Below are 72089 nucleotides of genomic sequence, written 5' to 3'. Positions count from 1 at the left end.
CCATTGGTTCGGCCAGAGTTTGGACGGATGCATGCAAAAATTTTCCCCAGGCCAGGGGTTGGCCGACCCTTAACTGGATCTTTTTTTTTTTAAATTGTTTTAATTGTTTTTTAATTATAATGATTGTTTTTTATTATATTTAATGATTAAAATATATTAAAAAATTAAAAAAATTGTAATAATTAAAAAAATAAATATATGCTAATAATTTTTTTTATTCAAGACATAAACGGTTTACAAGGAAAAAAAGCCTATTTTTTTTTGTTTTGGCTTTTGTTGGACTTTGTGACCCCCCGTGTGACATATGGTGGGTTTCTTTGCTCGCATACCCTTGCCTAACGGTTGGTCATCGTTTGGTGGAGGTTGCCTTTGTGGAGAATCGTCGCTTGAAAGATCATCGTTTTGATGCGACGAATCGCCATCCGCATAGAAAGTCAGTTGTTCTGCAGTTATAGGCGGTAAATTATCAAGTACTTCATCATCAGTGATTTCAACAAGTGGTTGATTTGAAGCCACAAAGGTTTGTGGCATTTGTGATTGAAAGTGTGGAAAGTAGGCATTCGCAGTGTCAAATGTATATTGTGGTTGGGAGAGTGAAGGGGCAGAGGAATGCGGTTGAGATTGGGAGAATGACTGGTCGAAGTCGGGTTGAGGGATTGGGGTGTGATGTAGTGGTGGTCGAAGTGTTGATTGTTATTGATATTGTTGTTGGTGGTTGTGAGATATTGGATCGAACTCTAGTATGGCCGAAGGGTAGCTTCTTGGTTCGACAAGATTAAGCATGAAGTCGAAGGTTGTTCACATGCTTGTGTCGAAGATGCTAGGGTTGTTAGCATGTTAAATTAGGTTTAGTGTTTAAACCCTAATTTGTTAAGTTAGCTTGTTTATTAAGTTGGCTTGTGTAATGGGCCTTGTGGAAAAAGCCCATTAGTTAGTATGTTAGGTTTTATTATAAATAGCATACTAGTCTCTCATCATTGCTAAGCAGCAAATCCTAATTTAGGGTGAGAGAGGTTATTTGTTATTCTTGTAAACTTGTAATCTTATTTTCTAAGAGAAAGTGAAAGAATAGCAGTTATAACCAATTCTTGTGTTCCTCTTCTTCCTTGTCCTTTATTCTTCCCTTGCATTATACTTTGTTCTTGGTATTGAATTCATAACAAATTGGTGCGGTGAGCGTGGAGAAGATGCCTTCAACAAAGTATGAGATTGAAAAGTTCACCGGAGTGAATGATTTCGGTATGTGGCGCTTGAAGATGAAAGCCCTACTGGTTCAGCAGGGTTGTTTGGAAGCGTTGAAGGGAGAGGCAGCCATGAATGCTGCATTAACGGCAACAGAGAAGACAACTATGATCGAGAAGGCACACAACGCAATTTTGTTGAGCCTTGGTGATAAGGTTCTCTGACAGGTATCAAAGGAGACGACGGCATCAGGGTTATGGGCGAAACTTGAAAGTTTGTATATGACCAAATCGCTGGTAAATCGACTCTACCTGAAGCAGGCTTTGTATTCATTCAAGATGGTTGAAGACAAATTGTTGGCTGAGCAGTTGGATATGTTCAACAAGCTGATTCTTGATCTTGAAAATATTGATGTGAAGATCGATGATGAAGATCAAGCGCTGTTACTATTGTGTTCTTTACCTCGATCACATGCTCACTTCAAAGAAACTCTCCTGTATGGAAGGGAGTCCCTGACGTTTGAAGAAGTTCAATCAGCCTTGTATTCTAAAGACTTGAACGAACGAAATGAGCATAAACCTTCGACTATTGGCGAAGGTTTGACCGTTAAAGGAAAACTCTTACAAAAGGATGGTAAGTTTGACAAGAAGAAGGGCAAAAGCCAGTCGAAGTCTTACAGTGGCGAAGCATCTGGCATTCGATGCTATCATTGTAAGAAGGAGGGTCACACAAGAAAGGTGTGCCCTGAACGCCTGAAATATTGTGGAGGTTAGGATAATGGTAATGCAGCCATTGTTCAAGATGATTTCGAATCATCTGATGTCCTTGTGGTTTCGAGCAGTGACTATAGGAAGGAGTGGATTATGGATTCAGGTTGCACTTGGCACATGACTCCAAACAAAGACTTGTTCGAGGAATTATGTGATCAAGATGGTGGATCAGTACTGCTGGGAAACAATACAGCTTACAAAATTGCAGGTGTTGGATCTGTGAGATTCAAACTCCATGATGAGTCAATAAGGTTGTTGACTGAAGTCAGGTATGTTCCTGATTTGAAGAGAAATCTACTTTCTCTTGGTGAATTCGACAAGAAAGGATATGTTTTCCAAGGAGAGAAAAATATGCTAAGAGTCATGAAGGGGTCGAAGGAAGTCTTGAGAGGCATGATGAAACAAGGAATGTATACCCTTGAGGCTGAAGTTGTAAGTGGTTCGACAAATGTTGCATCCACGAAACCTTTGTCGAAGACAGAAATCTGGCACATGAGATTGGGCCATGTCAGTGAAAGGGATCTGGTCGAATTAGGGAAACAAAATCTGCTTGGTGGAGACAAAGTCGAAAAGCTGAAGTTTTGTGAACCCTGTGTACTTGGAAAATCTTGCAGAGTGAAGTTCAACAAAGGAAAACAAAGAACACATGGATCCCTTGATTACATCCATGCTGATCTTTTGGGGCCTGCAAGGTGTCCATCATATTCAGGAGCAAGGTATTTTCTATCCATAGTAGATGATTATTCAAGAAAATTATGGGTATTCATCCAGAAGACTAAGGATGAAACTTTTGAGAATTTCAAAAGTTGGAAGACTCTGGTAGAAAATCAGACTGGCAGGAAGGTTAAGAGGTGGAGAACCGACAATGGCCTTGAATTTTGCAATGAGGCATTCGACATTTTTTTTGCGGCCTTTGGTATTGCAAGACATAGAACTGCTGCAGGTACTCCACAACAAAGTGGTTTGGCTGAAAGGTTTAATCGAACTATTTTGGAGAGAGTCAGATGCATGTTGACTAGTGCGGGGTTAAAGAAGGTGTTCTGGGGTGAGGTTGTTTCGACAGCAACATATCTGATAAACAGATGTCCTTCGACAGCGTTAGATATGAAGACACCTGAAGAAGTTTGGTCGGGACATCCACCAGATCTCGACAAACTAAGAGTATTTGGCTGCGTAGCCTATGCTCATATTAGGCAAGACAAGGTCGAACCTAGAGCTCTGAAATGCATGTTCATGGGATACCCTGAAGGAGTCAAAGCTTATAGGCTATGGTGCCTAGAGCCAGGTCACAGGAGGTGTATCACCAGTCGAGATGTAGTTTTCAATGAAGCTGAAATGGCTTTCAAGAAAACTGATGATGGTCGAAGTGCAGAAGAGCTGGAACAGGTAGAGATTCCTGTTGAGGTGGAGCATGTTGATGTTGAATTGCATATCCCTGATGAAGTCGAAGAAGAATCAGAAGATGCTGAGGAAGTTGAGGAAAATGACGATGACTACCTATTGTCGATAGATAGGTCGAGAAGAGTCATCAAACCACCTCAGAGACTTGGGTATGCAGATCTTATAGCTTATGCATTAATCTCTGCCAGTGAGGTTCTTGATGATGAACCTAGAGATTATAAGGAAGTTATGAGGAGTCGAAATAAGACTGAATGGCTGAAGGCCATGGATGATGAGATGAAATCTCTTCATGATAATCACACTTGGGAACTGATCAAGAAACCTGCTGGGGCAAGGTTAGTCAGCTGTAAATGGATTTTCAAAGTTAAGGAATTAAAGGAGTGACGTCGAAAAGATACAAGGCAAGGTTGGTCGCAAGGGGTTTCACTCAGAAAGAAGGTGTCGACTTCAATGATGTGTTCTCTCCTGTTGTGAAGCATAGGTCCATTCGAATGTTGCTTGCCATGGTGGCACAGTTCGACCTTGAACTGGAACAGATGGATGTGAAGATTGCGTTCTTGTATGGTGATTTAGATGAAACGATCCTGATGAGGCAACCTGAAGGGTATGTCGAAAAGGGAAAGGAAGATTATGTGTGCAAGCTAAAAAAATCTTTATATGGGCTGAAACAATATCCTCGACAGTGGAATAGGAGATTCGACAAGTTCATGGCACACATAAGTTTCATTAGAAGTCAGTTCGATCACTGTGTTTACTTCAGATTTCGACCTGGTAATTCATTTGTTATTTTGTTGCTTTATGTGGATGATATTCTCATAGCAAGCAAAAGTGTCGAAGATGTGATGAGGGTGAAGGCTGAACTCAATAAGGAGTTCGATATGAAGGATCTGGGAGCTGCTTCTAGGATTCTTGGAATTGACATTCGAAGAGATAGAAAGAAGTCGAAGTTATGCCTATCTCAAGAGGCATATCTACGGAAGATTCTTGAAAAGTTTGGTATGTCGAATTCGAAGCCAGTTGTGACTCCAACAAACCCTCAATTCAAGCTGAGTATTGATCATTGTCCCAGTACTGATGTCGAAAGAGCCTATATGAATAGCATCCCATATGCTAATATAGTCGGTTCTTTGATGTGTGCTATGGTCTGTACTAGACCCGACATAGCATACGCAGTAAGTCTTGTAAGCAGGTACATGGCGAATCCTGGAAAGGCTCACTGGCAAGCATTGAAGTGGATTTTAAGGTACATAAATGGGTCTCTGAATAGAGTCCTAATTTATGGTGGAGCCTTAGGTGAAGATAGTAAAGCAGTAATCGAAGGATATGTCGACTCTGATTATGCAGGTTGTATGGATTCCAGAAAATTTATTTCTGGATATGTTTTCACTATGTATGGCACAGCAATTAGTGGTAACACTTTAGAAGGTTGTTGCTCTATCAACCACTGAAGCGGAGTATATTGCCTTAACTGAAGCTGTGAAAGAAGCATTGTGGCTTGAAGGTTTTGCAAAGGAGCTGAAACTTCAAGGTCAGAGTATCACTGTTAAATGTGATAGTCAGAGTGCAATACACTTGTCGAAGAATTCAGCCTATCATGAGCGAACTAAGCACATTGATGTGAGGCTGCATTTCATCAGAGGAGTAATCGAGCGTGGAGAAGTCCAAGTGCTAAAGGTTTCGACTGAAGACAATGCTGCTTATATGATCACCAAGACATTGCCGAGTTGCAAGTTTTTCCACTGTATGCAGTTGATAAAGCTGCATGAAGAAAGCTAGTTTGTTCCCTTGATGTTGTAGAGTTAGATCCAAGGTGGAGATTTGTGAGATATTGGATCGAACTCTAGTATGGCCGAAGGGTAGCTTCTTGGTTCGACAGGATTAAGCATGAAGTCGAAGGTTGTTCACATGCTTGTGTCGAAGATGCTAGGGTTGTTAGCATGTTAAATTAGGTTTAGTGTTTAAACCCTAATTTGTTAAGTTAGCTTGTTTATTAAGTTGGCTTGTGTAATGGGCCTTGTGGAAAAAGCCCATTGGTTAGTATGTTAGGTTTTATTATAAATAGCATACTAATCTCTCATCTTTGCTAAGCAGCAAATCCTAATTTAGGGTGAGAGAGGTTATTTGTTATTCTTGTAAACTTGTAATCTTATTTTCTAAGAGAAAGTGAAAGAATAGCAGTTATAACCAATTATTGTGTTCCTCTTCTTCCTTGTCCTTTATTCTTCCCTTGCATTATACTTTGTTCTTGGTATTGAATTCACAACAGTGGTAGTAGTAGTTTGTTTGGGGGGTTGAGGTGTAAGGACTTGGAATTTGAGATGGTGTGGCAAAAAGTGTGTGTTGTTGTGTGGTTTGAGTGTGTTGGAATGTTTGTTGTGTCAATGAAGATGTTTGGGGTTGGAATTGTGTATGTTGGAATTGTGTTTGTTGGAATTGTGTTGTTGGTTGGAATTATGTTGTTGGTTGGAATTGTGTTGTTGGTTGAAATTGTGTTTGAATTGATTGTGGTATTTCTTGATGAAAGGTGGTATGTGGGGTTGTTTCTTGTGTTGAGGAAGAGGAGGCATAATGACGCGGATCTGCCAAATACGATTCTTGCAACACATATATTAATGGAATATTTCTAAACCATTGCATATATTCATCGGTGTGTTGTAAGGTAGTACTCACATCACCAATCATTGTTAATTTTTTTCTTTCTTTCCACTCGTTGTTCTCAGCAATGTTCAAATCAATATAAGCAGCATCCTTTATATCGTTCTTTGTTATTTCGTGGTGTTCTTGGAGACATCTCGGGGGTTGAGGGATGTTTTGAGTAAACCCAAATTGAAGTCTAACTCTGTCAGCGTGATGCATTTCCACCAGATGAAAACAAATAATATAGGTAGTTGCACTCCATGCCCGAGCTTCTCGTCGAACACAACGTGGATAATATGTGTAAGGCCTCCACAAAAACTGCAAGACATAAATAAATATAAGAGTCGTAATCACGTAGACGAAAGATCTAATATATGGCTTGGTAAAAAACTTACATCTCCAACAACCATGTGATCTAATACGAAACGATATCCAGCTAGATAAGCATTCGAAGATGCGAAATACTCCATACCTCGTTGTGCAAATCTTGCATATTTAAAAAGTGTAATTAGAAATATGCGTTAATTTAGTGGTAAAATAAATATATGGAATAAAGAATTTTCCTAACGGCGTATGCATAAGATGGAGCAATTTCACTCTTTGGAGCAAGTCGTGGAATGTGATAGTAGGTCCACGCAGCGAGAAGGAGTGAGCAGCCTGCAACACTCTTGACTCCTTTTTGACATGCTTTGCACATCTCCCTGTAAAGGTAACACAAACACGCAGACCCCCAACTATATTGGCCGCATATATCAAGATCTTTGACAAATTGGAACCAAGAAGAATGCAACAAATTATGAGATTTGTCAGGAAATAAAACTGCAATCATGCTTAAAATATATAATTTTGCATGCAAAATATTTTGCTCCTCGGTTGGTTGAGTAATTTTTTCCATGTCATCCAACATGTCGTGGATCCATGTCAATTTTATCGTACCCTTCACCCTATCAGGTCCAATATAAGATTCTATGCCTAAAGCATCGACACACGCATAATCAGGTCCTTTGGTTTCACCTCGTACAGCCCTCCCATCTATACGGAGGCCAAACAACATATGTACATCCTCTAGTGTTATTGTACATTCGCCGGTTGGCAAATGAAATGTATGTGTCTCGGGCCTCCATCTTTCAAGCATCACAACTACGAGCTTGGAATCAACACTTCTAAAGTTGATTTTGGCGACACGTCCAAAACCGGCTCGTTCTAAGTGAGGCTTAATAAACTCACTTGGCTCCCTGTCGAATAGATGCGTATGTAGTCTAAATCTTTTTGAATCATCCTATCCAAAAAAATAACAAAAATATATCAATTTTTTTATTGTACAAAAATACTAAAATAAACCAAAGTTGTATAAAAAATACTAATAACGAAACTTACATATGCAGTCACATTCGCCCTTGTTCTGTCTTTCTCCCATAGTAAGCAAAGTAGACATGGTGTGTGATTGTAAAACTAGTAAACAAATTGTGTGTTTCAGATGATTGTGCAACTCTTAAAAAATAATAAAATATACGTCGAGGGTGTCTATTGGCCGAACCTACACATGCTCGTCCAACCTATGCCTTACTCGTATTTTTAATTATTAAAATTATTTTTTTTAAATTTTTTAATATATTTTAATCATTAAAAATAATAAAAAAACAATTATTATAATTAAAAAATCATTTAAAACAATTAAAACAAAAAAAAACGAAAAAAAAAAAGACCCAGTTAAGGGTCGACCAACCCCTGGCCGAACCCCAACTGGGGAAAAAATTTGCTTTTTCTCGTCCATTGCCTGGCCGAACTGGTAATGAAAAAGTGGCATTGTGGTATTTTAATTTCAATTAATGGCGTTGTGGTATTATATTTTCATAATAGTGGCACTGTGGTAAAAAAAATCGCATTCATACATAGATGTAGACAAATCTATATCAACAAGAATCCATGCATAATGACCAAAGTACCATTTGTCTTGTAGCCTTATCAATTAAGATTGGCGTACCCAATCCACTTACAATCTTACAAAGTTTCTTGTATCTTTAGCATTCCTAATATAGGTGTTGGGTTTGGGCTCCTTTCCTATGTGAAGAAAATTTTAAATTTGTTAGTCTATTTGTTTTTCACTTATTTAAGTGAAGAGAGTCAATGAAAAAAAAAAGAGACACAAAATCAGCTACAAAAAAGAAAAAAAGAGAAGAGAACTCTATTTCTGTTTTCTGCAATCAGTCTCACTAAATCAACGATTCTGAATTCGTTAACCGTTAGATCCAGCCCAAATTCGAAGGGCGATTTACAACACCTATATCTACCTTTTAATTGTTTGGATCTTTAAAACAGAGTCTGAGCTGAGATATACCTGCTTTGCGCTGAAGCTGCAGATTTAGGTAATTGTTCATCTTTTTTATTCTTATTTTTTAGCTAGTTTGTTTTTTGATTTTGCGGTTGTTAGCATTAGTTTGTGAATCACTTTAAGACTCTCTTGTACCCTTATTTGATTACAGTGGATCAATTTCTTTGGTCTGGACGACTCGTGATTTTTTTCTCCCATATTGAGGGGTTTACCACGTCAAAATATTGATGTTCTCTTGTTTCTTTATTTGTTCAATTTGTTGCCATAAATTTGTTGTTGATCATCATAGTTTGGGGAACTTTATATTTGATGTGTATTGGTTTGTTATTGTGTGTTAATTTTCCATCAGAGTGGCATTTGAGCTCTTTGTTAGGGCTATTTTACTTGTTTGAATAATGGACTCAAATTCAAATATGAAGATGATATTGTTGAATGGTTCTAATTATCATTTGTGGAAGGGCAAGATGAAAGACTTATTATTTATGAAGAAATTGAATTAATCGGTTTTTAGTTCCGCAAAGCCAAATTATATGTCTGATGAAGAATGGGAATTTGAACATCTACAGGTATGTGGTTTTATTCAACAATATGTAAAAGCTAATGTTTATGATCATATTTTCTACTAAGATACATGCAAAAACTTTGTGGCAGAATAAAGAATCCTTGTATGCCTCTAAATCAGGAAGTAATAAATTGTTCTTGTTAAATAGCTTTGTAAGTTTAAAGTATAAGGAGGGGACTTCTATTTTAGATCACTTGAATGAATTTCAAGGGCTCCTTGATCAGATGTCGGAAATGAGTATTAAATTTGATGATGAATTTATGGGACTATTTTTATTGCTATCTTTATCAGAGTCTTGGGAGACATTTCAGATTTTAATCACAAGTTTTGCTCCTAGAGGTGTTGTTTCTTTGGAAACGGCTAAGGGTTGTATTCTTAATGAGGATGTGAGAAGGAAGGCACAGAGTTCTTCATCTCAATCTGAGGTACTTGTCATTGCGAGAGATATGAAAACTGCCGCTTATACTATTCCCACAAATAATTTGCAGGGGTTTGAGTGACCGTTGGCATCTTGATGAGGAATTTGGGGCGTTTGTGTTACGGAGGTTTAAAACCCCTGCAAAATGTTTAAATATTTAATATATATATATATATATATACACACACTTTAACAATGGTGAAAAAACACTTCTTCTGTCAAACTTTTTAAAGACAGTCTAAAACTAGTGAATTTTAGTTTCCATACAATAATATAATAGCAAAGTATGTAAAAAGCATGAAATAGAAAAGAGAAATTGCCAACAAATTAACATTTTTTTATAGATAAAAAACATAAGATCTAGAAAAAATAAAAGTTAATATAAACATGGCTTTGACACCCTAAGTGATATCTAGAATAATATTAACATTTTTAATTTCTCTCCACATTTTAAGGACAATTTGTACAATGCAATGTCAAATTAACATTGTCATATGTGAATAGTTTGTTTTGGTTTACCTTTTAGTTTACTTTCTACATTGAAATATCATTAATTTCACCATGAATAGCTCTCTATATAAAAAAACTAACACTACTAGCATTATCAGAGCATAAAAAAACACCACTGAAAATATGTTGGAGATGGCTTAGAAGGTAAATTGATGTTTATCAATGATAAAACTAGCACATGTGCTTCTTCAGGCTTGTGCTCATAGATGGACTCGCCTAGCTGTTGCATTTAATTATGATAAAAACTTGTTAAAAACTCACCCAATTAACATAGAGAAGCAAATGATGATAAACCAATGCACTCTGTACCTAATCAGCAATCAAATATAATTATTTGCATACCTTCCTTAGACATACGTTTAGCAACTTCTTTTAAAAGCAATTGTCTATACAATTCTGCAGCTCTATATGTATACTTTGCCTCTATTTTACCACCGTTGTTTTAACCATGTTTTCTAAAGAAAGGCTATGCTATAGTGTTTCCTCCAAAGCTCATCATTTTGAGTTTTTAGGATCCATGAGTTTAAGTTTGTAGATCTACATGTAAAAATATGTAATTAGTATAAATCAGTTTTTTTTTCTTCTCACTTCTATTCTACTACTGTACAACACTACTTCCTCCCTTTTAACTGTAATGTAATTCCTAAAATAAGTAAAAATAAGACATATGTGTAGTACAATACTACTTCATCCCTATTGATTGTAAATTATTCATATAATAACGTAGATCAACCAAATGCAATGAGCTTGCAAGTTTGCATCCTTTTGCTGGATGTTGTTGGAAATTACTATTAAACTTAATAAAATCTGTTTTCAAATTTTCAATCCACCTTAGCTGAGAAAAAATTCTGGAAAATTAAGATAAGAATTAAGAGCAATAAAATTGACTTCTTTCATTAACATTTATTGGATTCCTTATGATTCTTGGAGTTAACATCAAGTAATTGAAATAGTGACTGCAAAAATGTGATGTTTCCCGATGCAAGTAATGTGCACATATTGATCCTTCAACTTTAGCTTTATTTTTCACCGATCGTTTTGAATCACCCATGAATCTTTCATACAGATACATCCACCTATATTGAACAAGGCAACCAAGATAAGCTTCATATGCAAGATGCACATGTATATGTTCCATAGAGTAAAAAAAAAAACCAGGCAGAAATACTTGTTCCAAGTTACAGACAATGATTAGAATATTTTGATCCAACTTAATGATGTTATCCACTCTTAAGGCTGATACACAAATATCTCTAAAAGATTGACTAGTTTCAGTTAGTGGATTAAGCACGTGTTTGGGTAGTGAGTTGAACGTGATTGGAAGTAATCGTTTCATGAAAACATGGCAATCACGACTTTTCTTTCCATGCAATTTCCCAGTGTTGGCATCGGCACACCTTGCTAAGTTTGAAGCCTAACCATCAGGCATTATCAATTCATTTAACCATCAACAAATCGCTTTAGCTTCTTGGGAAGTTAGACTGTAATTAGCCTTAGGTTTTAATAATTTTTCATTCGGTTGAGGCTTCAACTCCAAAAAAATTTTATTACCCTAAATTTCCATTTCTTTTCTTGCCTTCTTATCATCTTTTGTCTTCTCACGAACATCAATCACTGTATTAAATACATTACCAAACAAATCTTCACAATATGAATAACATCAAGATTATAGCGCAGCAAATTATCTTTCCAATATGGGAGGTCCCAAAATATAATTCTTTTTGTCCAATTGTGTGTGACTCCATATCCTGGAATTCATGTTGCTTTACCATTATTTGTGAATTTTGGTAGTTCACAAACTTGGTTCCATACTTTGCCTGGTAAAAATTGAGGGGGGGGGGGGCAAATATGTAACTCGAACGTATTTTTTGAAATCAGTCTTGTTTCTTCTATAGGGATGATTTATTGGTAGGAATCTGCGGTGACAGTCAAACCACGAGCTTTTCCCCCTTTTTCCCAACATAAACGCCTTGGTGTATCCCATGCAATTTTGACAACCCATTTTTGCATGCGTACCCTAACCAGACAACATGCCATATGCGGGAAAGTCGTTAATAGTCCACATCAAGGCAGCTCCTAAAGTAAATTTCTGTTTTACAGGATATGTCATAATTCCATTCACCAATCCACAACCTCTTCAAATCATCAATTAAAGATTGTAAATACACATCGATTTCGGCTTTTGGAACCGACAATCCTGGAATGTGGCAAGTCAAAAACATGTATGGATTTGTCATGCACATCTTAGGAGGGAGGTTCTAAGGGGTTGCAATAACTGGCCAACAAGAATATTCGATTCCTGGAGATTGGACATTTGGAGTAAAACCATCAGAGCATAATCCAAGCCTGACATTTCTAGGTTCTACAGCAAAATCAGGATGTATCTGATCAAAGTGCTTCCATGCTTCGCCGTCAGATGGATGTCACATAGTGCCTGAACTTGTTTTATTTGTATGTCAATTGACTTGCACTGGGCATTGAAGTAAACATCCTTTTTAACCTTGGTATTATCGAAAGATAAAACATGAACTCACTGCTACACATTTTTGCTTACGGTTAATGGTTTTACTGCGAACTCGATATCTTGGACTCTTAGATAACTTACATTCCTCCAAAGCTTCATCATTAGTACCAAACTCATTGTCATAAAACAACATGCAACCACCAATATAATAATAAATCTTTCTTACTTCTAAACCCAACTTCGACGCCATCCTCTTTGCATCATAAAAACTTGTAGGTAAGTTATCTTTCGTGGGAGTCGCGTCCAGCAACATTTTTGTGAAGAATTCTAAAAATTGATCAGGAACAGTCCAATTTGACCTAGCGACCAATAATCTCACACACATTATTAATTTTGAGTCTGGCGACCCTTTAAACAACGACATATTCATCTCTTTCAACAACTGATAAAATCTCTACGCTTCCTCATTCGGCAACTCTTCCACGTCAAAATCTTCAGGTTCACATAGGTCATGTTCACACCAAAAGCATCACCAACCATCTCATCAATCAATTAAAGTGTTCCTCATATTCCATATATGATCGACTACTTGAAGCATGTGAATTACTAGTCTCTAGTACGTTACTCGGTAGTTCTTCTCCATTATATGTCCAAACCTAATAATTTTCAATGAAACTCCTTCTCTTTAAATAACGTTCTACTTCCTCTAGATCACTAATTATAGGTCTACATTCACATTTAAGATAAGGACATATTACTCCTCCTTCGCTTCTACAACATTCTTGAGCAAATGCCTATGTGATAAACCCTTTAACTCCTTCCTCAAAATCTGGTTTAAGTCTGCGCCTTCCTGCATACAATCTATCGTACATCCAACTATGCTAGTACCGATAATACTCCATACTACACATGTATACAATCGTTTGATTTCATACAAATAAATTTTATACAATTTAATATATAATATATTAACTACAAATATATTTTATAACTACAAATAAATTCATACTATTTTTTTTTAATAAACTTATATAATATATATTTTTAGATAAACATATTATTATGTGTTTTTTTAAATAAACATATAATATTTTATGTTTTTATTAAATAACTATTATGTTCTATTTAAAAAAACATATAATAAACATCTAACATATAATATATATATATATATATATATATATATATATTCTATTTTTAAAAAAAAATCATAATGTTTTAAAAAATAACTATTCCATATTATTTTGTTTTTAATAAACCTATTATTCTTTTAATAAACATATAATTAACTATTACATATTATTTTGTTTTAAAAAAACTTATATATTATACTCCATTTTTAAGAAATATTTTGTTTAATTTATATTGTGTTTTTAAAAATGGTATATAATATATTTTGTTTTTAATTTTATTTATTTATACATATATAATATATTCTGTTTTTTAATAAAAATTATATATATAAATATATATATATATATATATATATATATATATATATATATATATATATATATATATATATATATATATATAATTTTTACAAAATAAAAATATAATACATATTCTGTTTTTAAATAAAAATAATATAATATATTATTACTTTATTCTGTTTTTAATAAAGTAATATAATATATATTATGTTTTTAAATAAACATATAATAAATTATAATATATATTCTATTTTTCATTAAATATAATATATATTAGTATTAAAATATATTATATTTCTAATAATTAATATATTCTACTTTAAAGAAAAATAAAACATATTGTGTTTTTAATAAATTTACATACTTTGTTTGAGTAATAAGTCGGTATATTAAAATAATCAGATTTTATTTTAATGGAATATAAGTGGAAGTATTATTTTTACATTAAGTGTAGAAATTAAATTGGGCTTATTTTATGGTATCTTTAAGTATTAAGGGTGTATTTTTATTGGGAATTTTCGGAGTAATTAAGATTAGACAGGAAATATGAGGCATTAAGTAATAAGGGATACATTTTATTAGGCCCATTTATGTGTTAATTATTTATTTAATTGTTATGTAATATAATAATTAATTTAATTATTTAACTTGTGTGTATTTGTATTTAATTAGTAGTAGAATAAATAAGATAATAGTTATTGGGCCTAACTAGTTAGAATGTGGGATTAGTTGGGTTAAGCCCAATAAGAATAAAGATAGTGAAGGTTTAGAGAATAGAAACATTATTTTCATTTGTTCTTTGGCAAGAGTAGAGAAAGAGGGGAAGAGGAGCAAAAGAGGAAGCTAGGGTTTGAAGAAATTATCAAGAGGTAAGGGGAGAATTCTTATTATTATGGGTTAGTATAATTGGGTCAATGGGTAATGTGTGTGAGAAGGGGGTGCCGGCCGGCACACCCCACGTAAGCCATTACTTTTGCGTTTTTTTTATGCTAGTCATTGTGTGCGTACATTTTGTTTTTCTTTGTTGTTTCATATTGGTGTTCTTTCATTCTATTTTCATGTTGCATACAAACACTTTATGAATATATATATATATATATATATATATATATATATATATATATATATATATATATATATATATATATATATATATATATATATATATATATATATATATATATATATATATATATATATATACTAGTAGTTGTACCCGTGCAATGCACGGAAATTATTTCACATAAAAAATTAATATTAAATGAAAATATATAAAATAATAATAAATTATATATTTAAAAACTTTAAATAAAATATAGTAGTATAAAAAGAATATAATAGTATAATAAAAAATGGTTGTTGTGTGCATTTTTTAAGTGGAATTCTGCATCACGTTTATGCAATCCAATATAAAGTCCAAGGCAAATTTTAAAATAATTTTTTTAAAATAGTAAATTTTATGTTTAAATTTAAATTTATTTATTTATTATTTAGGTATAAATTATTTGCAAATAAAATACAATGTATAATATGAAAAATTAAAAAAAAAAAAAAAAGAAGCATTGTTCACAACCATATTAAAATGATTATTTAATAAAAAGTAAATTAAAATATAAAACAAATTATTAAAAAGAAGAAAAATTATTGCATATTAAACGAACAACACAAAAGCCAAAATGAAACATATATGTATAAAAAAGAAAATAAATTCATAAAATAAAATCACAATAAAATATTTATTTATCGAAGTAAAATGGGTTGGTAATTGTTAAGCATATTTATTTATTTTTATTATCCTACATATTAAAAATGAAAGAGATTGTGATTGAAAATCATTCCAAAATTAATTAAAAGGATTACTGGGTTAGTTTTCTTAAGATTAATCCTACCTCTTTCCTCTAACGTCGGCTTGCCCTTTAAAAGTTAAAATAAAATGAAAATTTTATATAGCGCAAAAAAGATAATCACATATAAAACTATTCCAATAAAAATATACAGAGTAATATGAAGTCATCCCGCCAAAAACTACCAATTTTACATTGATTAACCTCTAAGAAGAGTTCTGTCAAAATAAAAACCTCTAAGAAGAGTCAAAATAAATATTTTGGCATGGTATTCAACATTGGTTTCTCCGTCTCACCACTATCTTCAAGGGGTCATGATGTTTGTGTAAACTATCTTGCCATAACTTTGACTGTAACTATTGATTGTTAAACGCAATAGAAAGTATATTATATATTAATCTGATCATAATTTTATTTTTTGAGATATTCATAGAAAATAATACATATCAATTATAACCATGGTTAAAAGAAATAATGCATATCAATTATATACATTGAGATATTTATAAAAATAAATTATATATTAATCTTGTCATAAATTTCACACCAACGCCTGTGATACTTAATGGTAAATCGTATTAATATATTATTTAAAATTAATTTGATTCAAAATGTAGAAATTTGCAATATATTTGTGATGAAAACACAATTAAAATGATCAATTTTCAATAAAATAAAGATAATGGAAAGACAATTAAAGCGGCTTATTTCTACACCTCGGAAAATGACTTATTTTTAACATTGAAAACATATTTGGAATGAAATGATTAGAATTTAGAATTTTTGAATAGTGCAAAAATGAATTGACTAAATTTGTGTAATTAATGATAAAACAATAAATATAAAAGGTTACAAAATATTATGACTTTGTAATCATTAATAAAGAATTTGTAATAATTAATTTGTATGGAAAATTTTAATAATTATTATTGAAAATTTGCTTCTCAAAAACCTTTATGGTTTTCTATGCAAAATTTAAATAATTATTATTGATAACGTGAGTAATAATTATGACTTTGTAATAATTAATAAAGAATTTGTAAATCAATTTTAATATAAAATTTGAATTTTTATAATTTTTTGTTTTACAAATAGAGACATCTATAACAATCGTATAAAGTTTGGAAAACTAAAATAAGATTATAAAATTAAAATAATAAAAAATAAATTAAATAATAGAAAAATCAAATAATTAACCTTTGTTTAGGTTATGATAAATTTGTATAGGCCAATCAATTGAAATGATAATAAAGGTAATTAATTATTATTATTATTGATTACAACTTTAACTCAGAAAAAATATATTCTTAATTAAAAATAAAAAAATCAATAGAAATCGAGGTAATGTAGTTATTATATATCATTATTAACTATTTTTATGGGTTCTCACATTCTATTATGTCTATCCGTCCATTTTTGCACGCACATTAACATAGTGAGCATGATTCAAAATACAAATTTAAATCATCAAAATCAAAAGTTTCAAACAAATCATAATTAACAATGAAACAAAAAAATAATTAAATAGCAATTCAACACATTTAAAATTGGGGATTCTCAATGCTATTGAATTTTAGAAATTATGGTAAAGGCTATTGATTTATTCGTATAATATTGTTAAATTCTCTTTTTATTTTCATTTATCAAATCATCAATTTCATTGAATACATAGACACTAAATGTCAGTATCTCAAAATCATAAGCATCAACCTATATCAAACAATTCTATCACATTTGATAAATAATAATAATAATAATAATAATAATAATAATAATAATAATAATTCTATCACCAATATTTGAAGATTTTTCCTATATCAGAAGATAAATTGCAAAGTTAATCAGTTCTAAGTGTTGCCTGTCATGACAATTTGAATATCTAGTGTTAAAAAAATTGACATGTATAAAAATGAATTAAAGATTTCTTGTTATAGAATAATTATAAACTTTAATACAACTTATTATACACTCTCACTTTTATCACGTCACAAAAAGCATTGGACTACCTAATATATGATTTACAATACACGTAATGACACCATGGTTCATAGTTTATGAAAGGATTAGCCGTCAACTTCTTTACGGTTTCTTCACGGGTCTGCAACAAACTTTTTTTAATTCTCAGTATCATGAGTAAAAATATTATTGTATAATAGAAATTCGTATTAGCCTATCAGCTCCATCATTAGGTATTATACGACAGGACCTATTGCTTCCACCCAATCAAAAGCACCTTTGAAATGATTCAAATCCATGCTAACATCAAGAAGACCTTTACCTACAATCACAATATTCAATGCATAGTTTGAAAGTTGTTTCATAACATATTTATCTATTGAGATAATTGTATCATGTGTTAAAAGATGACTAAGTTGCCTAGATTATACATCATTTAAAATGCAACAAATGCCAAGCAAGCTTGTGCAATTGGCTTATCTAGTGTACAAATTGCAAATTTTGGTGGCATAATTAAGTAGCAACATACTTTTGAGTTCTGCAACAACGTACTATTGTTATACAATACGAATTTGATAAGCCTGACATAAAAAGTTTCTGCTGCTACACGTGTAAGATTTAGCCATTCATGATTTCCTCTTTCTAAAGTTAAATGTAGTAAGGAAATAACTGAGTTGATGAATAGAAGGATATAATAATTTCAGAAAGATTAACATGTGAAAATCAAATACGGTTACCGACTTAAAACATTTTCAAAATCGGTAGCGATGAGGGATAGTTATCATTAGAAGAATCAAAAGACGATTTCAGAATGGTTAATGAATCTATTGACATAAGAAAATGTGAAAAATCTAACCTTCTGAACTGAGTATCCCAAACGACTGTTTGATGAGTAAGGAGAGTCTGCTTCGATGCCGATATTGCAATATATTTCTTCCAGATGAAAATGCTACAGAAATGACGAAGAAGAAGAAGAACAACATTATTAATAAATTTAAAATTGATGAAAGCAAAAAATTCATCTTGCTTTTTTTGAATTGCTATTTGTCCCAAGATTAAACTCTACTTTTACCTTCTTAAAGTGGCCAAGTACTCCTCTTTTTTCACAGTTTGCTTTATTTCTGCTTGTTCCTACCTTTGATAACATGAAATTAAGTTATCACTCCAACAAAAACAAATCCCAATAAATGGCTACATTTAGCCCCAACAACTAAATGCATTTAGCTCCACCAAACAATCTATCCACAAAATTAAAGAGTTTAATAACTTAAACTTATATTGAAAATTTAGTTTAACACAACACTTCATTGTTACAAAGAAAAGTGAAATAAGTACTCTATCACCAAAAACACCAACAAAGAGTGATGCAAAATCAAATCATAGCAAACACGAAACATGAACTAAAACAAAATCAAATCATAGCAAACAAAAAGAAAACAAACCGACAAAGAGTGATGCAACAGCAGCAAGAATTCCACCTCGAGCATAATCCTTCAGCAAATCTGAAACAAAGAGAAAGAGAGACGACCCAACTCACGATTTTTAGGAAAAAACTCAGGATGCTCAGATCCTATCCTCTTCTCTTTGATTCCATTTCTCTATCAACATCAGTGACAAATAATAAAATCATATTGTAAACATGATGTACAATACAGTAAATATGAAAAAACGCATAAAGAATCAAGAATCAAGCTTTATCTATGTTGTTCAAAAACCTTAAAAGTTTATGAACTTGAGTTGGTCTATTTTCCTTCTTCTGTCTTACAACAGCAAAATCAGAAATTAGAAATTAGAATATGAAACATAAATGCAATCCATAGCGAGAATTAGTATCTGGAAGAAAGAGAAGAAATCACGACGAACCAATTTGTATTTGGATGCGATGCGAGAAGCGACTGCCATGGCTGGTGAGTTTTCTCTCTTTGAAATGCGATTAGGACTTTCTCAAAAAGTTGTTCTCTCTTAGCGTTTATTGAAATCAGCTATGGTTCCATTGTAATTTGCATAGAAAATTAAGAAAGCGAAAAAGCTATATTGAAAAAAAGGAAACTGTTCAAATCAATGCATTTTTATTTATTTCTTTGGAATGTAGAAAGTTTTATTGGAAACCTATTAAATTTAATGGTAGAGTTGCAGCGGTCTATTCTTTTAAGGAAAATGAATCAAATATCTTGAAAATCAAATATACATTGATTAGCCGTGCCTAAATTTAATTGTTTGTGTAAACAAATTAATAAAATAATTAATTAAATATAAAAATAAATATACAGATAAATATAGTAATATTTCTATTAATAGTATTTTTAAAAATAGAAAACACTCTAATAATGTGACAAATGGCAAACTTGCCAAAATACTCCTTTTGCTTTATTATATTGTATGATTCTCAGTATCATGAGTAAAAATATTATTGTATAATAGAAATTCGTATTAGCCTATCAGCTCCATCATTAGGTATTATACGACAGGACCTATTGCTTCCACCCAATCAAAAGCACCTTTGAAATGATTCAAATCCATGCTAACATCAAGAAGACCTTTACCTACAATCACAATATTCAATGCATAGTTTGAAAGTTGTTTCATAACATATTTATCTATTGAGATAATTGTATCATGTGTTAAAAGATGACTAAGTTGCCTAGATTATACATCATTTAAAATGCAACAAATGCCAAGCAAGCTTGTGCAATTGGCTTATCTAGTGTACAAATTGCAAATTTTGGTGGCATAATTAAGTAGCAACATACTTTTGAGTTCTGCAACAACGTACTATTGTTATACAATACGAATTTGATAAGCCTGACATAAAAAGTTTCTGCTGCTACACGTGTAAGATTTAGCCATTCATGATTTCCTCTTTCTAAAGTTAAATGTAGTAAGGAAATAACTGAGTTGATGAATAGAAGGATATAATAATTTCAGAAAGATTAACATGTGAAAATCAAATACGGTTACCGACTTAAAACATTTTCAAAATCGGTAGCGATGAGGGATAGTTATCATTAGAAGAATCAAAAGACGATTTCAGAATGGTTAATGAATCTATTGACATAAGAAAATGTGAAAAATCTAACCTTCTGAACTGAGTATCCCAAACGACTGTTTGATGAGTAAGGAGAGTCTGCTTCGATGCCGATATTGCAATATATTTCTTCCAGATGAAAATGCTACAGAAATGACGAAGAAGAAGAAGAACAACATTATTAATAAATTTAAAATTGATGAAAGCAAAAAATTCATCTTGCTTTTTTTGAATTGCTATTTGTCCCAAGATTAAACTCTACTTTTACCTTCTTAAAGTGGCCAAGTACTCCTCTTTTTTCACAGTTTGCTTTATTTCTGCTTGTTCCTACCTTTGATAACATGAAATTAAGTTATCACTCCAACAAAAACAAATCCCAATAAATGGCTACATTTAGCCCCAACAACTAAATGCATTTAGCTCCACCAAACAATCTATCCACAAAATTAAAGAGTTTAATAACTTAAACTTATATTGAAAATTTAGTTTAACACAACACTTCATTGTTACAAAGAAAAGTGAAATAAGTACTCTATCACCAAAAACACCAACAAAGAGTGATGCAAAATCAAATCATAGCAAACACGAAACATGAACTAAAACAAAATCAAATCATAGCAAACAAAAAGAAAACAAACCGACAAAGAGTGATGCAACAGCAGCAAGAATTCCACCTCGAGCATAATCCTTCAGCAAATCTGAAACAAAGAGAAAGAGAGACGACCCAACTCACGATTTTTAGGAAAAAACTCAGGATGCTCAGATCCTATCCTCTTCTCTTTGATTCCATTTCTCTATCAACATCAGTGACAAATAATAAAATCATATTGTAAACATGATGTACAATACAGTAAATATGAAAAAACGCATAAAGAATCAAGAATCAAGCTTTATCTATGTTGTTCAAAAACCTTAAAAGTTTATGAACTTGAGTTGGTCTATTTTCCTTCTTCTGTCTTACAACAGCAAAATCAGAAATTAGAAATTAGAATATGAAACATAAATGCAATCCATAGCGAGAATTAGTATCTGGAAGAAAGAGAAGAAATCACGACGAACCAATTTGTATTTGGATGCGATGCGAGAAGCGACTGCCATGGCTGGTGAGTTTTCTCTCTTTGAAATGCGATTAGGACTTTCTCAAAAAGTTGTTCTCTCTTAGCGTTTATTGAAATCAGCTATGGTTCCATTGTAATTTGCATAGAAAATTAAGAAAGCGAAAAAGCTATATTGAAAAAAAGGAAACGGTTCAAATCAATGCATTTTTATTTATTTCTTTGGAATGTAGAAAGTTTTATTGGAAACCTATTAAATTTAATGGTAGAGTTGCAGCGGTCTATTCTTTTAAGGAAAATGAATCAAATATCTTGAAAATCAAATATACATTGATTAGCCGTGCCTAAATTTAATTGTTTGTGTAAACAAATTAATAAAATAATTAATTAAATATAAAAATAAATATACAGATAAATATAGTAATATTTCTATTAATAGTATTTTTAAAAATAGAAAACACTCTAATAATGTGACAAATGGCAAACTTGCCAAAATACTCCTTTTGCTTTATTATATTGTATGATATATATATATATATATATATATATATATATATATATATATATATATATATATATATATATATATATATAGAATAATAGAATAGAACCACTTAAGACTTACTATTTTTGGTTCCAACTATGCCATGATGTTCTGTTCCCATGTCTTATAATATTAATTAAGGAACACATATATAATAAATACTATAATGGAAATGAAACAATTGTGAAATGAAAATTTAAAACAGTCCCGTTTGATCAAAATAGCCGAATAATCGGTATAGTTAGTTGTCCGAAATTTGATGAAAATTTATGTGGTAGCTAAGTTTAATTAGTAGATTAACATAGAGGTGTTATTTTGTTGAAATTGTGATATTTTACAAATCGATCGAAATTGTGTTTGATTTGAATATCCTTTATAATTAAATGTTGATTTTGGGATAGAAATGATAAATTGTGAATTGTTTTATGTGGGTAGCCGTTTGCCATGAATCCTAGTGATTAGTTGATTTATTGTGAAAGTGTGTATTCATATATATATATATATATATATATATATATATATATATATATATATATATATATATATATATATATATATATATATATATATATATATATATATTTTGGCAAATGTGAATTAACATGAGATAGTATGATACTAGTGTTAATTGAAATTGTGTTCGTATTTGATAATTGGCCTATATATGTGAATAGTATATTTGTTATGAATGTGTATATGTACAATTGATGGATAATTCATAGAGTTAAATTATTGTGATATGCGGAATATTAAGATGGTAGAGATGATCTTAATTGCATATGTGTTGATGATAGTTGTAAATACATTCATAGGATGGGTTACCTTGAAATAGAGGTGGGTTGCCTTGAAATAGAGGTGGTTGCTTTGAAATAGAAGCGGCAAGTTATATGTTTACGTTTTGTGGGCTTTGTTCTTGTTTGGATCGGAAGCGTGGCTTGGATTCTAGGTATTGAATCGGAAAGCGGTGAAACGTTGGGTTCACATTCGGCACCACATGCATAGAGTCACATGTCTTGCATTGAGTCACATTGGTGTTATGTGATGTTTGAATATATGCAATAGTGTGATTGTTTATGTGTGTTTGAAACATGATAATTGAATTGATGATGTTTGGATACATGATCCGGTGTTAAATGTGAATATGTGATAATAATGGTTTATGTACATATTTGGAATAATAGTATGGAACCCTTTTGAAATATATACCATTGTGCTATGTTGTATACTTGAACATGTGAAAAATATTGGATAATACTATTTACATGATTATGCAAGGTGTGTTGAGTTCATATGATTGTTAATTAAATCATTGTGCTTATATATACTTTCTTCATAATGATTTGAATTCTTACCCTTATGTTTGAATGTTACCACTTGTTGGTAACGTGCAGGTTTCGACGCTTAGTAGATTGTGCGAGGTTATTCAGAGAGCGTCCAAGTTTGTTTTGGTGTTTAGGTAGTGAGTCAATGCTCAGGTCATGTAACATTGGGTTGGGATTTAGAAGTATTGAACTCATGTTTTATTTGGTTATGTATTATGATGCTATTTTATGAACATGTATGTTGTTACTTGTTGATGAGTGGCCTTAGTGCCAAATATTCTGGATTTTTTTATGTTGATTATCCTGATGAATATATTTGAGATATGATCATGGTATGGGACATGATCATTTATGAAATACATAAGTATTTATTATTTTCGCTGTGAATGCATATTCTTGATGAATTATGACAAGTGAAAGGTGTTACCATGATGACCAGGTGTAATTGTATATTTAATGATAAATGATGTTGGTTTTTGAAAGCGTTTAGTTTTTGAAAACATCGATGTGACGCACTTTGTTTATATGCATGACTATTTACTCTGATTATATGTTAAGATTTGGGGTATTAGAAAAGGGTGTTACACACGCCACGTGGAAGACAACTTGACAAACATTTTAGATTGTGGGGGTTTTAAACCTCCTCTATATAAACCCAAAATTGAATTAATAAGGCATTAAATGTAAGACAACAATGGATTGAGTAAATAAATGATTAATATAAATCAAAGTTGATTAAATGTATAAAACAGGAAGCAAGACATCTAAGAAAAATAGAAATTCCAGTCCTTTTTATAAAACCAAAACTTATATTATTTCATATGCTTAAATAAGGCATAATGTAATGTGAATTTCATTGTACTTAAGCATATCGAAAATTGAATCTACAAGAAGCTTTTTCTATCACAAATCTACACCATGGATATAAATCACATCAACACATAACACATGCACAACAAAGTTATTGTTCTAGCAAGAAACTTGTCATCTCTTGCATCGTTAGTAAACTATTTTGCAACACTAAAAATATTAATTATAATGAGTTATGTAATATATAGAGAATAAAATAACTATATTCTGAAACTAATTGGATTACCTTGCCAACAATATTCAATAAAGTTCCAACTTGAAGTACCCCTTCAATCCTATTGAATCCAAGAGTCTGTGAAATAATGATTTCATGACAAAATAAGTAGACCTTATACAATTCTTTAATTTTTTTTAATGTTTGTAAGGAGAGGTGAGTAAAAGAGAATGAACCTAACAATCCCACCTTTTTAGGATGGCCATTCTCCAAGGTTTCACATACAAGTCTCTTCCCTAATTTTTCAAATGTTGAGTTTTCAACATGTAATACAAAACCAGTGGCATCACGAGCTCTAACCACACGCACATGATCAGTTCCATCATCCTAACACGTGAAATGTTTTTATCTTAAACATTTATTTAAAGTGAATTTGGTATTAACTAACAATATATATTATCAAAATATTTTTAACATCATTTCAAATGGAACTTCAATTGAGGATGCATCTTCGGTTATTGTTAATGCTTCAGGTATTTCTGAATCAACAAGTTCATCAAGTAAAAGTTCAAGACACAAAGCATGGATGTTTAGTTAATGGAAACAAACAGAACCATGATAATGATAAGGCAAATGCCATGTTAGCAAACGGTATCACAAGCTCTAGTTAATGTAAGGAAGCTGGTAGAGAAATGAACTTAGAAGCAACGACAAATGAAGCTGCTAGGACAAAACATGGATGTTGTGAATAATGGACTAAAAGCCATACGTGAGATTCAACGGCATTCTTATCACATAATTTTGATAATTTCTTGAATCTTGGAGTTTATCTTAATGCAATAAATCAGTGACTAAGTAGTCATATCCCAATTTGTGTTATGTTTTTTACTGAAATGTTTATTAATTTGCATCAAGTAGTATCCTTTACTTTGTTTATGGGTTTATTTAGAGGATGTTTAAAGCCCCCTCAATCTATTGCGTTTTAAAATGTTTGCCAAGTTATCTTCCACGAGGCGTGCCACGTCAGCTTCCGTTAATGAAAGTTGACGGCAGAGACCAAAATTGGAGATAGAAAACTTTATGAGGACCATTCTTTAAACAAAAATTTTATAGGGACTAAAACTAGATTTAGGGTTATTTATAGGGATCACAAACATATTTAACCCTAAAATTTAACATATAAAAACGAAAAAACTAAAGTAAAATGTTAAAGATATTTGAAGAATTGGATGAATTTAACATACCTTTAAGAGAAATCGGAAGAATTATTTGAAGATGAATAAGGTTGAAATTGGAAGAAGAATAGAGAAGAGAAACTTGCTGGAAACAAGAAGAGAGAGAAGAAAATTGTAAGATAAAATGAACTGAAGCGTGAAAGAGGAAGCTTTGGGCTTTAAATAAGGACATCAGCGTTATGTTAATCACGTCGCAAATAAAAATAGATCGGTTGCGTTGCGACGTGAATTCCACGTCGAAATATCTGCACATTCAGAACAGTCATCTTTGTTGCGACGTGAAATACACGTCTCTAAATAAAGTTGCCAGTCAACCATGCACGCCTATCAATTCTTGCAGTCAAACTTTCCCTCTCAGTTTTTGAATTTTGAAATGTGTTTTGTTATGTGATATACATGCCGCAAATGAATTTTTTGTTTAAAAAAATCCAAAGTTCCCCCCATATGAAACCGAGTTCTATATTTTTTTTAAATATAATATGCTGCGATGTGTTTTCCATGCCACAACATTTTTTTGAAAAAATTTCCACCCTTCCCCCACATGAATACCTGACTTCTATTTTTTTTATTATAAATAGATAGCGACGTGATAATCATGTTACAACAGCCTTTTTTTTGCCACGTGTTTATCACGTCACAAAATCATTTCACTGGGGGATGCTTTTCTTGTAGTGTCCTCAGAAATTAAAAAATGAGAAAAGCTTTGAGAAATTTCTTGAGATGTTCAAGAAACTTCAAATTAACTTCTTGTTCTCCAAATACCAACCTACACAAATTTCACGAGCATAATTTCTAAGAAGTGGACCATGTGAGATGAAAATATGATATTATCAAAGAAATGCAGAGCCTTATTGCAAAGGAAGATTCCCACGAAAGGCAAATTTATTAGAATTTCAAATGCAAATGATTAATTTTTTATTTATTTATATTTTCTCCTAAACAAAAAGGATATTTTTGACAATTCATAAAATTTATAGAGGTATGGGGTCTAAGTGGAGGAGAGTTTTTTCTGCCGCCCTCCAAATTTAACCTGGCGCCCCCTCAATTTTTAATAATACCCATACTACCCATGACAAAATTTTAGGGAAAAATGCGTATAAAAAATCTGGTAGAATAAATGAAATATCCTACAAATTAAAAAATCGAGTAGTGTATACTGAAAGTGCGATATGCATCTATATCTATTTTTTTTTTAAACACCATATTTTACTAGTTTTTTTGCAAAACCTTGAAAAATACAGTAGTGTAAAATCACCACATTTTTCAAAAACTTCCTGCATTTTTAGAAAAACTGCAAAAAATCCAGTGGTGTAATTTCAATGGTTGAGACTTTACCAATAGTTTGTACGAGTGTGGTTGCACCGACACTTGTATGTGGTCCATAATAAATCCAAACATGTATAAATAGGGATCATGTGTTGTTAAAAAGAACATCTTAAATGGGAGTATGTGTGTGCTTTAATGGGGTGAAACCTTTAGTTGATTTTGGACTCCTAGAGGACACCACATGTCTCACTCTTATGAGTTCCAAATTAAATAATCTGTTGCTCGACATCGAGAACAAAAAGGCGAGTAAAATCGAGTTTCTTGCACCATGGATTGATAATGATGGAAGAGTGAAATAAGATCATATTGAGCTGAAGAGTGATGAAGATTGGAAGGTTATGTGGAGAACATATCATTGTAGGTTAACAAAGAAACTGATCGAGTTTGATGCGACAATTTCTAAATCTGTCAATGATATAATCAAGATGTTGAAACATCCATAATCATTTGGTAGTGTTTCGATTTTTCTTTTTTATTATTGTTAAGTGATGTAATTTTTCGTGTTAAGTTAAGTTAATTATAATGTGTTAAGTTATGTTCATTTTGAAATTCTTGATTAACCTAAGCAAAATTTTTTACTTCCAGATTTTTCAAAATCACAAGTATAATTGCATGCATTTTACTAGTTTTTTTCAAAATGTCTAGCATCATTGTATGCATTTTTACTGATTCTTTCAAAATATTGGATACACAATATGCATTTTTTTCGGATTTTCAAAAATATTTAATATAAAATATGCATTTTTATCGAATTTTTCAAAATATCCGATTGAACATATGCATTTTTGTCAGAGTTTTTAAAATATCTGATAAAAATGCATGAGAAACATGAGTTTCACAAAATTTAAAATGTTACGTTAAAATAGAGAAGTGGATTTTTATATTAACAAGATTAATATGGTAAGGTAGGACAAAAAATTATGACAATTTCTTGATGCACCCTTATGAGACGAGCCTCACCTTTGATAACCCCAAATTGCCCTTCGGAGATGCATCTCCGAATAAACCACAAATCATTTTAAAAAAATTGTTTCGGATATGCATCTCCAAAATTACCCAAAGACGTTTTAGATATGCATCCGAAAACATGGCTGGACAGAATGGTTGGAAGAAACATAATTGTTTTTGACTTTTTTTTTTGAAAATAATCAATATCGGTTTGATTCGAAATTTGGTTAAATCGTTAATAAACACGCAAACGGAAAATAGTAAAACAAACACAATGTATGTAGATAATATTGTTCTAATATAACAAAAAATAATACAAAATGTTGTTCAGAAAGTACGGAATATAAAATTAATACATCGGCAAATAAAAAAGAAGGGCATAGCCTACCGCGTATGCCTAATTCTCACCCCTTATTTGCCTCATATATCCCACAACACTCCATGCCTCCCTACCCATCCTTTCTACGATAGCCACCACTTCAGGACCACCTCTCTCAATCACTCCCAAGTCCAAAGCATCTTGCCCAAGCAATTGTATACACTGACAAATCAGCAAGACATCAGTGTCATGATCATCCTGGATCTGCTGGTTCTCCAAGATCTCCTAATGAGTTAACCTAGATGGACAACCAGGAGCGTCTGGTGTCATGATCGAGTGTGACACTTAGTAGAACCATCCCTCCACATAATGCCAACTGCTTGATGCTAGCATCGTCCGATAATCCTCTAGCACCATATGATGCTCCTAATCCTAAGAGATGCCATCAAGATCCTGGCGCACAATGGAGTCACGAGTAGCCTGAAAGGGAGATTTAGGGATGGTTTGGACATAGCCAAACTGTCACATGCATTGCTCAGGAAGATACCTAACCATAATATTACTCCCTCATGCTAGCCACCCTGAGTATAATGAGATGGGGTCGAAAGGGACCATCTCCCAGTGATCCCTGTAAGGCATCCATTTGATGTCATCGTGAATGGTGCGATCAAGATATAACCAGAATGACGAAATAACATTATTCCCTCTTCACGATAGTCCTCATCAAAGTAGAAACTATGAATGCAGTGGAAATGGGAAATGATCCATCCATTAAAAATGAATAAGATCTATATAAGAACAAAATATTAAAACCAAATTAAAATTAATAGTTGGAATGAAAAGTACCGTCAGTAGTGTTCATGAGCCCGCTAAGTGCCTTGTCCTCTAGCTAGAAGCTCCATTCAGCTTTTGGCAGTGGCGGAGCCAGAAAAATGCTAAAGCCCGGGCAAAAATTTAAAAATGTATTCAACTAAAAATATAATTATTTTATGATTAATAAAATATTATTTATAATTATTAAAAAAATTATTTTCAAATGTCAAGTTTTCTATTTTTTTTACGAGTTACTATCAGCAAAATATCTATTTTATTTTAGTTAAATAAATTTAATTATATCGTACTAAATAAATTTAGCCAAATAAATTTAGCTGTGCGGATGCACGGATATCGGGCTAGTTGCTCAAGGAAAGAGTACACACATTAAAATTATGTTTCATTTCCTTAGGGACCATTTAAGTACAGGAGTTTGAGTTGGAGTAGTGTAGATTAGAGGAACAATTAACATTCATATTGACTAAACCATTGAAGATTGACACATTTGTAGAGTTCAGAAAGAGATTCTGAATGAAGACACTAACTATCTTGAGCAAAAAAGTGTATTAGTATGTAGTTTCAAGTTAGTTGTGTACTAACTATCTTGAGAAGAGGCCTATGCACATACCAACTCAAACCTTCTTTCTTTTGGGTTTCTTCAAACAATATATCTTCCTGAGTGTAATAGAAATTCTGTATATCCAAACGCAGTAGATCCTCGGTGAACGGCGGCTCGTGGCTATCACAAATCAAGGTTCAATTATAAAAAATACAGCAAAGCAAAACCAAGATGAAGCAAGAAGAATCTCGGTTCAGAACTTTTACCGAACACTTGGTGGGCATAGCGCAAAACGGCAAATACGACACCAATTATCCATCAATTCGTCAACCACAACCTGCAACAACAACAAATAACAACACAACAACAATATTGTAGCTAGAATTGAACTGAAACAAAAGAAAAAGTAGAGTCGCCGTGTGCGTCTATTTACGGTATAATTTGACGGAGGATGGCTATATATTGAATTGTGAAATTGAAGAACAACTAAGTATTTTTTCAAAGTGCGTAGTTTCATCTCCCTCCTGGTACCAAAATGGAGCATGTGGTCAATTTATTAACGGCGAATTCGACATCACTCCTCTTTCTTTTTGAAACCGCCGACAACCTTCTCGTTCAAGGGGCATCGAGCGAGAATGATATATCTCCAGCATATGATGGTTAAGCATGTTCGGGCGGAGCCTGGGCAGCTGCCCCACCTGGCCGGGCGCTGGCTCCGCCACTGGCTTTTGGTAAAGGTATGTCACACAGCCCACCCCTTAGTTCCCCTCGCTAATTGAATCCAAATCAAAGAAGTACTAGAGTTATGAAACATCCACGTAGGTTACACTTTTTGTCCATAAAAATGGACGTGTCAACCAAGAACATGAAGTAACATCGCAAAACACATGCTCGGTGATATTAAACAAAAAAATCATTGCCCTCGCTCGCGGATGCTTTCGCCATATTCAGGTACTCTTCATATAGTGCCGCCATAAATGATAACTTGGCATGAGCTCCATTATTTGAGGCACACTGGTCAAAAGCTTATTCTGGTAGAGCTTCTAGATATTCGACCATCCATTCAATCACATCGCTATGACTGATCAGAAAGTGGTTAAGTAACCTCCCTCTAATAGGAAAGTGTAACAGGCATGTGACGTCATCAAGTGTGATCTTCATCTCCCCAACAGGAAAATGGAAAAATGAGGTTTCCTTGTGCCATCTCTCATAAAATTCCCCTGCATGTCGTGGTTGATAGTCCCATAATCGAAACAACATCGTTCAGAAATTTCGGAGCCAAGGATGGCCTCCTTAAACCAATCCTCCTGGGGCTAAACAAGATCAAATATTTTTCGTACATGGTCACGGACTTTAGGGTTGACATTTCCTGTAAAAATAAAAATTAATATCAAGGTTAGTCATTAAAAAAAATTCATATAAATCTTAGCCGTTAGTATTAACGTGTAAACAAAAATACCTATCCTACCCAAACATGTGGAGCAACATGGGTGTCATAGTATATCAAAAGGGAGGTGTCATATGACCCTTTTGGGTACTCCTAGACAGACCTCTCGCCAGCATGTCTCATTGCTGCATTTAACAGTGCAGTCTACATATTATGAGCAGCCTGCGTATCAGGAGCAGCCTGTGCATGAACACGTTCCCCCTCGGGTTCCTGCTCATTATCCCCGTACTCCCGAGACGATGACACATCAGTAATGTTACTCCTTGAGACCCTTCAAGTGTAACACCCGTATAATTTTAATTTTTAATTTAATTTGAATATTAGATTAATAATTATTATTATTATGGATTTTATGAAAATAAGAGGAAAATGATGGTTAATGGCATTTGGGCCATGTGTGAAATTAGTAAGAAGAGGGGGGTGTGGTGTAGTAAAGCCTTACTAATTTAATATTATTTTTCATAAAATAATCAGAATTGGGAATTGGGAAAGAAAGAACGTGAAAGAACAAAATTGGGAACAAGGAACGTGAAGGAGAACTGTAGAGGGAGAGACCAAGAACCAAGACTTTTATCTGAGGTAAGGGGAGACTCTCCGTTTAATCTCTTTTATCGTATTATGGGTGATAGTATGGATTAGGAGTATGATTTGATCCATTGATTCTATATTCTGAATATTCATCTGTGTTCATCATTAAAATTGAACTGTTAATCCCTAATAACTGATAGATTTAGGGTATGATGAATAGAATTGATAGGGAATCATATACTATGGTTATGGATGAATTCGTATGCTGTTTAGATGTGCTTTTCTCTGGTTTTTAGACTCAAAATCGTGGACTGGTATGAGTAAAAACGAATGGGTTTTGGACTGTTACGAATTCTGCAGGTTCTAGGCATTTTCTGGTGTTTCGCGTATGAAACAGTGCCATACGCGTATGGGATGAGGTCATACGCGTATGGGGGACACTCCCAATGGGCTATACGCGTATGATACGCAGTTGCCCTGTCCCAAATACCACGTACTGGTGTTTTGCGTATGAGAGCGTATGAGGATGCTCATACGCGTATGGGAATTTGGAAAGAGGAAAATTACTCTGGTGATACGCGTATGGCAAGGCTGATACGCGTATGGGTTGGTTTCTAGGCCATTTTGAGTTCTGGTGAAATGCGTATGATACGCGTATGAGACATGGTGATACGCGTATGGATGCGTATGGGCAACATGATACGCGTATGGACGCTATGTGTGCAAATTTCTGTTTTGTGATTTTACTGGAAAGTTCGATGATGTGTAACTTTCAATTTGTAGGCCTGTTTGTATACTGTTTGAGATTGTGTAAACCTTGTGATGTGATGCTATGGTTTACTGATGATTGATTGTATTGAATGATGTCAATGTATATATGAACATGCTTAGTGTTGATGATGATGATGATGAAATGAGTATAGATGATGCTACTCATAGAATGGTAATGATGAAAGTATGTTATATATATGTTGCATGCATTCATAAACATGGGCTGAATCCTATATGATGAGAGGATTCAGCGAGGGGCAGAATTCCCATTGTGTGGAATTTGTGCTGGTAAGGCCGTATCTGGATGATGATAGATCGGTCGGTGGATGATTTCCACTGGTGATGATTGGTACCACATGCATAGTGTCAGTTTCATACATGTGCATGATTTGTTTATAACATAATGATATATGTTACATGTTGACTGTCTGTTTATCTATGGATGTGTGACTGATGATTTGTCTGAATATGAAACAATTGGGTGAATGATATAACTATGATATGTTATTATTTATGATGCAATAACATTGGTTAACTGTGATGAGACTCACCCTTACTTGTTGTCATTTTCAGATTGAGGATAGCGGCGCGACTTGGTGAGGATTAGCTCATAAGTCGGTTTCTAGTTATAGTGTCGGTGTCATGCTCTGGTAGATGTAACACTGGGAACACGTTTGTTTTGAGTTGATTATAACTCTAATTGGTTTTGTTGGTTGAGTCGGATACATTAATGATGAATGTTGACTCTATGTTTTTGATTCCGCTGTGTAAAACATGATTTTATTTAATGAGTTATAATTTCAGTTGTTTCAGTGAATGCATGATATGTACCGACGCGTGTTTTATCATTTATATAATTGTGATGCCTCTCTACATGTTACTCTGATTTAATATACTGTTATTTGCCGCGGGTTATTATAGGGGTGTTACAATAGTGGTATCAGAGCATAGTCGGTCGTTGTGACCAGAGTCTTAGTGTCAGTCTTTCTGTGTATGCGACTAATACGAGTTATTGTCGATACTTTTGTTCTGATTAGGTTGTTTGTGTTAGCAGAACAATGGCTGGAAGGGGAGGAAGAAACGATGATGCTATCGCTGAGGCTCTGGGCATGATTGCTAGTGTGCTGGGAGGGAATGCCAATGGAGCTGCGATTGGTGCTGACAGACAACTGAGCAGTTTCCAGAGGAACAATCCTCCATTGTTCAAGGGCACGCATGATCTCGAAGGTGCTCAGAAATGGCTTAAGGAGATCGAGAGGATTTTCAGAGTCATTGACTGTGCTGAGGATCTCAAAGTGAGATATGGCACTCACATGTTATCAGAGGAAGCTGATGATTGGTGGATGTCAACCAGAACTGAGCTGGATGCTAGTGGTACAACAATTACCTGGACTGTATTCAGGAGGGAATTTCTGAGGAGGTATTTTCCTGAAGATGTCAGGGGGAGAAAAGAAGTTGAATTTCTGGCGCTGGTTCAAGGTAATATGTCAGTACCAGAGTATGCTGCCAAGTTTGTGGAACTGGCAAGGTACTATGTGCATTACAATGATGACGAAGCCAGTGAGTTCTCGAAATGTGTCAAATTTGAGAATGGCCTTCGTGATGAGATCAAGCAGGGTATCAGGTACCAGAGAATCCGGAGGTTTGTTGATCTGGTAGATTGTAGGAGGATTTTTGAGGAAAATAACATCAAGCTGAGGTCATCTCACTCTCGCGAGTTGGTTGACAGAAAAGGAAAGAAACATATGGATCGAGGTAAGCCATATAGTAGAGGTAAACCTGTTGATTGGAAGAAACCCAGTGGGGGAGACTCCAGTGCTCGTATCAGATGTTACAATTGTGGTGAGATGGGACATCGTAGGAATGAATGCAAGGTTGATCAGAAGAAGTGTTACAAGTGTGACCAAGTGGGTCATATTGCTGCTGACTGCAAGAAGAGAGTTGTGACTTGCTACAACTGTGGTGAAGAGGGTCACATCAGTCCTAATTGTCCTAAGCCAAAGAAGAACCAATCGGGAGGGAAGGTTTTTGCTTTGACTGGATCTGAGACTACTCCAGAAGACAGGTTGATTAAAGGTACGTGTTTCATTCATGGCACACCTTTAGTTGCAATTATTGATACTGGAGCAACTCACTCTTTTATTTCCTTGGATTGTGCTGAGAGGTTAAATCTTGAGATATCTGATATAAATGGAAGTATGGTTATTGACACTCCTGCGTCGGGTTCAGTAACTACTTCGTCTGCATGCTTGAATTGTCCGGTTGACATTTTTGGTAGAGAATTCGGGATGGACTTAGTGTGCCTTCCGTTGAAACAACTTGATGTAATCCTGGGAATGAACTGGTTGGAATTCAACCGTGTTCATATCAACTGTTTTGCGAAGACGGTGATTTTTCCTGAAGAGGTTAGTTCTGATAGTCTGGAAATGACAGCTAGACAGGTGAATGAAGCTATCGGAGATGGTGCAACAGTGTTTATGTTGTTCGCATTGATGAATATGAAAGAGAAAGTGGCGAGTGGCGAATTGCCTGTGGTGTGTGAATTTCCAGAAGTTTTTCCAGAAGATGTGAATGAATTGCCACCGGAAAGAGAAGTGGAGTTTTCTATTGATTTGGTTCCAGGAACTAGTCCAATGTCAATGGCGTCGTATCGTATGTCGCCGTCTGAATTGGCTGAACTGAAGAAGAAGTTAGAGGAATTGCTTGAGAAGAAGTTTATTCGTCCTAGTGTTTCGCCGTGGGGTGCGCCTGTGTTGCTGGTAAAGAAGAAAGAGGGTTCAATGAGACTGTGTGTAGATTACAGACAATTGAACAAGGTCACTATTAAGAATCGGTATCCATTGCCGAGGATTGATGATTTGATGGACCAGTTGGTTGGAGCACGTGTGTTTAGTAAGATTGATCTGAGGTCTGGGTATCATCAGATACGTGTGAAAGATGACGATATTCAGAAGACTGCTTTTAGAACGAGGTATGGACATTACGAGTATTCTGTGATGCCGTTTGGAGTTACTAATGCACCTGGTGTTTTTATGGAATATATGAACAGGATCTTTCATCCTTATCTCGATAAGTTCGTGGTGGTGTTTATAGATGATATCCTGATATATTCTAAGAATGAGGAGGAACATGCAGAGCATCTCAGAACTGTGTTAGAATTGTTGAAAGAGAAGCGACTTTTCGCCAAACTGTCGAAGTGTGAATTTTGGTTTGAAGAAGTCAGTTTTCTTGGACATGTGATTTCTAAGGATGGTATTGCTGTTGATCCTATAAAGATAGAAGCTGTGTCTCAGTGGGAAGCTCCGAAGTCAGTGTCAGAGATTCGTAGTTTTCTTGGTCTTGCAGGTTACTACAGAAAGTTCATTGAGGGATTTTCAAAGTTAGCATTGTCGTTAACTAAATTAACCAGGAAGGGACAAGCCTTTATTTGGGATGCAAAGTGTGAAGAAGGATTCCAAGAGCTTAAGAGGAGATTGACTAGTGCTCCTATTTTGATTTTGCCGAATTCGACAAAATCATTTGTGGTTTATTGTGACACATCACTGATGGGTTTAGGTGGTGTATTGATGCAGAATCAACAAGTGGTCGCTTATGCGTCGAGACAACTCAAAGTGCATGAGAGGAGTTATCCGACTCATGATTTGGAGTTGGCAGCTGTGGTTTTTGTTTTGAAGTTGTGGCGACACTATTTGTATGGTTCGAGATTTGAGGTGTTCAATGATCATAAAAGCCTGAAGTATCTCTTTGATCAGAAAGAGCTGAATATGAGACAGAGAAGGTGGTTAGAATTTCTGAAGGATTATGATTTTGGTTTGAATTACCATCCGGGTAAGGCAAACGTCGTGGCTGATGCATTGAGTAGAAAAACCTTGCATATGTCTATGCTAATGGTGAAGGAATTGGATTTGATTGAGCAATTCAGAGACTTGAGTTTAGTGTGTGAAGATACTCCTACTAGTGTCAAATTGGGTATGCTGAAGCTGACTAGTGGTATTCTCGAAGAAATAAGAGAAGGTCAGAAAGCTGATGTTGGATTGATTGATAAGTTGACTATGATCAATCAGGGCAAGAGTAGTGAATTCAGAGTCGACGAGAATGGTATACTGAGGTTTGGTGACCGAGTTTGTGTTCCTGATATTGATGAACTCCGAAAGCGTATTTTGGAAGAAGGACACCGTAGTGGATTGAGTATTCATCCTGGTGCTACCAAGATGTATCATGATTTGAAAAAGTTGTTTTGGTGGCCTGGAATGAAGAAGGAAATTGGTGAGTTTGTATATTCTTGTTTGACTTGCCAGAAGTCAAAGATCGAGCATCAGAAACCGTCTGGGTTGATGCAACCGATGTTTATTCCTGAGTGGAAGTGGGACAGCATCTCAATGGATTTTGTGTCGGGTTTGCCGAGAACTGCCAGAAATTGTGAAGCTATCTGGGTCGTGGTAGACAGGTTGACAAAGTCTGCACATTTTATACCGGTGAGAATGGATTATCCGATGGAGAAGCTGGCTCAATTGTATATTGAGAAGATAGTGAGTCTGCATGGTATTCCTTCAAGTATCGTGTCAGAAAGAGATCCGAGGTTTACGTCTAAGTTTTGGGAAGGTTTGCAGAAAGCTTTAGGTACTAAGCTAAGATTGAGTTCTGCTTATCATCCGCAGACTGATGGACAGACTGAGAGGACGATTCAGTCATTAGAGGACTTGTTGCGGGCTTGTGTGTTGGAAAAAGGGGGTACTTGGGATAGTTATCTGCCTTTGATTGAGTTTACCTACAACAACAGTTATCATTCGAGTATCGGTATGGCTCCGTTTGAGGCTTTGTATGGTAGGAGATGTAGGACGCCGTTGTGTTGGTACGAATCTGGTGAGAGTGCTGTAATTGGTCCAGAAATTGTACAACAGACTACAGAGAAGATTAAAATGATTCAGGAGAAGATGAAGGCTTCTCAGAGTCGTCAGAAGAGTTATCACGACAAAAGGAGGAAAACACTTGAGTTTCAAGAGGGAGATCATGTGTTTATGAGAGTTACTCCTATGACAGGGATTGGTCGGGCATTGAAGTCGAAGAAGTTGACTCCGCGTTTTATCGGACCATTCCAAATTTCTGAAAGAGTGGGAGAAGTGGCTCATTGTATCGCTTTACCGCCGATGCTTGCAAATTTGCATGATGTGTTTCATGTATCTCAGTTGAGGAAATACATTTCAGATCCGTCCCATGTGATCCAAGTAGATGATATACAGGTGAAAGATAACTTGACGGTTGAGACTTTACCTGTGAGAATTGAGGATCGAAGGCTGAAGCAATTGCGTGGCAAGGAAATAGCTTTGGTCAGAGTAGCTTGGGGAGGACCTGCTGAGGGGAATGTTACCTGGGAGCTAGAGAGTCAGATGAAGGATTCTTATCCAGAACTGTTTACCTGAGGTATGTTTTCGAGGACGAAAACTCTTTTAGTGGGGGAGAGTTGTAACACCCGTATAATTTTAATTTTTAATTTAATTTGAATATTAGATTAATAATTATTATTATTATGGATTTTATGAAAATAAGAGGAAAATGATGGTTAATGGCATTTGGGCCATGTGTGAAATTAGTAAGAAGAGGGGGGTGTGGTGTAGTAAAGCCTTACTAATTTAATATTATTTTTCATAAAATAATCAGAATTGGGAATTGGGAAAGAAAGAACGTGAAAGAACAGAATTGGGAACAAGGAACGTGAAGGAGAACTGTAGAGGGAGAGACCAAGAACCAAGACTTTTATCTGAGGTAAGGGGAGACTCTCCGTTTAATCTCTTTTATCGTATTATGGGTGATAGTATGGATTAGGAGTATGATTTGATCCATTGATTCTATATTCTGAATATTCATCTGTGTTCATCATTAAAATTGAACTGTTAATCCCTAATAACTGATAGATTTAGGGTATGATGAATAGAATTGATAGGGAATCATATACTATGGTTATGGATGAATTCGTATGCTGTTTAGATGTGCTTTTCTCTGGTTTTTAGACTCAAAATCGTGGACTGGTATGAGTAAAAACGAATGGGTTTTGGACTGTTACGAATTCTGCAGGTTCTAGGCATTTTCTGGTGTTTCGCGTATGAAACAGTGCCATACGCGTATGGGATGAGGTCATACGCGTATGGGGGACACTCCCAATGGGCTATACGCGTATGATACGCAGTTGCCCTGTCCCAAATACCACGTACTGGTGTTTTGCGTATGAGAGCGTATGAGGATGCTCATACGCGTATGGGAATTTGGAAAGAGGAAAATTACTCTGGTGATACGCGTATGGCAAGGCTGATACGCGTATGGGTTGGTTTCTAGGCCATTTTGAGTTCTGGTGAAATGCGTATGATACGCGTATGTGACATGGTGATACGCGTATGGATGCGTATGGGCAACATGATACGCGTATGGACGCTATGTGTGCAAATTTCTGTTTTGTGATTTTTCATGAAAGTTCGATGATGTGTAACTTTCGATTTGTAGGCCTGTTTGTATACTGTTTGAGATTGTGTAAACCTTGTGATGTGATGCTATGGTTTACTGATGATTGATTGTATTGAATGATGTCAATGTATATATGAACATGCTTAGTGTTGATGATGATGATGATGAAATGAGTATAGATGATGCTACTCATAGAATGGTAATGATGAAAGTATGTTATATATATGTTGCATGCATTCATAAACATGGGCTGAATCCTATATGATGAGAGGATTCAGCGAGGGGCAGAATTCCCATTGTGTGGAATTTGTGCTGGCAGGGCCGTATCTGGATGATGATAGATCGGTCGGTGGATGATTTCCACTGGTGATGATTGGTACCACATGCATAGTGTCAGTTTCATACATGTGCATGATTTGTTTATAACATAATGATATATGTTACATGTTGACTGTCTGTTTATCTATGGATGTGTGATTGATGATTTGTCTGAATATGAAACAATTGGGTGAATGATATAACTATGATATGTTATTATTTATGATGCAATAACATTGGTTAACTGTGATGAGACTCACCCTTACTTGTTGTCATTTTCAGATTGAGGATAGCGGCGCGACTTGGTGAGGATTAGCTCATAAGTCGGTTTCTAGTTATAGTGTCGGTGTCATGCTCTGGTAGATGTAACACTGGGAACACGTTTGTTTTGAGTTGATTATAACTCTAATTGGTTTTGTTGGTTGAGTCGGATACATTAATGATGAATGTTGACTCTATGTTTTTGATTCCGCTGTGTAAAACATGATTTTATTTAATGAGTTATAATTTCAGTTGTTTCAGTGAATGCATGATATGTACCGACGTGTGTTTTATCATTTATATAATTGTGATGCCTCTCTACATGTTACTCTGATTTAATATACTGTTATTTGCCGCGGGTTATTACAGGGGTGTTACACTGTTATACTGTATTAACGTGTAAACAAAAATACCTATCCTGCCCAAACATGTGGAGCAACATGGGTGTCATAGTATATCAAAAGGGAGGTGTCATATGACCCTTTTGGGTACTCCTAGACAGACCTCTCGCCAGCATGTCTCATTGCTGCATTTAACAGTGCAGTCTACATATTATGAGCAGCCTGCGTATCAGGAGCAGCCTGTGCATGAACACGTTCCCCCTCGGGTTCCTGCTCATTATCCCCGTACTCCCGAGACGATGACACATCAGTAATGTTACTCCTTGAGACCCTTCAAGACTGCTAAGCTCTCTCACGTCAAACGGATGTTGTCTGGCTTGGCCTGCCATGTCTCAATCTAGGGTTCTCATCCATAATCCTGAAAAAATAACATTAATTAAAAAACACTCAAGAGGGGATTGGCATATGAAACAAATATGAAAAAAAGTCAGACAACATTTCATATTTGCATATCCAAAATTTTCTCAGAGGGGATTTCAGAGATGCACATCAGAACAGCCATTGTTGTACAAGTGTGTGATTTTGCCCTAAATGCCCTAAAAAAACTTCAACAAATGATCCAAACAACCGCATTTTCCAAATTAAACTTCTATCTAATAATTTTAAATAATAAACTACCTATTACATACATGCAATGTAAAAAAAAAAGATTCAGAGAAACTTACTCAAAATCAAAGATTTTGAAAACTTATTGAAATGAGCAAAAGACACAGCTTCGGTAACACTTATTCCGTCAAAGTATCGCAAAAAATTGCTTCAATAACTTGCGCAAAATGAAGGATTCATAGATTTTGTGAATGGAATAGAAAGAGTTGAATGAAAAATGAAGTATGAGGGGTACTGTCCGCGCCAAATATATACTTAAAACAGGTTCGGATATGCATCTCTGAAAATTCCCTGAACTTAAATGATAGGGTTAATTCGGAAAAGCATATGCGAAACCCCCCAGAGTTTGAAAAAAATATTGTCTCGAAAATACATGTTCGAAAATTTCTCTAAAAAAATATAATGTGGTGAATTCAAAAGTGCATATCTAAATTTTTAAGATAATTTGGAGTTTTACGCAAGGGATTCTAAGAAAACATAGGAGTGCTTTAAGAAATACTCAAAATTATCAGTGCCAATTCATACATTTTTGTCTAGCCCAATAAATCATATCCAGCCCAGAAAAAACCCAGAAACACAAAACAACAACGAGAATCTCAAACTAGGGTTTTGCACTCACTCATCTCTATCATCATCTTCCTCAAACCAGTTTCCACCACTGACCACTCCACAGGCTCATCACCATCACCTTGCACCAATGGTAGGCGTAGCATTCGATGTCGGAGCCGTTCCTTTCAACCCCGACGGATGGGGCCCAATGGACTCCTCCACCACCGCCGCCAACAACAACAACAACCACCTCCCTCTCAACGTCCCCTTCGCCCCTTTCTCCCGCTCCGACAAACTCGGCCGAATCGCCGATTGGACCCGCAACTTCAACAACCAGACCCGATCCAAAAACCCTGCCGATTCCGCCTTCGATTTCACCCTCGACGATTCCTTCCCAGGCAACACCGACGACGACGCCACATTCCGCTTAGTCGATGGAAAACCTCCACCCCGTCCCAAATTCGGCCCGAAATGGCGATACCAGCAGCAACGACAACTTCCTCAGCGTCGCGATGAGGAAGTCGAAGCGAAGAAACGTGAGGCGGAGAAGGAGAGAGCTCGTCGCGATCGGCTTTACCATCAGAATCGGTCGAACCCTAATAATCCTCGACGGGAAGCTGCTGTTTGTAAATCGTCAGTTGATATTCAGCCGGAGTGGAATATGCATGAACAGCTCCCGTTTTCGACTTTCACTAAGCTGTCCTACAATGTTCCTGAGCCTGAGGATCTTCTCCTATGTGGTGCTCTTGAGAATTATGATCGTACATTCGATAGAATTAACCCGAAGAATGAGCGTCGGCTCGAGAGGTTTAAGAATCGGAACTTCTTCAAGGTTACAACCACTGATGACCCTGTTATTAGGAGGCTTGCGAATGAGGATAAAGCGACGGTTTTTGCAACTGATACTATTCTATCAACTCTCATGTGTGCTCCTAGGTCTGTTTATTCCTGGGATATTGTTGTTCAGCGTGTTGGGAATAAGTTGTTTTTTGATAAACGTGATGGGTCGCAGTTGGATTTGCTTTCGGTTCATGAGACCTCACAGGAGCCTTTGCCTGAAGCTAAGGATGATATTAACTCTGCTCATTCTTTGAGTGTTGAAGCTGCTTATATCAATCAGAATTTCTCTCAGCAGGTGTTGATTAGGGATGGGAACAAGGTTACTTTTGATGAGCCTAACCCTTTTGCTAATGAGGGTGAAGAGGTTGCTTCGGTTGCTTATAGGTATAGGAGGTGGAAGCTTGATAATGATATGTATCTTGTTGCTAGGTGTGAGGTGCATAGTGTTGTTGAATTGAATAAGCAAAGGTCGTTCCTTACTGTGAATGCTTTGAATGAGTTTGATCCGAAGTATTCTGGTGTTGATTGGAGGCAGAAGTTGGAGACTCAAAGAGGTGCTGTTTTGGCTACTGAGCTCAAGAACAATGCTAACAAGTTGGCTAAGTGGACTGCACAAGCTCTTTTGGGTAGTGCTGATATGATGAAGTTGGGTTATGTGTCTCGGATTCATCCCCGTGACCATTTTAATCATGTTATCTTGGGTGTGGTTGGATATAAACCCAAGGACTTTGCGGCACAAATTAATTTGAATGCCAACAACATGTGGGGTATTGTGAAGTCTATTGTGGACATGTGTATGAAGATGAATGAGGGGAAATATGTTATTGTGAAGGATCCATCTAAGCCTCAGATTAGGATTTATGAGGTCCCGGCTGATGCATTTGAGAATGACTATGTGGAGGAGCCTCTTCCGGAAGATGAACAAGTTCAGCCTACGGCAGAGGGTGCTGATGGTGGAGAGGAAGCTGCTGCTACTGCTATAAATGACGTGGAAGATAAGCCAATTGATGCTCAAGCTTAAAAGGTAAGTGTTACAAGTCAGAGTCATGCTCTATTTGGTTTAATAATGTCATAGGATTTTTTGATGGCATTCTTTGTGTTATGGGATGCTAATGTTTTCCCCTTGTTATCATGGATTGATCTGTTTTACTACTCTTGTTTTGTGGTCATAATTTTACAATTGGCCTCCTTTTAAGTTTGAATTTTAGCCTAGGGCTATGTTTGGATAGATGGACTAGAACGGAGCGGAACGGAGTGGAACATGATGGAATGGAGTGGAGTGGAGCGGAATGGTATTGAGATTTCATTCCATTGTTTGTGTATATTTTATAGTTTGACGGAGCGGAATATAATATTTTAGTTCATTCCATTGCATACACCCCAAATTGGGTGGAATGAAAATTGAAGGATATGATGGAATAGGATGGAATGGATTCCATCATATTCCATTCCACTCCATTATTTATAAATCCAAACAATGGAATCTAATTAAATACCACTCCATTCCCTTCCATCATATTCCATCAATCCAAACATACCCTTAAAGTGCGGCTGTGATCATGTCACTTATCTTAGGGCCACTGGTAGCCAGAAAATGAAGACAAATGTTGCTGATGTATTGCAATTATGGCCGCGGAGACTCCAAAGCCCTTCATGTTGCAGTAGTTGTTAGTTTTGGAATTCAATTTTAAACCTTGGTGTTCGTTAAGATTTAATTGCACATGTTTGTTGCATTTTGGAACTGTTTCATCATAATTCTAGTCTAAATTCCAAAACTTGAGTGATTTATGTTAGCATCTTTTAAAATAATAATAATTGCTTTTATCCTTATATATTAATTGTTGTGTCCCTAGTGTGTATTTTTTCATATTCCAATTTTCTCTTGGTTGATAATTGATATTCTATTGACCTTCTTGCAAGTTGTGTGCGTGTGTTCAAATATTTGCAAGCTCTTAGGTATTAGAAAATGGGCAACTATTGAGGATTTGATGGAAAATTGGAGGTGTGTTACATATATAACTGCGGAATACTATTATCATTTTTTATCAGGTATTAGAAGTCTCGGTTTCCAAAATGAAATTCTTTAGCTAGGGATCCCTTGGGATTCTGGCGCTAGGAGCTGCTTATACATAGGCCTAAGCACTATAACTCATGTTTGCTTGAATATCTAGACGTTATAGATTGGGCAACCTAATTTATCCTTGAAAACATTAATAGCAATACTAAGCTCTGGATGATGCATGTGTGCATGTCTGTTAATTTCTACTTATTATTCCTAGATTGAATTTAAACGTCAATTTCAGATTTATCACATACAATATTTTTAGTTGTTTTCTGGACTCTTCATATAATGGCCAATGGCATCAGTTGGCAATTAATGACTTCACCGGTTAGTTCTTGATTCTATTTTTCTTTATATGTAAAATACTTTATTAACAAGTCATGAATGACATTAGAAAATATTCATATACTGATGAATATGCTGAATCTTAAAGGTGCATGAGAGAAGAGAGAAAATGTCTTTTGTTCTAGAGAATCTACCAAGTATAAGGTGCATCTTAAACTTGAATGCTCAAGAGGACATGCCATGAATCTAATTTGTAGGCGTAAAATAACATTTGAAGTAGAATTTTCTGTAGGCACTAGCACTACATTTAGTATGCTAGACTCACCTTAAGTGTGGAGAAGTGGGAATCTTGTGTGCGTATCGCATAACAACATTGTTGCAGCTATTAACTGAGTTGTACTTACAAAACTAAAATATCTGGTTTTACATTCTAGGGATTTTGCCTAGTATTTTTATATATTCATATTGGCTTTTTATATCTGGCATTAGTATCTCTTTTCACAATAATTTAAATTGAATGACATCATGCCTTATGATACTTAATGCAACATTTTTATGACCAGAGGAATGTTATTATTCGAGAGATTTAGAAAATCCTCAGATATCTGGTCAAATGTCGGCGTGTCTGAATCATTCATGAGTGTTCAGTATTGAAAATTTTCCTCCTTTGTTGACCACAATCATTTCTGAGAGCTCAAGTAAGACTTGTCTCAGTTAGAATTTTCTTTTCTTGTATGCTTTACTGGTATAAGTTGGAATCTTAGATCCATCTGTAATCTGCAATTACTGGTCGATTGTATTGCTTTTGTTGGAAATGTTTTTTATGGGAAGGATTTACTCGGCGAGCCCTTGTTTTTCTTGTTTTTTATCTTCAGTAAGTATATTCAATGTTGTTCTAGATGAGTAACCAATGCATGCATTTGAATGGCGTTTGATGTACACAATCTGTAATTTGGACCTGTTTTGCTAATATCACATACCAATATATAACATAATTTTTTGGGTGATTTGGGCCTGTTTTGCTAATATCACATACCAAATATATAACAAAACTTTTTGGGTGAACGCAGGTTGTTCTTATTGAGCAATTAACGGCCTTTCGTTTGGGAACATCACACTATGCTCAGAATCATATTCACTTCTTCGCTGCTATTTGTTGGTCAAGATTTTGCCATTCAAACCTTGTGATATTACCTCTAGAATAATTTTTCTATAAAGCATACTGAGTTTTATGATGCTACAGATGTTTATGATCTATAAACCTTGGCATATTTAGGCTGTGGAACCATTAAAAGACTGTGTTATGCTTTTGAGTTTATATTTTTTGCTGTGTCAAGCATCCCATTCCCTGCATTCCCATTCCATTTCTTCATGCCTATTAGATTTATAACACTATCAGCATTGATTGAATTGAGTGCGGATGTATCATTGTTAGGTGTTATTGTGTAAACTTGGATGGATCGTCGTCATAGTATATCTGGATATTTTGTCAGTAAGTAACTGATTGAACTAATTGATCCCAAGTTGAACTCAATAGTGACTGGATGGTATATCTTTGTTGAATTTAAAACCTCGGACCATTGCTCTCTTCCTGCTCCATTTCTGATACCTAACTGTAGATCATCCTCCTCTTCTCTATATGCAAAATTTTTCTAATACTCTTTAAAAAGAAACTTCTGTTGTCATTGTCATCGATCAAGTGATCCCTGCCGCTTTATTAATATCTGTACATGCAACCCGTAAGAGTTGGTTTAGTGGTGGAGGCTTGGTCCGATTTTGAGAGTGTGTTTCTTTTAATGTTCTATTAAATGTTATATGCAAAAAAAGAAGCCAGTTGTATTCTAGTAGTGTTGTGATCAGAGGTGCAATGTTGGAGAAGTAAAATTGGAAATGGATAGCTAAAATAAATTTAATCATAAAATTGAAGCGTTAGTTCAAAAACGTAAGAATTGTATGGGTTTGAGTTGTGTCCAGAGATGTATTTCTAAACTTTGAAGAAATAAATATATTTTTACGAGATGTTATAGGGCCAGTTTGTTTCAGGTTTAAAAAAGTGAATTTTTTCTTTGTATTTTTGAAAATAGATTTTACAAAATCATTTTTTAAAATATTACAATTTTTTTTATTCGTTTTTTCTAAAGTGAAACACTAATTTTGACATCTTATAACATAAACATATATTATCGAAGACTAAAAGCTAAACAAAATTACAATTTTTTTTAAAAATTATATTTCAAAAATGATTTTTATGAAAATCTATTTGAAATAACTTCAAAATTAAGTGATTTTTTGAAATTTTGATATCTAATTTTTTCTATAAATAAATAAAATATTCAAAATCACATTTTCAAAATAACTATTCAAACAATTATAAAAAAAAAATTCTTTATAAATTTTTTTTTACACAATTATATAACAGTATAAAAATTATTAAAATAAAAAAACCAAAACAAATAGACCCATTTCCGTTTTATTAACCAATTTAGGTGTTCGGCTAAAATAACTATTGACTACTCGAAATATTATACTTTATATGCTAACCGTTGAATGTGACACAGTTGGCTTCTAACGACAAATTCTCGTGTGCCTACAGTTCACAATGGGCAATTGTCAAGTACAAATTCAATACGCAATTTCGATGTTGCACCCTCTTTAATTAATTCATTTAAATATGATATCTTTTGCTTTCAATTTTATCCATGATAACTTGCAAAGGTGTGTTTTCACACACTTTAACTAAAAAATAATTAAATACATCTTTTGATTCAAGATGTTAAAATAAAAATTTCAAACTAAAGAAGGTATGAAGGTTAGTCATCTTTTAGTGTCAGAGGTGTCGACGACTCCGAGTATATCTATCATAATATAGGTTTGGGAATTTCCCCGGTGGCACGTTATGTTCATGTTGATAACGATTATATGGCATGTATTCCTTTCTATTGATCATTAGATGCAGTGCTGCTTCATCACTTGCTTCCGCGCACTACCCAGTTGGCAGGAATGCTATTGCTGACTCTAGAGTATAACAGTCGTCGATCCTGTCCCCCATGATGATCATTATGCTGTTTCATTCTTCCTGATACTTAAAACTTGTTGGATTTCCAGTGCTCTGAGCATGAAGAGAAAATTAGAAAGTAATTTCCAAATGAAATGAAATTATGAGAATATTCATTGTGAGAAAAATCATAAAAGAAATTAAAGTTTCAATAAAAAAAGAGAGAAACAGAGCTTTGGAAAGTTAACTCCCATGTAAAACCATAATAAATCAACTTCAACGTAATTATTTTGGTTATCCAAGATCAACAAAACTGATGCAATTGTGCTCTTTTCTGGAATATGCTATCTTCATATGATCCTGTGAGATATTGGATCGAACTCTAGTATGGTTTAAGTGTAGCTTCTTGGTTCGAAAGTTCGACAGGGTTAAGCATGAAGTCGATGGTTGTTCACATGCTGGTGTCGAAGTGTGCATGCTGTAGTCGAAGATGGGTCTAACATGCAGGTGTCGAAGATGCTAGGGTGTTAACATGTTAAATTAGGTTTTAGTGTTTAAACCCTAATTTGTAAAGTTAGCTTGTTTATTAAGTTGGCTTGTGTAATGGGCCTTGTGGCAAAAGCCAATTAGTTAGTATGTTAGCTTTTATAATAAATAGCATACTAGTCTCTCATCATTGCTAAGCTGCAAATCCTAATTTAGGGTGAGAGAGGTTATTTGTTATTCTCGTAAACTTGTAATCTTGTTTTAAGAGAAAGTAAAAGAATAGCAGTTATAACCAATTCTTGTGTTCTTCTTATTCCTTATTCTTTATTCTTCCCTTACATTATACATTGCTCTTGGCACTGAATTCACAACAAATTGATGCGGTGAGCGTGGAAAAGATGCCTTCAACAAAGTATGAGATTGAAAAGTTCACCGGAGTGAATAATTTCGGTTTGTGGCGCTTGAAGATGAAAGCCCTACTGGTTCAGCAGGGTTGTTTGGAAGCGTTGAAGGGTGCGACGGCTATGGGCGCTGCGTTAACGGAAAGAGAGAAGACATACATGATCGAGAAAGCACACATCGCAATTTTGTTGAGCCTTGGTGATAAGGTTCTCCGGCAGATATCAAAGGAGACGACAACATCAGGGTTATGGGTGAAACTTGAAAGTTTGTACATGACCAAATCGCTGGTAAATCGACTATACCTGAAGCAAGCTTTGTATTCATTCAAGATGATTGAAGACAAAGTGTTGGCTGAGCAGTTGGATATGTTCAACAAGCTGATTCTTGATCTTAAAAATATTGATGTGAAGATCGATGATGAAGATCAAGCGTTGTTACTATTGTGCGCTTTGCCTCGATCACATGCTCACTTCAAAGAAACTCTCCTGTATGGAAAGGAGTCCCTGACCTTTGAAGAAGCTCTATCAGCCCTGTATTCTAAGGACTTGAACGAACGAAAGGAGCATAAACCTTGGACTGTTGGTGAAGGTTTGGCCGTTAAGGGCAAATTCTTGCGAAAGGATGGTAAGTTCGACATGAAGAAGGGCAAAAGCCAGTCGAAGTCTTACAGCGGCGAAGCATCTGGCATTCGATGCTATCATTGCAAGAAGGAGGGTCACACAAGAAAGGTGCGCCCTGAATGCCTAAAAGATCATGGAGGTAAAGATAATGGCAATGCAGCCATTGTTCAAGATGATTTCGAATCATCTGATGTCCTTGTGGTTTCGAGCAGTGACTCTAGGAAGGAGTGGATTATGGATTCAGGTTGCACTTGGCACATGACTCCAAACAAAGACTTGTTCGAGGAATTATGTGATCAAGATGGTGGATCAGTACTATTGGGAAACAACAAAGCTTAAAAGATTGTAGGTGTTGGATCTGTGAGATTCAAGCTCCATGATGAGTCAATAAGTTTGTTGACTGAAGTTAGGTATGTTCCTGATTTGAAGAGAAATCTGTTTTCTCTTGGTGAATTCGACAAGAAAGGATATGTTTTCCAAGGATAGAAAAGTATCCTAAGAGTCATGAAGGGGTCGAAGGAAGTCTTGAGAGGCGTGAAGAGACAAGGCTTGTATACCCTTGAGGCTGAAGTTGTAAGTGGTTCGACAAATGTTGCATCCACGAAACCGTTGTCGAAGACAGAAATCTGACACATGAGATTGGGCCATGTCAGTGAAAGGGGTCTGGTCGAATTAGGGAAACAAGCTCTGCTTGGTGGAGACAAAGTCGAAAAGCTGAAATTTTGTGAACCCTGTGTACTTGGAAAATCTTGCAGAGTGAAGTTCAACAAAGGCAAACAAAGAACACATGGATCCCTTGATTACATCCATGCTGATCTTCGGGGACCTACAAGGTGTCCATGACATTCAGGAGCAAGGTATTTTCTATCCATAGTTGATGATTATTCGAGGAAGTTATGGGTATTCATTTAGAAGACTTAGGATGAAACTTTTGAGAATTTCAAAAGTTGGAAGACTCTAGTAGAAAATCAGACTGGCAGGAAGGTCAAGAGGTTGAGAACCGATAATGGCCTTGAATTTTGCAATGAGGCGTTCGACAGTTTTTGTGCGGGCTCTAGTATTGCAAGGCACAAAACTACTGCAGGTACTCCACAACAAAATGGTTTGGCTGAAAGGTTTAATTGAACTATTTTGGAGAGAGTCAGATGCATGTTGACTAGTGCGGGGTTAAAGAAGGTGTTCTAGGCTGAGACTATTTCGACAACAACATATCTGATAAACAGATGTCCTTCGACAGCGTTAGATATAAAGACACCTGAAGAAGTTTGGTCGGGACATCCACCAGATCTCGACAAAATGAGAGTATTTGACTGCGTAGCCTATGCTCACATTAGGCAAGACAAGGTCGAACCTAGAGCTCTGAAATGCATGTTCATGGGATACCCTGAAGGAGTCAAAGCTTATAGGCTATGGTGCATAGAGCCAGGTCACAGGAGGTGTATCACCAGTCGAGATGTAGTTTTTAATGAAGCTGAAATGGATTTTCAGAAAACTGATGATGTTGGTCGAAGTACAGAAACATCTGATGAAGAGCTGGAATATGTAGAGATTCCTGTTGAGGTGGAGCATGTTGATGCTGGATTGTATATCCCTGATGAAGACGAAGAAGAAGCAGAAGATGCTAAGGAAATTGAGGAAACTGTCGATGACTACCTATTGTAAAGAGATAGGTCGAGAAGAGCCATCAAGCCACCTCAGAGACTTGGGTATGCAGACCTTATAGCTTATGCCTTAATCTCTGCAAGTGATGTTCTAGACGAAGAACCTAAAGACTACAAGGAAGTTATGAGGAGTCGAAATAAGACTGAATGGCTGAAGGCCATGGATGATGAGATGAAATTTCTTCATGATAATCATACCTGGGAACTGATCAAGAAACCTGCTGGGGCAAGGTTAGTCAGCTGTAAATGGATTTTCAAAGTTAAGTAAGGAATTGAAGGAGTGACGTCGAAAAGATACAAGGCAAGGTTAGTTGCAAGGGGTTTCACTCAGAAAGAAGGTGTCGACTTCAATGATGTGTTTTCTCCTGTTGTGAAGCATAGGTCCATTTGAATGTTGCTTGCCATGGTGGCACAGTTCAACCTAGAATTGGAACAGATGAAAGTGAAGACTGCGTTCTTGTATGGTGATCTAGAAGAAACGATCCTGATGAGGCAACCTGAAGGGTATGTCGAAAAGGGTGTAACTCGATGGGAGAACTGACTTTAATTTTTATTTCGCAAACAATGTTGCGGTGAGCAAGAGTGGCCACTGACTTTTATTTTATCCAATTAGGAAAGGTATAAAATAACAGGAAAGACCTTCTTTGAAAAGAGATTGAGTTCGGGGGGTAGGTTATGAAAAGGGAAGGTGTAAGCACCCTTTTCATCCGTAGTTATCTACGGGCTCTTAGTTGCTTAGCTCACTTTTGTTTGAAATGTTTGATTTGTTTGAAAGAGCAATGTGTGTTTAGAAAAACAGTTTTGTTTTGAAAATGTCTAAAAAGACAACGCTAGAAAACGGGGTGTGAAAAGCATTTGATTTGTTGTGAGCAAGCACTTAAGAGTTCCTACCCTAAGTTCGTAAGGTCTTTCCTATTCTAAAGACTTTCCTTGAACGATAGTACTATCCCTACCATATGGGGGTAGATAGTCCTATACATTGGATGTGCGGGTCATCGAAGGGTCATCGAATCATCATAGGGACTATCCATACCATGAAGAGGGTAGGAAGTCCTATGAGATGTGAATAGTCATAAAGGCAACATGTAAGGATACCTTAGCCATCGAAGGGACGATCACCATTTAATCGAGGGACTAGATCATTTATACCGAAGGGGACATCGAAGGGACTATGATCTTTAAATCGGTGGGACATGGTGATTTTGAATCGAAGGCAACATGGGCTAAGGTATCCCTACGCTCGAAGGGACTTAACTATTATAATCGAGAAGGCAACCAAGAGGGGGAACCCTAAAGGTGAGTGTGTGAGCAATAAAAAGGAGTGTGTTATGTTCAGATATTTAATCTTTGAAATTAGTGAGCTAACGGTTGATTAAATTATCTTGCCATACACGCCCTAATTAGCATACATCTAAGCAGTATAAGTTTTGCAGAAAAATAAAGTGCGGGAATGTAAATCTACACTATTACAAAAAAGCCCATGCGACCTATACATCAATTGCTAATATTTGAATGAACAACTTAAATAAATAATTAAATAGAAACAGTCATGCGACATTCTTTGGAGTTCGAGATGATAAGAGAATCGCGAATTAAAATTGGAGTTTAAAAATTTAATGTTAATTGAAATCTAAAATTAACTAACAAATTCTAACCTAAAACTAATTAATTAAAGAAATTATCTAACTCAATTTACTATGTGCAATTTAAACTAAGTTATAAATTAATCCTAATTCTAAATTAACTAAATTAGTACTCTAAAAACCAACTAATTACTAATTATCCTAAAATTAACTAAAGCCTAATTACTAGATTGATTAAAATTATTAAAATTAATTAAAACCTAAATCTTTTTTTTTTTTTTAAGCGTTTTGTGATGGGTTAATTTGTGGTTTAATGTATAAAACAAAAACAAAATAAAATAAAAGAATAGAGAAAAACAATTGGGCCTGGGGGTGCAGAAACAGAAGAGGGGGCGTGACTCAAGAAGTAGGCCCAATGTTGGGATTGCTCAGGGCGCGAGATCAGATGTGGTGGTGCTCCTGAGGTGTACCATGGGGGCTCGTCTTGGGGATCGTTGGATCTGACTTCGCGTTGATCCAAGGGCTAACGCATGAGGGCGCGTCCTGGCTATACATGAGCTGCAAGTACTAGATTATTGAACAAATAAACACAAAGAAATAAAAGGATTTCGAAAACCTGGATTCGAACCCAGGTCTTAGAAGTTGCCAACACACTCTCCAACCATCTGGGCTAGGATACTACGCTGATAATTCAACCACAAATAATTAATAAATATTAAACTTAATCTTTAATCTGAAATTGTCAAACTGCAGTCAAACATGGGGCCCCATGTGTTGGAATGAGCGAATCAGCGCTGGAGAGAGGGAGGAGAAGATTTGACCGGCCAATGAGAGCGTCACGCGTGGGGTCCACGATCAACATCATCTTCTTCCTTGGGCTGCAATTTTTTGCTACAATTTTTGTTGCCATTTTGCTACGATTGTTTTGTATCTAAACCTGGAAATTTTAGAACTACAAAAAAACATGATAAATAAGGATAAATATAACCCAGATCCACGTAAAATTACTCCCTGAATTCAATGGTGAGGTCGTTTTTGGCTAATATGGCTTGTAACATGGAATACGAGAGCTTGCAAGCTTAGAACCCTAACCATGGCATGTTTCGGTTTAGGGCTTAAAGCTTGAATGTTTTACGTTGTTCCTGCACTAAATAGTCTCATGAACATGTTAGAAGTATTAATTTTCGTTAAAACATAGCGTTAGTAAGAATACGAAGAAGACAAAATGAATGAACATGATGAACGTGGGATGCGCGTTTTGAATGTTTCAAGGCATGTCTCCTGATAGATACTTACTCTTTGATGTCTTAGTAGGAGATTAGGATGGATATTCTGGATTGAAAGTGGCTGCAACTATCAATCTTGTGTGCCCTAATTTTGTGAAGTTTCTTGAAGCTTTAGAACGTACTCTTGCGGCTAGGGTTTCGTCCCCTCTCATGTTGGATCACTTGTGTATATATAGGAAATCAATTTAGGTTTAGGAAACATGGAAAGAATCAAATGGAATCATGGTGAAAATTTGATTTGATTTTTGTATGCAATCTTTCCCTTTTGAGTTTCAATTCTATTTCCTACATATTTCACGTGATATTGGCCATGTTAAGTGAAATAGGTCTAGATTCAATGAATGACATCTTTTGTATTATTTGATTTTTATTTGATTTTATTTAAATTGAATTTAAATGAATAAATCCAAAATAAATATAATAAAAATCATAAAATAATTATCAAATGATTCTTGGGCCTTAAATGATCTCAACATCACGTGGATAACCCAAAACTTGTGGCCCATTACTCAAAAATACAAGATTCTTCATTTAGGGTTTCACGTCCTTCTTCAAATTTCTTTGACTTCTGACAGTCATAACTCTCTCGATTTTTATCATATGAATATGTTCTAGGACTTTTTGGAAAGCCCAAGATGTCTTATAAAATCCACTTTGGAACATATTTTCCATTTGGAGATTTTATCTTGATGATATGTCTTCTGAGAAAAAACTGCTTTTTGCGAGCTCCTAGAAGGACCTGTAATGTATTGGCTCATATCTCTCAAATGGTGCATTTCTTGACTTTGGGCCCAACATCAAAGTTGTAGATAATCAAATTTCCTTGAGAATGAGCTTCGGTTGGGGAATTTTTGAGAAATTATGCGAGAGATATGGCTGGTCAAAGTTGGGTTGACTTTCTCCTTAAAAACCCTAATTTAGAAACTTAGGGTTTTGATAACTTTGGAGCTTTTCTTGATGAATCATGATCAAACCTTGATCAAATGATGAATATAACATTAAAATTTTGATGTTGACTAAAAATCAGGAATTTTGACTGTACTTTGACCATAGTTGGCTTTTGACCTAGCATGGGCGACTATTGACTTTTTGAGCAATTGATCGAGCAATCTCGTGAATCGAGGCCTGACACTTAGTATGAGTATGGCTTAAATCATATGAGATGCTATGAAGTCCATTTGAAGTCTCAGAAATCCCACTTCCCTTGATTAAATCCAAACCCTAATTTGGCCTTTATTGCTTAGGAGGAGAGTGAACATGCTTGCAATTGGATATCATGTGAGCCTAAAGAGACTGCTTGAGCCAAGCTATATTAAAATATAGTGGGAAAATTTTGGGGTATGACAAAGGGGAAGGAAGATTATGTGTTCAAGCTAAAGAGATCTTTATATGGGCTGAAACAATCTCCTCGATAGTGGAATAGGAGATTCGACAACTTCATGGCACGCATAAGTTTCATTAGAAGTCAGTTCGACCACTGTGTTTACTTCAGATTTCGACCTGGTAATTAATTTGTTATTTTGTTGCTTTATGTGGATGATATTCTCATAGCAAGAAATAACGTCGAAGATATAAAGAGGGTGAAGGCTGAACTCAATAAGGAGTTCGATATGAAGGATCTGGGAGCTGCTTCCAGGATTCTTGGAATTGACATTCGAAGAGATAGAAAAAAGTCGACGTTATGCTTATCTCAAGAGGCATATCTATGAAAGATTCTCGAAAGGTTTGGTATGTCGAATTCGAAGCCAGTTGTGACTCCTACAAACCCTCAATTCAAGCTAAGTATTAATCAGTGTCCCAGTACTGATGTAGAAAGAGCCTATATGAACAGCATCCCATATGCTAATATAGTTGGTTCTTTGATGTATGCTATGGTCTGTACTAGACCCGACATAGCATATGCAGTAAGTCTTGTAAGCAGGTACATAGCTTCCTGGAAAGGCTCATTGGCAAGCATTGAAGTGGATTTTAAGGTACATAAATGGGTCTCTGAACAGGGTCCTAATTTATGGTAGAGCCTTGAGTGAAGATAGTAAAGCAGTAATCGAAGGATATGTCGACTCTGATTATGCAGGTTGTATGGATTCCAGAAAATCTATTTCTGGATATGTTTTCTGTGTTTGGCATTTCAATTAGTTGGAAAGCAACACTTCAGAAGGTTGTTGCTCTATCAACCACTGAAGCGAAGTATATTGCCCTAACTGAAGCTGTGAAAGAAGCATTGTGGCTTGAAGGTTTTGCAAAGGAGCTGAAACTTCAAGGTCGAGGTATCATTGTTAAATGTGATAGTCAAAGTGCAATACACCTGTCAAAGAACTCACCATATCATGAGCGAACTAAGCACATCGATATGAGGTTGCATTTCGTCAGAGGAGTAATCGAGCGTGGAGAAATCCAAGTGCTGGAGGTTTCAACAGATTACAATGCTGTTGATATGATCACCAAATCATTGCCGAGTTGCAAGTTTTTCCACTGTATGCAGTTGATAAAGCTGCATGAAGAAAGCTAGTTGTTCCCTTGATGTTGTAGAGTTAGATCCAAGGTGGAGATTTGTGAGATATTGGATCGAACTCTAGTATGGTCGAAGTGTAGCTTCTTGGTTTGACAGTTCGACAGGTTTAAGCATGAAGTCGAAGGTTGTTCACATACTGGTGTCGAAGTGTGCATGCTGTAGTCGAAGATGGGTCTAGCATGCAGGTGTCGAAGATACTAGGGTGTTAGCATGTTAAATTAGGTTTTAGTGTTTAAACCCTAATTTGTAAAGTTAGCTTGTTTATTAAGTTGGCTTGTGTAATGGGCCTTGTGGCAAATGCCCATTAGTTAGTATGTTAGGTTTTATTATAAATAGCATACTAGTCTCTCATCATTGCTAAGCTGCAAATCCTAATTTAGGGTGAGAGAGGTTATTTGTTATTCTTGTAAACTTGTAATCTTGTTTTAAGAGAAAGTAAAAGAATAGCAGTTATAACCAATTCTTGTGTTCTTCTTCTTCCTTGTTCTTTATTCTTCCCTTGCATTATACTTTGTTCTTGGCATTGAATTCACAACAGATCCAACAGCCTAAAACAAAAAAAAAACACAAATTGAAAGTTAAAGCATAGTAATGTTGCTACCTTATGATCATAACAACACCATCATTTGGCATTGTAAAGCAGATCAGAACAATACTATCCATAAATCTGGAGTCGAATGTTGATCCAACTCAAAATATCTCCGACAAAGATAAGCTCGTGAATCCGTTTTACCACTTTAGTCCAAGTCTCACTACTATTTACATGAACACTTTGTAAGAATCAATTAGTTGTAATGAGTAAGTGTTTGAGGTAATTTACTATTATCTCTATGACAAATCTTGAGACAAATAACATCATTTTAAACAAATGAGAAACCTTGAAACAAATGACATCAATATAAAAAAAACAATAACTAATGACAGAAGTAAAATGAAATAAGCTTATGTCCTTTGTTCTCAAACACAAAGACTACATTTGATGTTCTACAGTGCAGACATCAAAACTGAGGAAAAAGATGTTAAAAAATTCTCATGTATAAATGGATAAAACCCAAAGATAGAACTAAGCCATAATAAAGCTTATCTACAAACATATCATTGGTGCTGATTTTCCTTATCACCTTATTAACCCTATCAGCAACATATGCATTCCCTCTCACATCAACAACAAAACTTCTAGGTTTGTCAACCTTGTTTAACCCACATCACCATCATCATACCTAAGAAACCCATTTTCAGAAAACCTCTTGAAAACACTTTCTGCAATACAAAAAAAAATTAACAAAATAGAAATAACCGAAAAACCTAAAAAAATTAAAACACTAACACACCCCAATAACAAAAAAAAAAGCAAAAAACAAAATGAACCTTGTAAAATGGGTAATTGGACGACGTAGAAAGTACTGTTTGAAGAGTCAGGGATGATGAGATCGGAGGAATGGGGTCGTTGGAGAACGGAGAAAGGGTTTATATGAAGCTTGTAACCGTCGAGAACGATCGTGACGGTGTAACCGTCTTTGAAAATGACGTGGTTTGCTTGAACTGAAAAAGTGAAATTGAAAAATGAGTTAAAAATGAAAAAATTGGAGAAAGGAATAGCAAATAGGTCAGAAGATAATTTTCGCAATCGCATTTCGTTTCAGGAGGAGAACAAACCTGAGATTCAGGGACGAGAATGCAGAGCTTTGTAGAGAGAGAGAGAGAGAGAGGGAGAGAGAGAGAGAGAGAGGGAGAGAGAGAGAAGGCATAGTTGTATTGAGAGGGTCACAATGGAGAGGGAAATCATTATTGTGAATGGACTTGCAAAGCAGATTTGGCTTGTTGTATAGTTGAGGGAAAGGGGAAAAATATTGGGAGGAGGAAAAAGTGAAATATTCAATCCCTCCAATGGGCATCGCACAACTTTCATTGTTACGGTCCATCCATTGTGACACCAAAGTTGTTTTATTTATCTATTTACTGAAACAACCTTCTTATTAGTACAAAATGTTAATGTATAGTATAGATAATATGTTGATAAAAGGGTTTTATGGGTAGTTTGTAATGAAAAAATGGTTTAATTAGGAAGTTTCGAAATTGACCTTATTGTAGTGTAAATTATTTTTTGATGAAAAGGTAAATTAGGTAGTTTGGTACATTGTTTAGTAATGGGTAGATAGTAGTATGTATGTATGTATGTATGTATATATATATATATATATATATATATATATATATATATATATATATATATATATATATATATATAGGAGAGTTATATTTACTCCAAGAGTAAGTAAGTTATTATAACTTACTCCACATCTTGACCATTTAATATTTTCAATCTAATGGTTAAAAATAATAAGGAATAGTTTTCTCTCTCCATATTTAATTACTTATTATTTTTAACCATTAGATTGAAAATAATAAATGGTCAAGATGTGGAGTAAGTCATAATAACTTACTCTTGGAGTAAATATAACCCTCCTCATATATATATATATATATATATATATATATATATATATATATATATATATATATATATATATATATATATATATATATATATATATATATATATATATATATATATATATATATATATATATTCAAAACTCACACTTCTCAATTCAACGAGACAACTTTTTCAAAGCACAAAACTGTGATGGATTTTCAATCTTAAGTAGGGGTGTTTGCGGGTTGGTTTGATTCGATTTTGAGAGAATCCGATGGCCGAACCAATCAAAAACATATGGATTAGATTGGATTTGCACATTTTTGGATAAAGCGCAAACCGAACCAAACCGAGAAACAATAGGTTGGTTTGGGTTGGATTCATTAGATATACTAAAAACAAATGTGCACAAATATTTTTAAAAAATTTCTAATTTACATCAACAAAATTTCAATAATAATATAAAATTTCTAATTTTTTTCGTTTCTCCATATAGATTGTGAATGTCACAAATGGAATTTCATTTTTTTCTTCTTGAAGTTGAATACTTTATATTAGTTTCCATGATAATTATAATATAAATTATACAAATTAGTTATGATTGGTTCGGGTAGACGGGTCCGCGGGTAGAGTTTTGAAAATCCGATGCCCGGACCAATTAACATCAGGTTTCGTTGGCTTGATTCGGTTATTGTCCGAACTAAAAAAAATGCCAGAACCAAACCTTATGGTTTGTTTTAGATTCCGGTTTCGTTCGGATTTGCCCGAACCAATAAACACCCCTACTCTTAAGCAAACAATACCTTGTAGACATGGTGGTCAGCGTACTTAGATCTAGTAGACAGATAATAATAAAAGTAATTCATATAATATCATGTCATACCTTATTTAAGTTATTTAAACAATTTTTGTGCTATTTTTTAGAAGAAGAAAAAAAATAGTGGATATCTAGGGGTAGCAAACAGACATGTCTGTCTTATTTAAAGTTACTTTATAAAAGTTTGTAAAAATTAGAATGGAGCGGGACAAACATAGTTAAGAGCAAAAACTTAAAATTAGAGATATCAATGGTGTTAGACGCTGGCCTAAGGATCTAGAGGGGGGGTGAATAGATCTCACAGAGTTTTTCGGAATTATTTCGAACTAAGGCGAAAGCGGTTCTGAATCGACTTGCGTCTATTCCAGACCGTTATTACAAGGGTCGTATATGTGACAAAACCACAAGATAATTGAGATTAACGATGAAATGATATGTTATCGAATCAATATGTTTCACTATAGAAAATCGATTAACTTCTGATTTGATAAACTTTGATTTGCAATGCAGTAGTAATGAAAGAAGCAAAAACACAAACACTTGGTGATAATGATCAAATTGATGGTGATTCAATGTGTGATGAATTGTGATGTTTATACAAGTTCTTAATTCACAATTTTAACACTCGAATCGTTGATCAATTTGCAATTATAACCAAATATGAACAGAACGTAAATGAAAAGATAAAAGCGACAAGAACACGATATTTGTTTAGGCAGTTTGTCGATCGTCCTCGCTACGACTACGTCTGCCCCCAATTCCAAACTGAAATTGGGAAATCTTCCATTAATGTTGAAAGCAGTTTATACAAAGAAGATAACAAAGCGATAAACAATAAACCAAATTTGTCGATCCTTTGAATCTTCTTCCCCCTTAATCTTGAGCCAGATCAAGGTCTTCCAAGAGCTTCACTTTGATCCATTTCTGCAGTGTCTTGAATTGCTTGAACACTTGTTCTTCAATCTTCACACTCAGCTGGATCCTTGATGAAGCCTCTTGATAAAAACCCCCGAAATTCACCAATCTTGGAGGACAAAACCCTCAGATTTTATTCACCAAAAACCCCACAAATCTTCACCCACTAGGAATCTTCAATTCCGTTCCATGGACGTTATCGATCTTGAACGCAAACCCTCAACGCAAAAATGATTGTGTGTAGTTGTGTTGGAGTTGTGTCGATGATCGAAGATGAGAAGCCTTTGTGTATCTTTCAGTTGTTGGTGTTAAGAAACTGCAATAATGAACCTTGGACAATATATATGAGAGCTAATCAGTTGGAGCAGAGAAAACCAGAGATTTTGGCATTTTTGATCAAATAGGTCGACCTCTTGTAGTGCTTAGGTCGACCTAACAGAGCTGCATTTGCTTTGAATAACATTTGTTCCCAGTTAGGTCGACCTGTTAAGGAAGTAGGTCGACCAGAATCCTCTTCAGATACGTTTTGGGGACTTTTCTTCAGTTTAGGTCGACCTAGTTGTTGTGTAGGTCGACCTATCAGAAGGATGTGTAAATTTCTCCACTTTAGGTCGACCTGGGTTGGGAGTAGGTCGGCCTGACTGCTGTTTTTCTGAGTTCTTCTTGTTTTACTTGTATTGAGTCGACCTATATGTATAGTACTGCTCTGTCTTGAGTGACCAATGCTTGCTTTTCTTTGAGTTCTTCTGCTTGTGCCTTGTTGCTTGTTTGCTTGTGGAGTTTGCCATGGATCAAAAACACCTTTGTGAGTGTGATCTTGTATTCACAGATGGATATGGTTTGGACATGGTACTATAGTACCCATGCCCTTATCCACATGGGCACCAACTTTTATACTTGCACTCGTACTCTACGAATACCTAAGTACCTTTACCTACAATTTTAGTAAAAATAAATCGATCAGTTAAAAAAAATCATATCATTTTAAATTTTTAACAATATGGACAAAAAAATTTAAAAATTTATTGTTGAATTATGAAATAATCGAACATTTATATTTGTATCAAATGTGTAATAATTTCATTAATAATGTATATTTTTAAAAAATGATAGACATACAATTATTTATAATAATATAAATAAATACATATAAATATATATTGTGCAGATATGAGTCAAGGTGAATATTAAGATACCACTTATTTTAGTGGGTAATTACCCACATCTGTATTTATTTTGCAGGATTTTATCCTACCTATTGTGGGTATTTTTTGTGGTTATTCACTTGATATAAATACCGTTGACATCCCTATCATAACCTTGACATGCCTTATAAAAAATAAGGTGGAACGGACCTGCGAGCATTGCACCTTTTTAATTTAAAAATTACAAAATTTTATGTTAATATCAATGCAACCAGAAACCCGAAAAAAAAAAAACAAAATAAGACATAACGTGTAAATATTAGAAGATGCAGAATTAAAACCGATTGTGTCGGCTGTCGGGACCGTTTTTCATCAGCCTATAAACATGTTTAGATATTATGATAATATGCAAAGGTAAAATGTGTTCAGCTTGTTGATTCAAACCTAACATAATTCATATTCCTATCAATTTGTTTAAAATAAATCCGTTGCAAAAGTATCGTGTAGCTGTTTCTTATGTGCAATATCTAACATATTCGTGCCTTCCTATGAGATGCTAACACTAATTAAATTTCACGTTCTTATAGATTATGGTCCCTTCTTTTTCCTCCGACCATTTTACAGCATCTTTACCCTTTTTTAGGTTTATAAAAAAATGGAGAATTTGATTCATTCATTCTTTCACTTTTTCTTGTTCTTCTCCCATTGCTTAGGATCCTGGAATTGAGAATTGAGTACTCATATCAATGTGGACAACAACAGGTTGACTTGTAGAAAAGCAAATGTATTTAAATATATTTTATTCTTACTTTTATAGTAGTTTCCAATGAGTAAATATATTTTATTCTTACTTTATAAGTGCATGAGATACACATTTTGAAATTGTTAACTTAACTAATAAAATTTATAAGAACACTTTATTTTATAAAAAATAAAATAAAAATCTATTTAATTAAATATGTATTTATTTTAATTTGTTTAATAATATATATATATATATATATATATATATATATATATATATATATATATAAATATATATACACACATTATATATATATATATATATATATATATATATATATATATATATATATATATATATATAAATATATATACACACATTATATATATATATAAATATATATATATATATATATATATATATATATATATATATATATATATATATTCTCTCCTCCTAATATATTAATATCAATAATTTTTTTATTTATTTTTCATTTTTGTTTCTTCTTCAATTTAAATTTTAAACTTTTTTTGTTTTATATTAATTATTCACTCACAATTAATATTTAAAGACGGGATATTTTACTTTAATCAACTAATTTTACATTTTAATTTTGTTTAATCATTATAATTAGAGTTTAAAGATAGTGCACTGTCAGTGTAAAACAGTTTTACACATACAACCAATCAGAATGCTTTAATTTGTCATGTAATTTTAGTTTTTTTAAATTAAAAATAAGATTTAATTCTGGTCCATGTCTCTCATTGGTTGAGAATGTAAAAATTCTTTACACTGTCACTGCATTTTCTTTTTTTCCTTATAATTATACATTTTAAAAAAACTCATAAATTATTCCATTAGCATTTTAAGTTATAATAAATATTATGAAAGTTATATCTTATACTATAGAATATGAAAATTTGACTTTCTCAAATATACAGAAAAATATAGCATAAATATATCAATACTTGTTTAGGACAACTATAGGTACACACAATTAAACATGTATTGTATCTATTATAAGAATAAGAAAGAATTTCAATGAGGTTTGAAATTAAAGAATATAGGATGCATAAAAACCTAACATAGTTTGACATTTCCTCAATTGATTAATATGATCTAGTTATGGTTATTAATCCACAATTGTACGTAAATATTGAAGATAATATGAGTTCTCCTAAACAAGGAAAGAATAAGTAATAATCGAAGTCAAATTGAGGATATGTTTCTTTTGCTTTTTTATGACACATTTTCTACTTTCTGAGTCACCCCATTATCCCCACAAGTATAGAAATATCCCCACCAATGTTTGTCCAAAATTATGAATATCACCAATTGCTTGTAACTTACCACTTGGGATTGGGACCCTTTTATTCATATCAAACTCTATGGTCCATCTAATCTTTATTTCTTCTCCAACTTTATATCATACTTATATAATTATTTTAATAATTAATTAATAATTTGAATTTCACTTGAAAAATTACATATTTTTTATAAATTCTTTTTACATGATGTAATTTTATTTTAGGTGTGTCCGACAATAAATATGGATATTTCAGTTAGAATTCAATTTTTTTTAGAAATCTTAGTATCAACTCTTACGACCGATTAATTCAAAAAGATCAAACTTACCATTTATTAACGGTGGTCCAGTTTATTAATTCTACATGGTGTGACAGTCTAACTTTTTATGTTAGACCTGATTTCCGTTTATATTTTTTCAATAAATAGAGTACTAAATTAAATTAATTTTAATTGATATACGCTGTGAATTTATGTTGTTGAACTTAAAAGTCAGTTGAAAAATTAACGAATACAACTTTCAACTGTGATTTGCTTTGCACTTTAAATGATTACGTCAAAAAAGAAATTTGTACTTCAGGGTTATTGTTTTCTTGGTGTTGGTTATTTGTAAGCTAATAAACAAATAAATGTATAAATAAAAATAAATGATATATTTGCGAAAATAATTTTGTTTAATTGATTGTGTGTGAAATGAATTGTTTCATGGATTATTTTTCAGACAAAACTAGTCCGACTTGTCAGAATATCGTGACCATTAAAATCTAGACTCTGTTAGGTATTTACGTAAGTAATGTGTTTCTTCTAGTTACTAAGTGAATGAAGTGTCTTGCATTTGGCTTATTTTCTCTATGTACTGTAACATTTTTATTTTCTTTATCTAAGTAAGTATCAGAGCATGCTTCAGTGAAGATGAATTTTCTAGTTATTTACGCTATAGATATTGAGCACGTGTAAAAATGTCGTTTCGTCAATTTTCACGCTTTTGAGTGATTCTTAGACTCTTATGACCTTCTATGTCAAATTTGTCTTTTAGCAGCACTCTTACGAAAGTGCTTTTAGGAAAAAGCGCTGCTATAGGTTTCGCTTAAAACAAAACAAAAAAACAAGGAAAAAAAGCGCTGTTAAAGGGGGGGGGGGGTACGAGAGCGCTTTCTAAAAGCGCTGGTAAAGGGCGGGGTACGAGAGCGCTTTCTAAAACACTGGTATAGGGTATCTTAAGAAAGCGCTTTTAAAAGCGCTGCTATAAGTGTAGGATACGAAAGCGCTTTTATTCTAAAAAGCGCTGGTATAGGGGGGGAGTACAAAGGCGCTTTTGAAAAGCGTTCTCGTAGCTAATTTAAAATTAAAATTTCTAAAACAAAATTAACAGAACACGCTATTTGCCTTCACTGTTCTTCTCTAAGATAATGAAACCCTCCGCGCTAATGCTACTGTTCATCACTATTTCTCGCCCAAAATCGCCGCCGTAGAGCCCTACGATCATCTCATTCTCTTCGCCGCCGTAGCTCAGCAGCAAAGTTCTCGCCGCCGTAACAAATCTTCCCATTCTGCATAGCTGAGTTCGAATCGATTTTGATTTTCACACCATGTATCTTTGATTTCTAATGAATCTTGTTCGTTTAGCTGGGTTTTGTGCTCGAATTTTGAATACAGTCATTGCAATTAGCGTTAGGGTTTGTTTAATCAGAAAATGTTTTATCGATTTTTTATTTAACTCAGACTAAAACTAAAACACATCACTGTCAAATAGCAATGGTACAGGGCTATAGTGTTGCGAAATTTGAACAAATCATTGTTGCTTTCTGATACGGTGTTTTAGGCCAAAGTGTTTGAACTATAGTGTAATACAAAGCCGCTATTTTCTGCCATATGCGATTGACAATACTGCTAGCATGATTAAGTTCTCAAGACTCTGTCGATGCAAATGTTAGTTCTATAAAGAAATTGCGAAGTAGATGGACTGAAGGCGGAGACCGACAACGTTGCCCTCTATAGTGCTGAAATGCTAGGCTCAATTTTTTACAAATTTGTTTTTAAAATTATGATTCAGTTTATTTCTCATTGATATGATAAGCTTGTAGGTTTTCAGTTTGAATTTTACATTTGGTGCAAGTCTTAGGAAGTTTATAGCTCAGCTGCATTTTTCGCTTCTCATAAAGAGGTGTGAATGCCATTGTGGGTGTTGTTGGCTTAGTTTTCCAATTTTTTTCAGGTGATCAGGTTTTTACCTTCAGTCAAGTTGTGCTGGAAGTTAACTCAGTCGTCGGCCGCCACAAACTCTAACAAACTCCATACAGGTTTTCCTTTTTTCTTTTCTGATTATTCCGCGTAGTGCTCGGCTTAACTAGTGACTGCAATTTGATCATTTTAATGTGCATATAGTTAGTGTAGAAACTTCAAATTGGAAGTATTAGCTCTGTTAATTTGTTAATTTAATAGATTCCACAAAACCTCATTTTGCACATGGTTGTCCGGATTTTTCAATAATAATATTTGCAGTTTAATGATGAGCAAAAGGCAAATGGTGTTATTTTAATCGATTAGTCTCATAGCTAATGAAGGTTAAACTTTCTTCTGATTGACTTTGTATACTCTCCCTGTTTGTCTTTCAGGAGAATTTATCAAATTTTATTTATGCCTAAATCTATTAGGAACTACTAGTTGTGCATTCCTCTTAATGTAAATATTGTTAATAAGAATAAGAAGTTGGGTTTCCACCTTAAAGTCTTACTTAAATGATGTGAAAGCCTGGTTCCAAATCTAGAGAACGAAGAGTAAAAGAAAGCAATAGTTTATTTTATTTTATTACTTTGGTAAAATTTAATTGGAACTAACTTTCGTTAATAGTGAATTCTATCAACCTATGCAACTCTTAGATTCAAAATTTGACGATGACAAAACAAAACTACTAAGAATTAATACCGACTCCGTGACAATGACAACGATAAACTCCACTTAGTTCTCTCACAACAGCTTGAAATTAGTTTAATGTCATATTTACAAGAGAAATTGGAATTGATTTGAATTATAGCATGAGTTATTAAGTTTCGTTCTCATTTGTGAATCGATGACCATATTTACCGTTGTGTTTACTTTACTTTAAATATTGAGTTTCGTTCTCCGTTGTTTTTACAATGTTGTTATGATTCTTGATGTCAATGTTGTTAATCGTTCGTTAAGTGCTGAACTTATTAACTTTGCGTATTTGCTATAGGGGTTACTAATTAGTTGTTTTTGTTTAGCTTAATTAAGACATGGATAAGACATGGATGAATTCAAACCGATTGTCGAAAGAGTACGAGAAAGGGGTATGGGAATTCGTTAAGTTTTCGGTTGCGCATGCCAAAGACCCGATTCGAATGGCGTGTCCTTGCATGGGTTGCTGTTATGGGGGTAAGGTTGACGGGAATCAGTTGGCATCGCATTTACTACGGTTTGGAATTGATAGAAGTTATACAGTTTGGAGTTTGCATGGTGAGAAAAGTAACGGGAATGTTGAGTCGAGGTGTAATACGAAGTATGCTTCAAATGACGATTGCACAGACACATATGATTATGATCGAGTCGAAGAGATTGCAGAAGCGCTTGAAGAAGATCTTGAGGATTGTCCCAAAATGTTCGAGAGGTTGGTAAGCGATGCAGAGAAACCATTGTATGATGGTTGTACAAAATTAACAAGATTGTCTGCGGTGTTAAAGTTGTACAACTTAAAGGCGGACAATGGATGGTCGGATAAAAGTTTCACAGAGTTATTAGCCCTTATGAAAGATATGCTACCATATGATAATGTTCTTCCCAATCGAACGTATGAGGCCAAAAAGATGTTGTCCTCTATTGGCATGAGCTATGATAAGATACATGTATGTCCAAACGATTGCGTTTTGTTTTGAAACGAGTATGCAACGTTGAATGAGTGTCCTAAATGCGGTGCCCCTTGATATAAGAAAAAGTTGTCTCCGGCCAAAGTCTTATGGTATTTTCCTATAATTCCGAGATTTAGACGCATGTATCGTAGTGAAACCGATTCAAGACACTTGACTTGGCATGCAGATGAAAGAATTATTGATGGAAAGTTGCGACATCCGGCAGACTCACCACAGTGGATGAAAGTTGACAGTGATTATCTTGATTTTGGAAAAGAAGCAAGAAACCTTCGCTTGTCATTGTCTACTGATGGATTGAACCCGAATGGTATTCAAAGTATCTCGCATAGCACCTAGACTGTGATTCTTATGATTTATAACCTACCTCCGTGGCTATGTATGAAGCGTAATTACATGATGTTATCTATGTTAATTTCTGGGCCTAAACAACCAGGGAATGACATAGACGTATACTTGGCACCCTTAATCGAAGATTTAAAGTTTTTGTGGGAGAACGGTGTGGAGGTTTACGATGGGTATAGGAAAGAAAGTTTCGACTTGAAGGCGATGTTGTTTGGAACAATTAATGATTTTCTAGCATACGGAAATCTATCAGGGTACATCAATAAAGTTCAAAAAGCGTGTCCTGTTTGTGAAGATGAAACTGATACGACACGATTGGATCTTTGTCAGAAGAATGTCTTTCTCGGTCATCGTAGATTCTTAAATTCTAATCATCACTACCGTGGGTGGAGAAAAGCATTCAATGGAAAGGCCGAACAATGTACAACCCCGCCTTTTTTGATAGGTGATCAAATTTTTGAAAAGGTGAAAGATGTGAGCACTCAGTTTGGCAAGCCTTTTGCATATTTACTTGTCAAGGGTGGGTGGAAGAAGAAGTCAATTTTTTTTGAACTTCCATATTGGAAGTCGTTGTACATAAGACATTTCCTCGATGTTATGCATATTGAAAAAAATGTATTTGACAGCGTTATAGGTACGTTACTCAATATAGAAGGAAAGTCTAAGGATGGCCTTAACATAAGGAAGGACATGGTAAACATGGGAATGAGAACTGAATTGGGACCCATGACGAAAGGAAGACGAACATATCTGCCACCTGCTATTTACACTCTATCTAGAAAGGAGAAGAAAACATTGTGTAAGTTCCTCAGTGAAGTTAAAGTTCCAGAAGGCTACTCGTCAGATATTAGAAGACTTGTGTCCATGAAAGACCTCAAGTTAAAGAGTTTGAAGACGCATGATTGTCATGTTATAATGGAACATTCTTTACTAATAGGTATACGTTCTATTCTGCCAGAAAAAGTAAGAAGCGCAATAAGTAAACTGTGTTTTTTCTTCAAGTCAATTTGCAGTAAGGTGATCGATCCCGCGATCTTACCAACATTGCAAAAAGAGATAGTTGTTACTTTATGTGATCTTGAAATGTATTTTCCTCCCTTGTTTTTTGACATAATGGTTCATCTAGTCGTTCATCTTGTGAAAGAGACACAATTGTGCGGACCAGCTTATATGAGATGGATGTACCCTGCTGAACGTTATATGAAAATATTAAAAGGGTACGTGAAAAACAGAAGTCGGCCGGAGGGATGTATTGTCGAACGATACATTGTTGAAGAAGCGGTTGAGTTTTGTATTGATTTTCTGTCAAATGTTCAATCAATTGGACTCCCCATATCTCATGTTGTCGAAAAGAAAGAAGGAAAAAGGATAATTGGAAATAAAGTTGTGACAATATCAATGGTCGAGCGGGATCAAGCGCACTTGTATGTTCTGCACAGTGAGATTGAGGTTGAGCCGTATGTTGAAATGCACAAGGTTGTTCTCCGAGATTTAAATCCGTACAGAAATGAGAATTGGATAGTAAGAGAGCACAATCAAAGTTTCATTCTGTGGTTTAGGGAACTTATTTATTCAAAGTATCGTTCAGATCCTGCTTCAGTAACAGAAAGGTTGAGATGTTTAGTGTAACACCCCAAAAATTATTTCTAATTATTTAATTTAAGTAGGAAAATTATTTAATTGGAATAATTGATTTTATGAGGAACATTGAGAAATATTGGAAATTTAATTAATAATTAGAATTATTGCTGGTTTGTGGAAGTTAATTGGAAAAGAATGGTTTATGATGTTGGGCCACGTGTGGCGTTAAGGAATGAGGGGGGTGTTATATTAGTAAAGAACCTATTCTAATTAAAGGTTATTTTATAAAATAATGAGGAATTGGGAGAAAGGAAAAAAAAGGAACGTGAAATGCAGAGCAGGGATATGAGAGATTGGAAAGCTGATACGTGAAGAGGAACAAAGAAGAAGAAGACCAATTGAGAAATCTTTGGCTAAGGTAAGGGGTGATTACTCTAATTATATGGTATTATGATTTTGATGATGATAGGATTGAATTAAGGGATTAGAATCTCTATTTGGGATGTTAGGTTTTGTGAAATACCAACACTAACATGCATGATTTGATGAATTGACAGCAATTGATGATGTAGTATTGTTACATGGTGTTATAGTATGTTGTTTGTGCATTAGAATCATGTATTTGGAGTATTTTGATGTTATTGGTGATCAATTTCGTAATGGTATGAGTTGGTATGTGTTTGGGATGCATAAAAGCCTTAAAAATCATGTTTTTCAGCTATTGGGTTCGTGGGAACCGGTTCCGATGTGGGAGGAACCGGGTTCCAGTGTTTTTAAACGTTAAAAATAGAATTTTGGGGTCCAGGAACCGGTTCCCATGTGGGAGGAACCGGGTTCCAGTACAAATTCCAGCAGCACGTTTTGAAATCTATTCTAACTTTAAAAGCTCCTAATTTTCAAACCGTAAGTCCGTTTTAGACGCCGTTTTGGACGTTGTTTCTTAAATTAAATACTCTACGATATGAATTAAAGAAAACAAAAATAACTTGATTTTATTTTGAAAATCTTGATTTATTTCCTTTATGGCGTGTTTTGTACATTGTGTGCATGATTTGGTTAATGTGACAATGTGGTGATGTTGTAATGATATAACTGTGATTTGACGTTATATGTGGTGTGAATTATATATGATATAATTGTAGATGGTGTTGAAACCTAATATATCATTTGGTGTTTCTTTTGGTGAGTTATTGGTAATGACACTGTTCATTTTGATCATGTGGTGATTGTTGTGATCGTATATTGATAATTTGATTTGTTTTGAATGATGCATGATACATGTACATACTTGTTGGTGATAACAATGTTGAGTTATGTGAGACGATGTTGTTCATCGAATCGGTGATGTGGTAAGTATGTCATATGTGTGCATTCATTCATATGCATTTTGGTGATGGATCCCGGTGATGTTTGTGGATCAAATTGGTGGGCATAATTCCCATTGTGAGGAATTTTTGCTGGTTGGACTGTATCTTGGTGATGAAAAAGATCAGTTGGATGGGTTTAGCCCATGTATGGTACCACATGCATAAGAGTCTGCATGGTCTTTGTATAAATTGTGACATGTCAGGATGAAATCCGGTGTTATGATTGTGTTGTGTTATTGGTGCATACTATTGACTTGTACTTGTGATTGGTATGAATTGATTAATCTGAATATGCTAAGTAGGGTGGATAATTTCTTATGAAATTCTATATCTGATGATTTATAATGCTATTTAATTATGATGTAGTCTCACCCTTACTTTGATGATTTCAGATTTGAAGTAGCGGTTTAAGCAATCGGTGAGGATGACTCGTAGAGTTTATCCGGTTATGTTGGGTCGTGTCGTTCATGCTCTGATCTTGTAACACTGGGGGACGATAGTCTTAGAGTTACTTGTGATACACTGTTTTGCCATTATTGGATTATGTACCGTTGATTTTGTTGAAGATGTTTTATAACACCGTTGAATGAGTTTCCGCTGTGCTGGACATGTGTTTTGATATTTTTTGGATTATTCCTAATAAAGCATGACAAACGACTTGGAGTTTTCTTTATTTTATTAATTGTAACATCCTTGTTGAATGATTACTCTGATTATTATTGTATTTCCGCGGGGGTTTTAGAAGGGTGTTACAATTGTGGTATCAGAGCAGGTCGGTCCGTCCGGCCAAATGTCGAGTCAGTTGAGTTGCACGACAGTTGAATACTTTCGGCATATTATCCCTTGGTATGCGACATGTGAGTGAATCACTGTCGGTACTTGGTTGTTTGTTGCGGATGTTGGTTTGAAACAAGTGAGGGAGAAGCTTCGCTCCTCGGTTATGTTTCAGTTGTAAGATGATTGATTCAGTAGGCTGTTGTTGGCAACAGTGCCATCGTCGTTGGAGTGTTTTTTTCCGAATCGAAGGTGACATGAAATTAAGACTTGACTGGTAATTAAGTTGGAACATCTTTAAGGATGATGATTAGAGGTAATTGATGATTATTTGTAGGAGAGGAAATTAGGAAGTTGCAATGTATCAGGGGCTGCAAAGTTGTCAGTTGAGTAGCCTTGCTTCTCGGAAGAGGTTCAGCTGGAAGTTGCAAAGAGGATTGCGGTCGTAATGTTTCAGAAATCGCACTTCGGCGATGGGATGTGTTGCTCAAGTTATAAGAATGTTTGGAAGTGAAGAGATGTGAGAAGGAGCTGTTTAGAATGTGATGGATTTGAAGATGATGAGTTTTAGAGCGGAATTTCCGTAAGAAAAACGCAGGAAAGTTGTTGATTCGTTATGAAACTTCGAAAATTCATAACTGGAGTTCTGGACATCCGATTTAAGTTCCGTTTGAAGCGTCAGAAAGCTAGCGAGATGAACTTTGTTATAAAAATGGTTGCAGCAGCTGTAACATATTTAACTGTGACAGGTTGATGTTGGAAAGAGGTGAAGTTGCATTTTTTGGATAACGATGGGAAAATGCATATCTTGAGTTCCGAGTGTCGGATTAATGTGCCGTTTGAGACTACGAAGAGGTAAAATTATGTTGTACCTTATGGGAAAGTTATAAATACAGTAGAGGTGATTCTATGAGCAGAGATTCCAAAGTCGGTTAAGGAAGCGTGAAGCTTGTTGAATAGGAATGTCTACTACCGCGATTGTTTGAAACGAAGTTTAGTAGAACATGTTGTTGATGAATAAGT

At 34.8% G+C, this 72089-nt stretch overlaps 1 protein-coding gene and 2 long non-coding RNA genes across 4 annotated transcripts; 1 reads left to right on the top strand and 2 right to left on the bottom strand.

Moving 5' to 3' along the window:
* Nucleotides 1-17524: 17524 nt before the first annotated feature.
* Nucleotides 17525-19461, bottom strand: LOC131623558 (uncharacterized). 2 transcript variants are annotated; one of them, XR_009290257.1, is made up of 5 exons: nucleotides 19373-19461; nucleotides 19225-19269; nucleotides 18952-19107; nucleotides 18366-18458; nucleotides 17525-17831 (listed from the first exon to the last, which is right to left on the bottom strand). It is a non-coding gene; the product is annotated as an uncharacterized LOC131623558 (long non-coding RNA). The 2 variants fall into 2 exon arrangements; XR_009290260.1 differs by lacking the exons at nucleotides 18952-19107; nucleotides 19225-19269; nucleotides 19373-19461 and adding an exon at nucleotides 18582-18776.
* A 500-nt stretch (nucleotides 19462-19961) lies between these two features.
* On the bottom strand, nucleotides 19962-21775 carry LOC131623555 (uncharacterized). The gene is made up of 5 exons (XR_009290256.1): nucleotides 21594-21775; nucleotides 21446-21490; nucleotides 21173-21328; nucleotides 20587-20679; nucleotides 19962-20052 (listed from the first exon to the last, which is right to left on the bottom strand). It is a non-coding gene; the product is annotated as an uncharacterized LOC131623555 (long non-coding RNA).
* Nucleotides 21776-41006: 19231 nt separating this feature from the next.
* LOC131644952 (eukaryotic translation initiation factor 3 subunit D-like) lies at nucleotides 41007-45523 on the top strand. The gene is made up of 2 exons (XM_058915582.1): nucleotides 41007-42880; nucleotides 45274-45523. The coding sequence occupies exon 1, from the start codon at nucleotides 41165-41167 to the stop codon at nucleotides 42875-42877; it is 1713 nt and encodes a 570-aa protein (XP_058771565.1). The 5' UTR covers nucleotides 41007-41164; the 3' UTR covers nucleotides 42878-42880; nucleotides 45274-45523.
* Nucleotides 45524-72089: the final 26566 nt, after the last annotated feature.

Source organism: Vicia villosa, linkage group LG1, assembly GCF_029867415.1.
Source record: "Vicia villosa cultivar HV-30 ecotype Madison, WI linkage group LG1, Vvil1.0, whole genome shotgun sequence".
Taxonomy (NCBI): Eukaryota; Viridiplantae; Streptophyta; class Magnoliopsida; order Fabales; family Fabaceae; genus Vicia; species Vicia villosa.
Note: the sequence above shows the minus strand (reverse complement) of the source record. Positions and strands in the feature narration are given on the sequence as shown.

Bases quoted from the DNA above. Each gene is read 5' to 3' on its own strand.
- LOC131644952 (XM_058915582.1), top strand. From the start codon at position 41,165: ATGGTAGGCGTAGCATTCGATGTCGGAGCCGTTCCTTTCAACCCCGAC.